This window comes from Schistocerca piceifrons, chromosome 8 (genome assembly GCF_021461385.2).
Source record: "Schistocerca piceifrons isolate TAMUIC-IGC-003096 chromosome 8, iqSchPice1.1, whole genome shotgun sequence".
NCBI classification, from domain to species: Eukaryota; Metazoa; Arthropoda; class Insecta; order Orthoptera; family Acrididae; genus Schistocerca; species Schistocerca piceifrons.
In genome coordinates this window covers 391584891-391656979 of record NC_060145.1, presented here as the reverse complement: position 1 = coordinate 391656979, position 72089 = coordinate 391584891, and the positions used below count along the sequence as shown (strand labels likewise).

At 41.1% G+C, this 72089-nt stretch overlaps 1 long non-coding RNA gene and 1 other non-coding gene across 2 annotated transcripts; both read left to right on the top strand.

Moving 5' to 3' along the window:
• The first annotated feature begins 19401 nt into the window (after positions 1-19401).
• On the top strand, positions 19402-63845 carry LOC124711954. The gene is made up of 4 exons (XR_007005547.1): positions 19402-19549; positions 20055-20140; positions 44974-45030; positions 63624-63845. It is a non-coding gene; the product is annotated as an uncharacterized LOC124711954 (long non-coding RNA).
• On the top strand, positions 21965-22037 carry Trnaa-cgc. Its single transcript has one exon. It is a non-coding gene; the product is annotated as a tRNA-Ala (tRNA).
• Positions 63846-72089: the final 8244 nt, after the last annotated feature.

The window sequence follows — 72089 nt, the reverse complement described above, 5'->3', positions numbered from 1 at the left end:
TTCGTTTATCAAAGCGATACTATACTTGAGCGACACATGCAAATTCAGGTGTATTTTTATGAACTGATTTTAGTTTAATGTTGCTTATAGTTACGTTTACCTCTCCACTGTCTTGTGAAATACTGGAATATTGCAACCCCTAAGTTCTACCAGTCTCTAAATAACGATTCCAGTGCTAACATTAAACTGCTATAGCGAAGCAATGATGGTATTACAGTAACGCATACATGTTTTTAACTTGACGTAACACCAGTGGACAAATCAAAATTTGTTTTCCTCTTATTTGTTGTTACAAACTTACCCGTAATTAGAAACTGTCACAACACAGAACAAAAGCAATAAACGGCAGCACTTACATTAAATTCAACTGCAAGTAAGAACTGAACTGATAAACAAAACAAGAACTGAACTCAAGTAACGCCAACAGTATGCAGTAATTAGTCTTGGCTAAACTATGCATGAGCGATACACAGCAATAATTTAAATCTATCGATGGCCTTGTTGGCTATTGACAGTGGGTATCCCTTTCTCCTCCTATGATTGAAAATCAAAATACCTTTCAATTTCACCACCAGGTATCTACATCGAGCGTATTTTCATTTAGGTGATGGTTGGGGGGGGGGGGGGGGGAGGGTGTTTCTGGACCCCCTGGACCCTCCTTTGGCTACGTTTGTAGTGGTTAAATTATAAAATTACAAACATCTGTTACTGAATTCTGAGTAAAGATAGCGATATGTTACCAGTTATAATGATAACGTTGAATATTTATTGTTAGAAAGTAAATTTTAGAAAATGTTGAATTTTAATTGAGCTCATACTTTTTCCTAAGTTCATACAGGGTGCGTCAAAAAAATGTATACACACTTTGAACTGTCATAGACTATTTATTTCCCGTTCTACAAGGTTAAATATCTGTGAGAAAGTAATATGATGTTTCTTCAACAGATGGCAGCAGTGACAAGGAAGTAACTGAAACATGGCGGACGTGCGTTTCAGCTTTGAAGCGCGGAAGCAGATAATTAAGTGGTACTGGGAGTTTGAGAATGTAGCTGCGGTTCGAAGACAGTGGAGAAGTGAGTATGGTACAAAACCACCTTCAAGATTAACAATTACATGTCTACGAGACAAATTCGAAATTCATGGAACAGTGTGTGCTGTGCATAAAGGTCTATCAGGGCGACCTCGTACCGCTACAAGTGATGATTCCGCAACTACAGTCTTGGAACTGTTTCAGCGTTCGCCTCAAAAATCTTCAAGGCAAGCGGCACGTGAGAGTAATGTAAGTGCTAGTAGTGTGCTATGCATTCTGAAGAAAGGCAAGTTTCTTGTGAACATTCCAAGGCTGGTGCAACAGCTAAGTGACGACGATCCAGATCGAAGGTTAGAATTTTGTGAATGGGTTCAGGAGACGGTGAGATGTGAACCAGGATTTATGGGTAGCATAATTTGGTCGGATGAAGCCCAGTTCAAACTCAATGGAACTGTCAATAGGCACAATTGTGTGTACTGGGCTGAAGATAAACCTCACATTACAGTTGAAAAGGCTGTGAATTTGCCTGGTGTAAATGTGTGGTGTGGTTTGTCTGCAAGGGGACTCATTGGGCCTTTCCGCTTTGAAGGTACTGTTACTGGAGAAACGTACCTAACAATGCTTGCTGACTCCATATTCCCTTCCATTCGTGCATTATACGGTAATGATGAGTTTTATTTCCAACAATATGGCGCCCTGTCGCGCTATCATAGGGACGTACGAGCATACCTGGATCACAATGTGCCAGGCCAGTGGATAGGACGCAGGGGACCAATCGAGTTTCCTGTACGCTCTCCAGACCTCACGCTGCTGGATTTCTTCTTATGGGGCACAGTAAAAGATGTGGTGTACAAACGTAAACCACGTATGCTGGACACACTTTGGAATGAGATTCAGGCGGTGTGCGCAGAAATCTCATTGGACACTTTGGTACAATGTACAGAATCAGTGGTGACTCGTACTCAGAAATGTACTGATGCTGATGGCCACCAGTTTGAACATTAATCACATTTGCAGAGTACATTTATTTTTCCAATTGGACTTTAAGCTTTCCATTTTCAGAAATTTAACATTATAAAACGGGAAATAAATTTTCTATTACGCTTCAAAGTGTGTATACATTTTTTTGACACACCCTTTATTTCAGAGGGTCAAGAAAGAAATAAAAAAATAAACATTGTGAAATTATTTGAAACACAGTGAATCAGAAACAAGCAGTCTCAGCTAAATCAAGAAAAACATTTCCATAATACAAGGGGCGTTCAATACGTACTTTTTTTCTGAAAGCAGGTTGGTGTTATTCACGCTTCCTACGTCATGTTATTCCCCAGTCTTTTGGCTACACAACCTTATTTTTCAACATAACTTCCTTTCAATGCGATAGGCTTATACCATCTTTCTGGATGGGGCTGCGTGCCTGCATGGCACCACTCTACTAGTCAACACTGAAGTCAACATCTTACTGTGTAAATAACGCCTCCATCATCCATGAACTGCTTTCCATGGAGTGCCTTCTTCATTAGGTAAAGCAGGTGGAAATCGGAAGATGTGAGATCCAGGCTGTAGGGTGGATGAGAAAGAACAGTCCAATGAAGTTTTGTGAGCTCCTCTCAGGTGCACCGACTTGTGAGAGGCCTTGCATTGTAGAGTATAGGCATAGAGGCCCTCCCAGTAAGGTGGTGTAAGGCTGTCGCACTGAAGGAAGATTATGTTGAAAAACGGGGTTTTCTAGCCAAATGAGTGGGGAATAATATGATGTACTGGAATCCTCAATAAAACCAATCCTCTTTCAGAAACAAAGTGTTGCATTTCTTATTGAATACCCCTCGTAATTCTAAATTGCACTTACCTCTTATATATACAAAGCAGAGTATATGAGTGTATGTCCAAGATCACCTCCCAAACCACTGGATTCATTTCAGTCAAATTCGCCACAGAAACAGCAGCGTTCAAGAGTACCAGCGCTTTGGAGTTTATAACCCCCTAGCTCCAATAGGAGCACAGATGTGGGCAGAAACATGACTATTCTACGCCATTGTGTATAGGGTGCCCTGTATGACAGGTATGTTGTGTGGGAACATTTATTTATTTCGTGCTACCATTTACAAATAACCTGCCACCTACTTACTGAGATAAGTCGTATTTTCATAGTATAAAATGGTACGCATACAGAATATGAACTTATTTGATATTTCATCTTTGTAATAAGGATTAATAATATTGAGCTTGTAATACATATATACTCAATAGTAATTGACAAATGAAAATCTTAAAATTATCGATTTATGAGTAAAAAATAGAAATTTAGGAAGATGGCATGAGGTTATGGCATATTATTACTTTATGATATATTATAAATTTTCTAAAATAACAGGAATCTTGCATTTAAGAAGGAGAGATAAAAGGTAATAGAAAAGTACATAGATTTACAATAGAGAATCCATCACCTAGCTTTCTTGGGTGTAAGGGCTCAGCAAATCATCAGGACTGTCACATTCCAAGTAGCATATAAAATATCTTTCATACTCATTTGATAAATTTGTGTGTAGGACACTTGTTGTATTTCTTTTATATTACATTTGTTACAGATCATATGCACATTACACACAGGCATAACCAGCATGTTATTTATGCATCTTTGACTTCCTTATTTCTATGTGTTATGTGGATGGTGTTTGTGTTGTCTTAAGGTGAAACCTTATCTACGTTTAATAACAAGTTGCATCATTCTCATTACATATATTATTTTACCTAAGCTTAATAACAATTATACCATTTAAATTACATTATTACTCAAGATGTTTCTGTGTATATTAAAGTGACAGCTGAACCATTAGTGTGTTCCTTAATTTACTCTTCTCTCACACCTAGGTCTATATATCAATGTCACTGATTCTATCTGTTTCAGCATCTAAGCCTATTTCATTGTTTGTGTTTATGTCTGTGTCATTCCAATTACCCTCTTCCTGCATTTGTGTGTTTGCTCTCATTTATGTATATGTTTGTTGTTGTTTGTATAATTCATGTAACATGCGTGACATATTATCGCTTATGTCATTCAGTATGCTCCGATCATCCAGCTGTCATAAAATTTTTCCTATGTTCTCACACTTAGACTGGGGTTGTATGTGCATGAATCTGTCATAGTGTAAAGTGACATGTTCAGGAGTTTCTAGCTCTTCACAAGGGCCCATGGGTGTTCGGCTGAGACAAAACTGATAGAGGTGTTCTGGGTATGGACCATGCTCCATGAGAAAATGGACACTGCCACAACCAGTATTTATGTGTTTTAGCCTCATTCATTCCTTAATGTTTGGGAAAAAGGTTGGATGTGATGCCCTTTTTCTGTCAAATTATTCTCCCTGCCAGGCATCATTTAACCAGTGGTTTAGTTGGTGTGTTTCTGTGGTGTCCTCTCCTACAATTTTAAACGTCTGCCTTTCTTCAACGAGTATGCTGCTGCAGTTTGACAGATGGTGATGTCAATGGAGCACACCCCATCATCACGCACAGTGCTTGCGCAAAGTGATGCCAAAGGTCTCCCGTGAGCAGAACGTTTCTTTGGTCACATCTCACAATGATTCTATGTGTTGCAAACCTCAGGCAATGTTCGCAGACGCCCACTGCAAAGTATACTATGGATTTGAATAATGTTATATGAAATGTAAGTATTGTCTTATGGGTTGTCTACGTTTTGTTGTATTTAGTCTTGCTAATTTATGCGTTATTTTCATTTCTTTGTCTTTTGTAAGTCTGTTATATTCAGTGAACTTCAAATTGTCATTGCAAGGTTGTGTTATTCAGCTTGACGCTGGGGTTTCTTTCAAGATCGCCTTTCAATAGTAAGTACACCGTTTTAATAGCTGCAATTATTAGTTTATTGTTGTTAGACCATTCATTGATGTCTACAAGGAGTTGTGAAGTCTATTAATCTATGTGTATTCTTGAGTTTCCTGATACCATTATGAACAAATCATCAGCATATGCTATTATCTCCTTTGCTCTATCATCTCTGTCTAGATTGTGTATCAGCAGCTCAATAGCAAGTCCCAGAATATGGGTCCTGATATGGACCCCTGTGGGCACCTTTTGGTGATTTTCTTGACAACTGTTCGGTGGCCCACTCGCCATTCTACATCTATGTCTTCACAGTAGTCGAGGAAGCAGTTATATAAAGCTGTTGGGATTTGCATTTGTCTTAATATTGCGAATAGCGTAGGCGACCAAAAGTTGTCAAAACTTCCAGATATATTAATTAATATTGTCACCACATGTTTGTCCTGCATACTCTGAGTTATGTGCAAAGCTCTATTCACTGCATCGTCGATAGACTTGTGTGGCTTAAACTCATAGTCTGGAATGAGGCCCAGAAGCTGTCTGTGGGACACCAGTCTGTCATACAGTTGCCTCTCCTGGACCTTGCCTAGTGTGTTCAGTAGACAGACTGGTCTATATTATTTTGGGTCTGTTGACTCCTTGTCCTCTGATTTTTGATAATCACTGCATTGGCCGTCTTCCAACAAGGGTGGCACACTCCCTTGCAGTAAAGAGTCATTAAATTAGTTCGTCAAATAGGGGACAATCAGTGGTGCAACGGTGTTAATGGTTTCCCAGTGAACTCCATCTGAGCCTGGAGCTTTCCTGTCTTTTAAGTTTTTTTATTGCCTACGCGACCTCTTCGCGAGAGAAAGGGGTAGCGATTCTACCACTTATGTAGTTAATGTCCATTTGTCTGTGTAAGTCTAGTGGTGGTGTTGGTCGTGTGTAGCGTCATCGTCTGGTAGTAGGTTGTTCAGCAGGTACTTTGCCGAGCATCTCCAGCCCTGCATTATTGCACCATTTTGTCGCTTTAATGTTGATATTACCGTTGGAGTTTTTGTTCTCTCATTTTGTATTTTGAAGAGCTCTTCCCATATGTTATTCTGTAAGTTGGTCGTAACAAAACTGACCCAAGGATCCTGCCTTGTTTTTGTAATTCGTATTTACATAGTCGTTTGACTTCAAGGTATTGTTGCAGCCTGACTTCTTTTTCTTGTGTTGTCTCTGCACGTTGGTAGTATCGTCTTTTGCCTTGTGAATCCTTACTTAGTGTTGTTAATCACGTCGACCACGGTATATTTCGTTTATGTATGTCACTGGTTTGTGGGATTGCAACGATTTGAGCTCTCCATATTAGGTCAGTTAATATGTTCGCTCTGTAATCAATACTTCCTCGGGTGGTGTTCGAGGGGAATTCTTCTGTAGTTTTTTTTTTTTGTATAATTATTGCGTTGTGATTGCTGTGTGTTGCTCTGTCATGTTTTTTCCAGTCAGTGATATGTTTTGCAGATGTTCCGTTTTCCAGTTAAATGTCTATGTTACTGATACCTTCGGCATTTCCAAGGTATGTCGGGGCTTGCCCAGCCTTATTGAGCACAGAAAGGCTACACTCATTTATGATGTCCTTTATTATTTGTCCTTTGGCATCTGTCCTATCAGCATGCCAGAACACTGAGCGTGCATTAATGTCCGCGAGGACAAGTAATCTTTTGCCCCTGGAGAAACTTGCCATTTCCTACCTGAGTTTGCAAAAGGATCAATGTCTTATGAGTGCTGTGGTTACAATGATATGACTATCCATGACTCCCTTCCCAGTGTAATTTCTGCTGTTACGAAGTGTTCACTACATAGTTGTGTTATTTTTGTGGCTGCAATTCGTGTGTTTAGTACCACGATTGCTGTTTTGACCTCCTTTAATCCTGTTATTGTCATATATTGTGTTGGGAGACCAGGTGTCTTACCGTCACGCGTGTATAGTTCCTGTAAACAAGCGACATTCGCCTGTACTTCGTCGATCGCCTTGCTTAGTTCTGTACTAACCATTCTACTCCTCATACAATTCAGTTTTACGATCTTTACGATGCGGGATATCTTGTGTATGCATAGCTCTTGGATCCTGTTTTCTTTAAATTCGAAATAAACTCGCCAGCATGCTCTCACTAAGTCCTCGTTGAAGTGATTTAGGTCCAAACCCTCTCCCCTTCGTGTGCACTCCATCCCTAGTAGTCTACAGAGATGTCGATTGTCAATTGCAAGGTTTTCTATTCGTAGGACCATACGATCAGTCTTTTCTGAAGTTGGGTAACATATTTTATTTGCTTATGGGTGATGAAGTCGCATTATTAACTGTAGGTCAGTTCGAAATACATCTCTGATTCTCTTCAAGGTCCCTGTAGTCAGCTGTTGTTCCTTTGTCGCATACTTGTAATGTGTTGGTTTGCTCATTTGTGTTTCCTGTTAGTGCTTCTGTGGTAGTCGTGTTTGCCTTTGTTATTTGTTCTCTGTTACTTGTGTCTTGCAATTGGTCGTGTTTGTTGCCTGTGTTTGCTGTTGGTGTATCTGTAGCAGCTTTGCTTGTTAATGGTATGCTGTGAATGAGTTCTTGGTTTATCTGATACGTTTATGATTTCGATATGTTTTTGTTTCTTATTGTTTCTGTCTTTCTGACGTCACATTCTTGTTTGTCTGTATCTGTTGTATTCGGGTTTGGTTGATGATAATATTGCGTTGTTTTGTTTTCTTGTCTTAGTTGTTATGTTTGTTTATTTGAATCTCCTTCTGCTACTTGTTGTTCTGGTGACTGGTGTGTTTCATAGTCATGCTGCAAATATGATGAATGCGTGTCCGATGTCTGAATGTATTTGCATGTTTGTCTAATTTAAATGAATTCGTTAATTTTTCATTTTCCCTGACTGCTTCATCTTCCGGCTCATCCATTCTTAGGATATTCGCCGTCTGCAAGTACGCCCACTGAAACATGTCTATGCCTCCTAGCTATATGGTAGTAAATGGCAAATTGTATACATGCATCATCAATATAGTTTGTGATATGAAGGTATTAGTTTTGCACTATTTCACGTATTGACATTGATGGCACTGTCTCGACGACTGGTCAGTCGTTCGCAAGCCCATTTTCTGCCTCCTGGCTACCGCATGCCGCCGAGCTCTTGTTCTGGCGCATTGTGATTTGTGTTAGGCCTACTGTTGTGATAGGAGGGTGATGAGTCTTCCATGTAATCTTATCCCATATAAGTGAACTTTGGTGGCACTGTATTCTGTGCTCTGAATTTGTCGTTCATATAGCTGTTTATATTTTGGGCATTCTGATCTCCCTGTTGTAATGCAGACTCTGTTTAGATATTTACGTGGGATGCAGCCAATGGTTACCTCCTCCTGACAGTCTGCGTTTTTGTGTCCTGTCTTTGCACATTTGGAACACACCTGCTGCTTGTCACAACGTTCAGGTGAATGTCCAAGGCCCCAACAGTTGGGACATTTTTGTACAGCTACATATTCTTTAATGGTCAGTGCTTCAAACTGTATGTGGACCCAGTCTCTTTGGAGTTGGAGTAGGCGAACCCCAGGGGAGATATCAATTCTGTTATTAACTGTACATTTCCCCTTTGGTCCTCTTTTGAATTTTATTGCTACTTCTTGGTATAATTCTTCCTTTGAAATATATTCATTGAAGTTTATCTCGTAAAGGTCTTCGAGGAACTATTTGTCTGTTAGTGCAGTACGTACCTGATAGACGGCCAGAAATGGTCTAAGCTTTCTGGGTTCCTCACATTTGATTTTGTTTGTCAATGTAGTTTTCTATATGATTTTTCTTTTATCCTCCTGTATCGCCCTTCCAGAATCACTGTATCTGCTGTCGACCTGATGGCCTTGATACTGATCTTATCTTTTCCAGGGCTGATAGTCTTCGCTAGGGCTTTTCTTACAACCTTTTCATCTTGATTATCTGCTGGTTTGAAGAAAACAACGCTTATTTGTTTGAGTTTAGCTTCTTCAATGCATTTTTCGATCTTACATCTACCTGACAAATCAACCTGCTTCTTTTTGGGCAACCTACATATCAGAGGCAAGAAATGGCCTTCCAGGGTCAAAATAGAGGCTGCTGCGCATGACAAGCATGTTTTGTTGTAATATTATCAGTTTGCTTTATCGTCCTGCTTTGCATGGTGGCCTGTATATCAGAGGCAAATAAACGCTTTTCCAGCCCTTGATGTGTAACCTGCTGAGCATGACAGGCATGTAGAGGTCTCCTCTCTCTTTGCTCCCACAGTGACTTTCATCCATCTCTCTTTCTCTTTCGCTGCCACTTTTTCTCTCCCACTGTCATTGTCTCCTCTCTCTCTCTCTCTCTCTCTCTCTCTCTCTCTCTCTCTCTCTTTCTCCTTTATCTCTCTCTATCTCTCTCTCTCTCTCTCTCTCTCTCTCTCTCTCTCGCTCACCGAGCGTGGTGGCGCAGTGGTTAGCACACTGGACTCGCATTCGGGAGGACGACGGTTCAATCCCGTCTCCGCCCATCCTGATTTAGGTTTTCCGTGATTTCCCTAAATCGCTTCAGGCAAATGCCGGGATGGTTCCTTTGAAAGGGCACGGCCGATTTCCTTCCCCATCCTTCCCTCACCCGAGCTTGCGCTCCGTCTCTAATGACCTCGTTGTCGACGGGACGTTAAACACTAAGCTCCTCCTCCTCCTCCTCCTCTCTCTCTCTCTCTCTCTCTCTCTCTCTCTCTCTCTTCCACTGACACTGTCTCCTCTGTCTTCCATTGTCACTGTCTTTCTGCTACTCTTATCACGAAAAAACGCGAATATGTTTGCATCCCCAAGTGTTTGGTGAGGAAAGCGGGATGAGGATTGAAGCAGCCAGCTGGTTCCCCACTTTTCTGTCAGAGTCTTTCAAAGAGGAACATATTCGTCTTTTTGTGTTCTAAATGGAGCATTTTTCCACTGGTTCCCTCCTTTTCCCTGCTGTAGCAGGATTTGCTGGTTATATAAAAGTAATTCTATAGGTCAGCAAAGTTCTGACAGTTTTTTGTATATCTCATAACATTTATGTACTTTGACTCATGTAAGGAACAAATAAGTACATAGGATATAAGGTTAACACAAAATTGTTTGCTTTACATTTTTGCTGGATACTTTGCTTATTGGTCACAATTCATCGAAAACGTATGACATGATTTGTATCTTAAAAGAGCAAAAAACTGGCAGTCTTTCTAGTCTTACATCATTTTTGGCAGTTATTTTAAGTTATTTTCAGATATGTGAAGACCCCTTTTTGCTCATTTTTTGTCACTGCAATATCACTCTGGGCATATTTGTGTAGGTGTGAATTGCCAGTTATACAGGGATAGCCCGTCATAAACTTTTATTGGAGAAAACGTTTGACTAAAAACATATTTTGGTGATGTCGGAATCCTTGCCATGATCCTAGAACCCTTGTCATGTATTCACTTCATCAGTTAAAACTACATTTACGCCACAGACCTGATATTACGTGCATATTTTACATGCATAACAGTAATTTTGAACTTCTGGATGTCAGTAACAGAAAAAAGGTATCGAAAAAGTTTCAAGATTGTCTGAGGACATCATCTTAAGGACACATGATAAAAATTTCGACTATTGCCATGAACAGAAATTATATAAGTGACCACCCCCACAATTAATACTTTTGATCGCCATGAACAGCCTAAGGTCCACCCTCGAGCTCAATGCAAAAGAACCAACCGATTTGCTCAATTTGTCTGGCCTGGAGGAAGTGTATAATGTTTAGATTTTGACCTTGTACTCTAAGACTGTTACAGTATACCCATTGTTCCTATGTGTATAAAAATGGTGGCTAAGCCAAGGGCTACCCAAAACATTTGACCCCTTATCTCTGTAATCAATAGAACCCGAGAAATTTCCCCCTGAAAAATTGCGGATCGATTAAATATCTTCACGAAATACACACTGAAGACCAAAGAAACGGGTACACCTGCTTAATATCGTGTAGGGCCCCCGCGAGCGCGTAGAAGTCTCGCAACACGACGTGGCAAGGACTCGACTAATAGCTGAAGCAGTGCTGGAGAGAAGTGACACCGTGAATCCGCAAGGGCTGTCCATAAATCCGTAAGAGTACGAGGGGGTGGAGATCTCTTCTTAACAGCACATTGCAAGGGATCCGAGATATGCTCAATAATGTTCATACCTGGGGAGCTTGGTGACCAGCGAAAGTGTTTAAACACAGAAGAGTGTTCCTGGAGCCATTCTGTGGCAATTCTGAACGTGTGGGTTGTCGCATTGTCGTGATGAAATTGCCCAAGTCCATTGAAATGCGCACTGGACACAAATGGATGCAAATGACCAGACAGTATGCTTATGTATGTGTCACCTGTTGGTCTGCGTAGATTTGGTGGAAGAGACCAAACAGCGAGGTCATCGGTCTCATTGTATTGGGGAAGGCTGGGGAAGGAAGTCGGCTGTGCCCTTTCAAAGGAATCATATCATCATTTATCTGAAGAAATTTAGGGAAATCACGGAAAATCTAAATCAGGATGGCCGGACGCGGGATTGAACGGTCGTCCTCCCGAATGCGAGTCCAGTGTGCTAACCACTGCGCCGCCTCGCTCGGTGAGTCACCTGTCAGAGTGGTATCTAGACGTATGAGGGGTCCCATATCACTCCAACTGCACACGCCCCACACCATTACAGAACCTCCACCAGCTTGAACAGTCCCCTGCTGACATGCAGAGCCCATGGATTCATGAGGTTGTCTCCATATCTGTACACGTCCGTCCGCTCAATGCAATTTGAAACGAGATTCGTCCAACCAGGCAACATGTTTTCAGTCACCAACAGTCCAGTGTCGGTGTTGATAGGCCCAGGCGAGGCATTAAGCTTTGTGTCGTGCACTTATCAAGAATACACTTGTGGGCCTTCAGCCCTTCACTCGTTGTTGGTCCCATTCTTACAGGATCTTTTTCCGTCCGCAGCGATGTCGGATATTTGATGTTTTACCTGATTCCTGACATCCACGGTACACTCGTGAAATGGTCGTACGGGAAAAATTCCCATTTCATCGCTACCTAGGAGCTGGTGTGTCCCATCCTCGTGCGCCGACTATAACATCACATTCAGACTCACTTCAATCTTGATAACTTGCCATTGTAGCAGCCGTAACCGATCTAACAACTGCGCTAGACATTTGTCTTATATAGGCGTTGCCGACCGCAGCGCCGTATTCTGCCTGTTCACATATCTTTGTATTTGAATACGCATGCCCATACCAGTTGCTTTGGCGTTTCAGTGTATAAAGTTACATATCTGCAGTTCTGGCACACAGTGAAACCCTGTGGCAAAGTACTGCAGCACGTCTCTAGAGAAGCTGAACCAAAATGGCGCAGCCCATTAATGAAGTGGAATATCATGTGGTAAGTCGTTTTCTACGTGTCAAAGGGATCAGCGCTACAATAGTCGATCGTGAGTTGCTGGAACGCGGCAACGCACCATCATATGACACAGTGGTTATGTAGTGCAGATGTTTCCAGTGCGGCCAAACAAGTCTTAATGATGAAGAACAAAGTGATAGACCATCTGTCTGTGAAATGCTTGAGAAATTGAGGCCCTGGTGCTCGAATCAGCTTATCACTATCGAGGCAACAGTGAAAAAAGTTAAAACAAGTCACGGAACATTTTTCAACATCCTATAAGGCATTTTGAATATAACAAAGGACGCCATCCGCTGAGTTCGTTGTCTACCCACACATATTTAATAACCCTGCCGAACTGAGGCAGCTGTGTAAGTGTTGCAGCTCTGTCAGGACAATCGAGATGCCTTCTTTGGCCATCTGATTACCATGGACGAGTGTTGAACGTATCACTGTGATTTCGAGACTAAGGAAGAAAGCAAGTTGCAGAAACACGTGGGTTCACCAGTGAAGAAAAAGGTGAAGACCCAATCACTACTGGGCAGAATGATACTGAGTATTTTTGGATTCCCCTAATATTATGTTAATAGATTGTGAGCGTAGGTGAGAAATAGTCTCAGAAGCATATTACTGAAATCTCAGAAAGAGATTATGGACAGCTGAATAGACGAAACGTCGTGGCAAGCAGTACCAGGGGGTGCTTTTGCTCCACGATAACACACCTGCTCATTCTGCACAGGACACAGTCATACATGCGCTATATCTGTGGCCTCAGAAGCTGAGGTGGATCATCTGCAACACGCACTGCCAAATACCTCACCTACAGCCAATAAGAGCGTCCACAAGCAATCACAAGGGCCTGACCTCTAACATCATTCAGGAAATAAGACTGGCCACATTGCCAATATGAACTCACTTCATACAGTCTTGTGCTCTAATATCTACCTTGCTCACACTGTCCATACCTAATCAGGCTGGTTATTTGTTCTTACTTAGATAACTTTTTCAAATGAGAATTTTAGCAGTTAGGTGATGTCTACTACAGAGGGGCAGAGAAGTTGCTCTTCTAGGAGTCACAGTGAGGTTCAGCTCTCCAACTTGGACACCGTGAGTTTGATGGGTTGGTGAGAATGTAGGAGACTGGCAAAGAACTCTGTACCAACACAAATGGCGTGCATGTAAACTCTTTACTGTTCCAGCTAGCTGGAGCAGTTACAGGTGAGTGTTCTCGTCCGGTGGTGCAGCCTGGTGTCGGCACACGAAGTCTTCATACTGGTGCAGTAGAGGTGGCGCCCTTGATGGTTATACAGACGACTAGTTTTTAGCATGCTGACAACGCACTTAGCGCCAGAGACCAATAGCTGAAGCTAGTGTAGCATTCCTGCAGGTTGTAGCGACTGTGTTTGGTCCAACTAGCCAGTGTGAGGGGCTTGCTCGGCTCTGCTGTAGGCGAGCCTGGCTAACATGGTGGCCTAGCTTGAGGTAGCGGATGCAAGTGCATATGAAGCCCTTACCTGCATCTCACTGTGACAGATACCGAATCGATGACTCGCTGATTTCATGCATGGACACCCAGTATTTATTTGTGCCAAAAGGTGTTCTGGAGTTGCAGCTGAAGAAGTGACATAGGCCATGTGACAAGGTTTCTCCTGGCTTCAGTAATCGTCTCAGCATGTGAACGACTATGCTTGGTGAATGTCGGGCGCAATGCTGGCCCAGCGTATTGCCACAGTGGCTTACTTAACAGCGTCAAGCTCATCGGCTAGACTCATGTCTTTACAGACTAGACAGAGGCTGACAGACTTGAGCAACCATGGATTACTTGGATTCTTGCCTTCATATGTGTCAGTAATATTATGGTGCAGAATTGTTTTGTGAACTATCATGATAATTGTTCATTCACCCGTAGTGTGTAATAAAGAGTATATGTTGCACTTGGCAAATGTAATAACATGCTATTTCTTTCGGCTATCAAATTTTGCCTAACTCCCTTACATTCTCCTGACAAGGCACGCAGTGATTTCTTCTTCTTTTCTCAGATAAAGAAATAGTTGCGGTCCATGCTTTTCGAGAATGATGACGAGGCGACTGTTGACGTGAAATGTTTCCTGAAAAACCAAAATGCAGTCTTCTACGACTGAAGTTCCTTCAAGTCATCTATTTTTGGGAAAAACGTGCCGCACTGATGGGTGAATACGTCGATGCACCGAAGGATACCACCAGAAATCATACCCTCACCTTAATTTTTTCGAGGTGATAACTGTAACTTAAAACTACCTCTCCTATAATCTGTGTGGCGAAAGAAGCACCCTGACAGAGAGTGAGGGCTTGTTGCAGCAGCTTCGTGAGTCAATCATGACCAGTCATGTAACGCAACTCTACGGCAATGCCTCAGTGTTTTCGCAGCTTTGTAGATGACTATTGTCAGTCATGTAACTCCTGTATCGGCAGCAGAAATTTTGCACTTGGTAATTGAAAGCTGGCAACAGTGCTGCAGTTAGCACTCTTCTTTCGGTTTATGCTGTACAGATTAGCAAGTGCTGCTGTGATACACTACCAGTTTGTATCATAACAACACAAAACAGGGTACTTATTTTCACGGGGTGTGTGTCACCGTGAATGAAGTACAGAGTGCCCAAATTGTATAAAAATAGAAATCTTTAAATGAGGAAACGTTGTCGCCACAGTACTAAAATGGCGCAGCCTGTAGGCCTCTTACATATATGCAAACTGGTTTCAGCCTCTTTTTTTTTTTCTTTGTTGATCATCTTCACTTCATATGGTGGTGTTGCCCTTCAGCCAAAACATATTAGCTTTTTGCAATGAAGAGGATAAATTAATAGTGTAAAATATATTTAAAATTATGTTTTTCTGATAATGTATTATTAAATACAGACATCTAATGTGTGGATGGTGTTTAAATGATAAGGACAAATCTGCTTCTGGCAAATTGAGGTAAACACTCGGTAGTGCATCGGTAGAAAGATAGTGTAGGAAAAAGGAGGGGGTGGGAGGCTGGGAGTATCAGATGACCTTTCTCTGGGGAGTGTGATGTATAAGTGAATGGTGCAAAAGGAAGGAACATGGTGGGGCCAGAGGCTGGGAGAGGTATTGGATCCTCGATCTACAGAAAGCATATAAATTGGTTCTGGGTGAATAGGTAAACGTCACGATGGATTTCTGGTTGAGGAGGAGGAAGCCTATTGAGCTTTCCTTCAGACAGGATTGTGTTGTTCCTCTGTCCTCATGGCTTTATAAGGATCTGCCCAACAAAGAGTCCATCCAGAGCAATTGTTTACTCTGGTGGCCTCTGCTGGTGCCAAATCTACAAGAGGAGCCTCTCGCCCTACTATCACAACCTGGAGCGTCCACTCACACTCTACTGTCTGGCAGGTGTTCGAATAAGACCTTTCCGATTTACTGCTTTGCTGGGATACAAAATTCTACTGATGGTAAATGGCCTAAAACTTTGTCATCAGATCTGACACAAATCGCCACCTATCCTGCTTTACAGAATAGGTAAGCCTCCATGTTCTGTGATGAGGTATGGAGGTCCAGTACCCTGGGGCCTACTCGTGGTTTCATCATTCTTCAACCAGTCTTTATACATGCTCACATCAGTAGCCTGTCAACAGACGACCGCCTTTGCCATTTCTGAACTGCTCATTCCCAGGTGCCAGGCTATAAGAATCTGTCATTTGTTAGAGTCGTTTATGTCAGTGGAATATCCTCATTTGCAACCTGTATCGTCGGTAGAATGATTTCCCATTCGTCTCTGCTCCACTTATATAATTTCCTTGCAACGCCACCAGGTGGCATTCAACCTCAGAGTGTGCAATGGTTATAATGTTTTGGCTCTTCAGCATACCATTTCCTTTTGGATCCTCCACTAATGCACAGTTTCAGTGGTGTAGTATTTTCAGGTTTAAATTTACGTCTATGGACTACACCCAAAACTTTCCTTTAGTAATACATTGTTAAAACGAAATGAGTTGACTTCACCAACTGTGGCACCAGATGTTTCCTAAACAGCAGTGATGTAAAATAGCACTTGCAGGTATAAGAACATACTGTAAATACTATTTCCAGTTGTAATAGGACTTGCGGAGGGACACTTTATGAACTGTTTGATACTGCCCAAGGTAGCTTTTCAGAATATCACCTCATCCACTTTACACATAACAACACAGTATATAATGAAACTTTTGCTTTATAATTTATGATTAGATGCTAATGCATACATTATGTAGTATAAGTAATTAGCTTACCAGCCTGCAAGGTAAAAGTAATCAGCCCGAATCTGTAATTAACAGTAATGCATTATTTCAGAATCACAAATTTGATAATGGTTATGGGAAAACTAATTATGTAACTTTTGGAAACAATGCATGAAAATGTCTTGATAATGTTAGCATCAAAGTCCAGCTGGTAACTAATTAAAAAGTTATGACTAAACTTCGATTATTTTGTGCAATGCAAAATTAACAATTCGAAATATTTCAGACATCAGATGTAATTAAACTCAAACAGGATCTTAGGGAATCATAACTCAGATTGCCTGTAATTAATTTTGTAATTACACCTTCTAGAAATTTCTGATATAAATAAAAGTTTTTGTGTAAAATGTGGAGCTTATAATCTTATTCAGCAGTCTGTAAAGTTCTCTAATTTATGTTAGCACAAATGTTTATCCAGTGATTAATAATAAATCTGTAATTTTGTGTCAAGTATTCTTAAATGCATTTCATCACTCAAAACTTAAAAACCAGTACTTCATTCTAAGTGAACATTTGTGTATTTCAAAATTTTGTTGACAGAATATTTTGTAATGAAACTCTAACTGATATTCAATAAATCTATTTGTAAACAATGAGATCAAAACAGAAAGTACTGTCAACAAATTTTATAAGCAATGTTACATATTAAACAAAAAGAAAAACTTCACGCTGTTTTGTTGTTTGTTGATGGAAGGATTGTGTAACTACATCATTTGAGAAAATGAAGATTTTCTGGAGTTGGTTTTATTTAAAACACCAGATTCTCACACTTAGTTCTCAGGACTATCTTGAAATAGATTCAGCACCACAATGAACAGTTTCTGCAACATGGGAGATTTACACCACAAAAACAGTGTCCACCTTCTAAAATTTATTTAGATTGACAGCAACTTGTTTTTAATTTAATCATGACCTTTAAGTGTTGTGAAGTTTAATTAATTAATCAGAAGGTGACTATGTTAGACAACCTGAAACATTTGCTGCCAACTAATTTAAATCAGATCAAAAACCATAACTTCCCCATATCTTACATTCCACACTCATATGGGTAAGGCGAGCAGATGTACATATCAGATTGTTCTACACCTAAGATCTTTTCAATCAACTGTCAGCAATAGTGAGTTGTATAACTGTGAGTTACCAATTGGGAATACTTGGAAAACTTCCTGTAAACCATGATCAAGGCTGGTGACTGCAGCTATTGACCTTTCATTTCAGGGAAAGTCACTTGCTGTAAAAATGAAGTCCTGGTCCACGAAAATGTGTCTTGGGTGTTTGTAACAGAGAAAAGCAGTTGCCTTGTGCAATATAATGCACTCATCCAAAAAGATAATTAATCAATGGAAAACTGAGGGATCTGATATACTAAATGGTGAAATATGCATCCTGTCCACAAGATCTGGCTTTCATCTATTCTTACATCCAAGAAACAGGTATCCAAAAAACATTTTCAATTCAACCAGACAGTGTACGCTACAGAGTTCTATTTTGGGTCCTTTGTTTCGTAAGACAGAAATACTGTCCTCTTTTGCAAATGATACATTCACAGGGCAAAAAAGAATATTTCAGTACTTATTATATAAAGCCAGATGTTGTATATATATTCACAGGATCAAAAAACTATTTCAATAGTTATCATATAACTCCAGACATTGTGTACATAGTTCATTCAAGTACTGAAATTTAAGTAGAAGATAGCATTCAGTTTCGGCGATTACAGGTGGATCACAATCTTAAGTGCAAACGCCACACACTAAAATTGATGAACCACTTTAACTCTTAACATTTAAAGTAGAAAAGGTTACAACCTCACATGGTTTAAAACGTAGAAAACAGTTTTTGATTCAATTTACCTCTCACAAGCACAAGTATGCTATGAAATCTTTTTCTTTTCGGAATACGCAATTTACAAGAATAATTTTTTGAATGAAGAATTAAAAATTATATCTGGTATTAGTTGTACAAAATTAGTCACAGACTTCTCAAAAACTTAGGTACATTGGCAACTGTTTCGCTATACATGTATTGATTAATGTGTTGTTCGATAACGATATTTCTTTCTTCACAAAATATAATGACAAATGTGAATATGACTTTAATTGTTTAAACTTTGATACATGAAAGAGTCAGATCATAGGTACCATTACACTTATGTTCAGCAACTTGCTAGAAATTGCCAGAGTGTATTAAATTAGGTGTGGCAATGTGGTGGAGTTGAAGACTGAGTTAAAGTTCGTTTTATTGGTCAACTCCTACTCCATCGAAGAGTATGTTCAAACGGACTCTTAACTCAATACATTAGATTATAATATAGTTAATAACGTCGTAATATAACAGTATTTCTAATTCGCTAAGGGTTTTTTTTTTCACTGGAATATGCATCATTGACTTCTGATACTTCGTTTCACGTTCCAGAGGCTTCTCTGCACGGGATCGTTGAAGTACGAGTAATGTTATGATATGTAATTATCATCACTCCAAAAAAATCAGAAGTTACATCGCCGACCTATTATATTATACATATGACTGACTGACTTTTCTTTTTCAGCCCAAATTAAATCAGTTAGTTGTCGGCGTGCCGAGTAAAAATAATAATTTCGACAGCGGTACAATACTGTATATATCATCCAATAACAGGTCAGTGTAGAATATGCAGTACGAATGTGTAATACTGAAACTAAATTTAAAGAATCATGTACTGCATTATATATAATTTGTAAATTAACTTACATCGCCATTTCTAAGGTAGTGCGAAACTCATACAAAAATGAATTTTCATTTGCCGCGCCATTCAGCGACAGGAGGTTGTTTCAGTTCAGAGATTGCGATTAACGAAAAGCAGAGACGTCACAGGATATGCGGTTCAACATTGATTTTGTTTGTTAGGAAATGCGTATTGGTCCCAAATTAATATACATGGTTAGTTACTTAGTAACGTTTCTGGGACTTGTGTTTATGATAGTGATGGTTGTGATTATAGTTTTGAGCCGCTTAGAAAGGTAACCAAAAAACTTAACATGTAATTGACAGATAAATTTGAAACTTGCGCGCTGCGCTTTTTCTTTTTACACGGGAAATATCAGCTGTAGCTGTGATTGAGTGACAGTTTGACAGTTCACCAACAGCCGCGTGGGCGTGAACGTATGCTGCATTTGGTCTCAATGTGTACTTTCAACAACTGAAACCTACCTATTATTCCTTAACGCCACTTCAAAACTTATTTTTTTGTCCCCTGTATGAATATAGTGGATTCTCGGGTATATTCGGTTATACTAGAGGCAACGAACACCCAGAAAATTGATACTGTACTGAGATATAACGGCCCAGTACGTCTTGCAGGGGGAGGGTGGGGGGTTCCGAATTTTGCCAAGTTTGACTATATCGTATGTGAAACAGCCAGTGTAATTCATCATTCAGTGATTGGGATAATTGTGTTGTTTATACGCTTGCTATTCGCCTACCCTACCCATCATCGAAATCGTACCTAACTTTTGTTTGTTTCAGAAAGGAAGACTTTGAAGCCAATGTTGCGTAAACATAGGCGTATTTGTGGTTGCTTTCAGTGCCGCAACGCCTCGTAATGTTATTAGGTAAGTTTTAAACACTGCTCGAGAACTACTTATTCAGAAGAACTTTATATGAACTACACAATTGGCCGTAGCAACCCTGTGACTTAAGCAAAAAATTGTCGATTTTAAAATTCATAAGACGTTTGCAGATCTCGCCCATCTCCATATTCCATGGACGCATTTAGGTTAAACATAAGTGGGCTTTTCAGCGGTGCAGTATCTTGAGTGTGTAATGCAAAAACTTTTTATTGTTTGAAAGATAGAACTAACTTTTTAACTGATTAAATCATTAGAGGTGGAGCACAAGCTCGAATAGGACATGGAAGGGGAACTAAATATATTGAGTTCTTTTCAAAGGAACAATGGAGAAGTTATATTCGGATTGCCAATGAAAGTTTGAACCCATTTCTTTCTGAAACCGAGTTAATTGTTTGTTTCAAAACTGCACATTAATAACTCATTTTCATTCACTGTTTTTGCTGAATAATCTGTTTTGGTACTCATAATTTCCATGGTCCACTAAGTTCTCTTCTGTCACCAGGTGCTTTAGCAGGGAACCAGCTCAGCAACATGAATTCGCTTGTCGCATCAATAGATTGTCCTCACTCTTGACATTATTACGACATGCTCATAATTTTTTTTTTTTTTTTGCTTTGCATGTCTCTTTATTCTTTGTCATCTGGAGAAAATCCCTTAAACCGCTCAAAGAAAACTTATTTCAGGGGCTGGACTGTCAAAGCTTTTTTTTTTTTTTTACCCATGGTATCCATGTTTTGTTTCCATACTCCTATAGCCAATTTGTGGCAGCCAGTTGTTTTGTAGCATACTTTTTGGTCCATTTTTATTCTCCTCTAGAATGTTAATTAATTTGTTCATTAATTCTTTCACTTTCTATGTCACAATATTCAAAGTGTTGTATCCCTTTTTCACTTAATAGTGGTCTAGCAGTGTATTTAGGTGGCACTGTATGTTAGCTGTAACTGTAATTGGCACCACAAAAAATAGTTTTATGTTGTGAAAATTGGCCTCCCCAGACAGCATAAGTTTTCTCAGAGGATCAATGATTTTAGTATTTTATTCTTTTGCTGTGAGGTTTAAACCTGTGACTTTGTGATGTAGCACACTTGGAGAAGCCTCTTGGATATGCAATCCAGTCCCATAGAAAGGAAGAGTATTTCATTATGTAATAATCATTGTTTAATACACCATACTTAATTTTGACCCCGATGGTAGTAATTACAGGTCTATTGCACAGTTAACTGAAAAGTCAGTGAACTAAACCAGACAATTTTGTACATTACTATCAATTCCTTCAGCCATCTGGACCCATCAATGTGTTGCAGAGGTACAGGACAATCACATGGAGAAGGGGGGGGCATTCATTTTTAATATTCACCAATTAACTGAATGAAGGCAGCTGCAAGATAAGGTAAACCCAAGTAAGGTTTGTAATGGTTGCATTCAAATTTGGTCCACAGACATGCTATTGCAGATGTAGACACTTTCTCTGGGGGAGGGGGGTTGATTATCATTCTACTGGTGCAGTGACAGGCTACCCAACCTAAATAATAGGAGGTCTGATTTTCCTGCCATCCAAGAGCCACAGGAACCTCCTTCACTGCTCCCTGGTAAATTTGGCTGTAGGATCTACATTCTCTCGGAGTAGGCATACTAGTGTACTGTCTCAGAGTCAATTAGCTAGTGAAGAGATGCTCATCAGCCCCAGTTTCACAGCAAACCATAGATTACCACATTGTTACAGATTTTACAATGTGGTGCAGAAGCTACCACCTCCTTTGACATGAACTCACTTCCATCAGCTTGGAGGTACTTTTCTATAAACCGAGCGAGGTGGTGCAGTGGTTAGCACACTGGACTCGCATTCGGGAGGACGACGGTTCAATCCCGTCTCCGGCCATCCTGATTTAGGTTTTCCGTGATTTCCCTAAATCGTTTCAGGCGAATGCCGAGATGGTTCCTTTGAAAGGGCACGGCCGATTTCCTTCCCAATCCTTCCCTAACCCGAGCTTGCGCTCCGTCTCTAATGACCTCGTTGTCGACGGGACGTTAAACACTAACCACCACCACTTTTCTATAAATTCATATCAGTAGCAGCTAAGTTACATCATGCCGGTATGGTCTTGCCTATTTTTACCACTGCTATTGACGGAGTATGTAGCTTGTGCTCTGAGGTGCCGATACCAAGATGCAAGAATTGATGCATTGCTCTCTTTTTGTGTCTGTATCCTGTACTTTTCATATCCAACCATGATCACTCATTGTTTACTTCCAATAGCTGATCATCTTTTACTGAATAACGCTATTATTCTTTAAAATTTTGTTTTTGTGAGGATCCACAGCCTCCAAATGCTTAATTAAAGAAAACATGGTCTGTAATAAACTGTAATGTAGATCAGCTTTATTTAAATCATGTGATTAGCTAATTTTGATGACATGTCATTTTCAAGTACATGTGTAGTATTATATATTACATGTTGTAATTGTCAAATTATTTTTCATTACGCATAAAAAGATGATGATATATTCCATCCCCATGTTGTGAATGGATACCTGTTAATGTGACAACTTTAATAAGGTTATTGGGAACGTTGCTGTAACAGGATGCAACCAACTACAGATTGTGGCACAAGTTGGAACAAATGATGCCTGGTCATCTGGGCTCTGAGGTCATACTTGGGTCATTCCTACGACTAGCAGAGAAGATTGGGAAGACCTTCCTTGTGGACGGAGTTTCAATGAAGCTCACAATTTGTAGCATTGTCCCCAGAACTGAACATGGCCCTGAGTTGTGTGGAAGGACTGAACAAGAGACTTAGAAGGTTCTGTACCAAGGTAGGCTGCGACTTCTTGGACTTGTCACAGGACTGAGAACTGTAGAAATGCCTGCAAAACACGAAGGCATATTGCCGCATTCTCATGTCAATATAGATGCAAACTCCACTATGTGTTGGAGAAAAAACAGCTATGTTCTCAGGTCACACTTAAGAGATAACAACATATTTGGATTGACAACTAAGTATTTGTGACAATTATAAAGTTTACTGATTTCTGTTTTACTTGCAGCAATCTACACTGCGCTATTAGGTCCCACCCTCCCACAGGTGAGAGTATTAAAATCCTAATGGTTAACTGCCGAAGCATTCCCAGCAAAGTGCTAGAGCTTGAAGCACTCCTGAACAGCAGTGAATCACACAATACTAGCTACAGAAAGCTGACTGGAACCTGAAATTTATAGCAGTGAGGTTTTTGGGGGGGAATTTGAGTCTCTGTAGAAAGGATAGGCAAGTGGGAAATGGTGGTGACGTATTTGTTGCAATAGTCAGGAAACTCAGATCCACCGAGGTAGAAATTGAAGTTGCATGTGAGGTTGTTTGGGCAAGACTCAGTATCAGAGGTAGGCATAAAATGATAATTTGATCCTTCTATGACCCACCAGACCCATCTCCTGGTGTAACCGAAAGCTTAGAGGAAACCTCAGTTCACTTGTACAAAAGTTCCCCAACCATACTGTAACAGATGTTGGAAACATTAATCACTCCCAATTAGTTGGGAATATTACAGTTTTGTTAGTAGTGCATGCGATGAGACATCCTGTGGAACGCTACTGTCTTTTCTGAAATGTTTTTCGAACAGATAGTTAGGAACCCCATTCTTGATGAAAATATATTGGATCTAATGGCAACAAATAGACCTGACCTCAAAGATGTCCACATCAAAACTGATATCTGTCCATGACATAGCTGTGGCAACAAAGATTATCAAAGTATAAAGAACAACTAGAACAAACAGAAAGATATAATATTCCAGTAAACTAGGTTTAAAAAATCAGTAGTATCGTACCTCAATGAAGTACTTGAAACTTTAAGTACAGGGCAGGAGCATGTAGAATTAGGACTCAAGTTTAAAAGAATAGTTGACAATGCATTGGATAGATTTGTACCCAGTAGAACAGTTAATAATGGGAGGGATTCACCACGGTAAATAGTCACCATACAGTAAAGAAACAGATATTATGGCATAATAGGTGTAAAACAAAATGTAGGTGCTGAGTGAAATGTGTTTAGCTGCCAAGAGAGCAATGTGATGTCTTTAATGACTACCTAGCAGAATATTGTCAAATGATTTTTTACAAAAACCACAGAAATTCTGATCGTATGTAAAGTCTATTAGTATCACCAAAGGTAGTCCAGTCCCAAGTATATTAGACAGGAACTGAAACTGAGGGTAGCAAAGCGAAAACTGAAATGCTTAACTCCATTTTCAAATGTTCCTTTATGAAGGAAAACCTTGGAGAATTGGCCCAATTTAATCCTTGTACCACTGAAAAGATTTGAAGTAAGTATTAGTGTCAGTGGTGTTGAGAAACAGCTGAAATCGTTGAAACTGAACAAAGCTTTTGGGCCAGTGGAATGCCTATCAGAGTCTATACTGAATTGTGGGCTGAGTTAGCCTCTCTTCTAACAAGGGAACCTCCCCATCGCACCCCCCTCAGATTTAGTTATAAGTTGGCACAGTGGATAGGCCTTGAAAAAACTGAACACAGATCAATTGAGAAAACAGGAAGAAGTTGTATGGAACTATTAAAAAAAATAAGCAAAATATACAAACTGAGTAGTCCATAAGAAGATAGGCAACATCAAGAATAATGTGAGCTCAGGAGCGCCGTCGTCATGTGGTTAGCGTGAGCAGCTGCGGAACGAAAGGTCCTTGGTTCAAGTCTTCCCTCGAGCGAAAAGTTTTAATTTTTTGTTTTCAGAAAATTATTATCTGTCCGTCCGATGCGATCACTTTTTTGGGAGTGATTATCACATCGACAAGAAAACCTAAATCGGGAAAGGTAGAAGAATGTTTTTACCCATTTGCCAAGTGTACAAGTTAGGTGGGTCGACAACATATTCCTGTCATGTGACACACATGCCGTCACCAGTGTCGTATAGAATATATCAGACGTGTTTCCCTGTGGAGGAATCGGTTGACCTATGACCTTGCGATCAAATGTTTTGGTTCCCATTGGAGAGGCACGTCCTTTCGTCTACTAATCGCACGGTTTTGCGGTGCGGTCGCAAAACACAGACACTAAACGTGTTACAGTGAACAGAGACGTCAATGAACGAACGGATAGATAGTAACTTTGCGAAAATAAAGAAAGTAAAATTTTCACTCGAGGGAAGACTTGAACCAAGGACCTCTTGTTCCACAGCTGTTCACGCTAACCACGGCACTCCTGATCTGGCATTGCCCTTGTATCGCTTATGTGCTGTTGCACATGGACTACTCAGTTTGTATATTTTGCTTTTTTTTCACAGTTCCACACAACTTCTTCCAGTTTTCTCGATTGATCTGTGTTCAATTTTTTAAGGCCTATCCACTGTGCCAACTTATAACTAAATCTGAGGGGGGTGCGATGGGGATGTTCCCTTGTAAGTATAATTTATCATAAAACCGTCCAAAAAATAATTGTGCCCAGTTCTCGGTAAAAATTGCAGGTCATGCCCATCTACATGAAGGGCGGTAGAAGTGATCCACAAAATTACTGTCTAATATATTCTGAGCTCAAACATAATGAGCTACCTTGAACAGAATGACCTCCTAAATGCAACCAGCATGAATTCTAAAAACATCAATAATGTGAAACCCAACTGGCACTTTTCTCACATGGCATACTGAAAGCGTTGGAGCTAGGCAGCCAGGTAGATCCAGTGTTTCTTGATTTCCAAAAAGCATTTCACTCAGTACCACACCTACACTTATTGTCAAAAGTACAGTCATATTAGGTATCAAATGAAATTTGTGACTGGATTGAGGACTTTTTGGTAAGGATGGGATAACATGTTATCTTGGATGGAGAGTTGTCAGATGTAGAAGTAACTTCAGGTGTGCCCCAGGTAAGTGTGTAGGGACCTCTGCTGTTCATCTTGTATATAAATGACCTTCCAGACAATGTTAATAGTAAAATCAGGCTTTTTGCAGATGATAGTTTTGTATAATGAAGTACTCTGAGAGAAGCTGCATAAATATTCAGTCAGATCTTGATAACATTTCAACATGGTGCAGAGACTGGCATCTTGTTATAAATGTTCGTAAATGTAAAATTTTGCAAATCACAAAATGAAAAAATGTAGTATCCCATGACTGTAATATCAAGGAGTCACTGTTGGAATTGGCCACCTCATACAAATACCTGGGTGTAACACTTTGTAGGGATATGAAATGAAATGATCACATAGGTTCAGTCGTGGGTAAAGCAGGTGGTAGACTTCGGTTTATTGGTAGAATGCTGGGGAAGTGCAATCAGTCTATAAAGGAGGTTACTTACAAATCTCTCATGCAACTGGCTCTAGAATATTGCTCAGATGTGTGGGACACATACCAGATAGGGCTAACACAGGATACTGAATGTGTACAGAAAAGAGCAACATGAATGGTCACCAGTTTGTTTGATCTGTGGGAGAATATGACAGATACTGAAGGAAATGATCCAGAAGACTCTAAGGTAGACATAAACTATCCCGAGAATATCTGTTGCCAAGTTTCAAGAATCGGCTTTAAATTATGACTCCAGGAATATACTATATCCCTGTAAGCCCGCCCAGCTAGCTGCGTGGTCTAAAGCGCTGTTTCTCAAGTGGGAAGACGTGTCGTTCCCCTGCACGAATCCGTCCATGTCAAGGTCCGCGTGCCGGCCAGCCTGTGGATGGTTTTTAAGGCGGTTTTCCATCTGCCTTGGCGAATGCAGGCTGGTTCCCCTTATTCCACCTCAGTTACACTATGTAGGTGATTTCTACACAAACACTGTCTCCACATATGCATACAACATAATTACCGTACCATGCAAACATTTGGGGTTACACTGGTCTGGTATGAGATGTTCCTGGGGCATCAACTTGGGGCCGAACTGCACATCAACCCTGGGTTCGGTGTGGGGTGGCGGTGGGGCAGGTGGACTGCTGTGGCCTGTTGTGGGCTTGTGAACCACTGAGGACTAAGGCGGGACCAAGCCTCTCTGTCGTTTGTAGGTCCCTGGTTCAATACACAATACACACAATAACCCGTACATATCGCTCACACAGGGATCGTGAATATAAGATTAGAATAATTACTACACACACACACACACACACACACACACACACACACAGTTATTCAATCAATCATTCTTTCCACACTCCATATATTAATGGAACGGGAAGAAACCTAATAACTGTTACAATGGGACATCCCCTCTGCCATGCACCTGATGGTAGTTTGCAAAGTCTAGATGTAGGTGTATAAGTACTACAACTTGACAACTTTATTTTTGTAAATAGTCTTCACGGGTTTGCCGTTGTATCACATTGTGCAAATTCCACAATATTTCCTCGGAGCAGCTATCGGACATCTTCAGGTGGTTGAACCTTGCTCGTCACTAGGTACGACTGACTGTATCCGCACACCGACGCCCCACTTTTAGATCAATTTTTCGCGCGCTTGTTCTAAAAATGGGGTGTTGGTGTACAGATACCGTCAGTCATACCTAGCCACAAGCAAGGTTCAACCACCTGAAGATGTCATACAATTGTTCCAAGAAAATATTGTGGAATTTGCACAACGTGATCTGGCTGCAAACACATCCGCCGGGAAAGCTTGAAGAGTCACAACTCTATTATTGATTGTTTTATAGCATTTCTTGTGTTAACTTTTCCTACAGAACAGTCTTAACAATGAATACTTCAGAATTTTACATTGATATCATTCCATAGTAAAGGTTACCTTGCATTTAATCTGTTTTTCATAATCAACTAATATTTTCTTTAGCTACCTGTCTGTTACTTTTTGTAGCTTCCCCCATGCCCCTTTTTTAACATCATGTAATCTGGAAAACAAACTACCTGTAGTATGAAAAGGGGTCTGATATCTCCAGTCAGCGGACAGATTATTTGCCAGATAGGGATTGTTTTACATGGTAACAAAGCAATTGGTTTTACATGCTAACAAAGAAATTGTAACACTCAGGACAGCTGATTCATTTACTTAATTTACATCTCTTTAAAATAAAAGTGCTTCAGAGGCTCCAGTTGTAAGGGTCCAGCCACTCTTTTTTTGTTTTTCTCATATATTGCTCCTCTACGGAGTTACTTGCCCAGGTAATACACAGTTCCTGCCTTAATAGACAAGGGAATAGGATCTGCTGGCAGAGCTGTTAAAAATCAGTTCTGTTTTATTATGTTACTTCACTAGAGTGCGGACTGTCCTCGCTGTAGAACTCATCGTTCCTTGTATTACTAACCAATGGAAGTTTTAAACATGTTACGTGACAAAATTACAAGTAGGCTTATTTGACAAAACCTTTTCTTATTTCTCAGTTTTATGATTTGATTCTCCTTGTTTTTTATTTTTCCCTCCAAACTCGGAGCACAGTTTATATGAATCAGTTATTTCTTAGGATGTGTGCTACAATCAACATTCTCATTGTGTTGGAAAAGTGTGTGTCACATGAGATGGGGTGCCTCCTTTGCTCCTAAAGTGTTTAAGTTCTGCCAGAACTTTTCCTTAATACAATCATATGTTGTAGCTGAAGATGTAGGTTAAGTTGAAATGTGAGATTGATTCCAATTTGCTGAAGCCTAGGATTGTCATGCCATAAGAATAACTATTCTTGATATGATGCATATTTTACTCATATTGGATTTCGACAAGCAGCTAATGTCCACAGATGGTATTTGCTGGTTCAGTATTCTTATAGATTTGACTCCGTTAGTGTAGTTGAATCAGGATTAACACTCATTAACATACCTACAAAATGTTTGATAATTTCACTTGCCCCATTAATATATTATAGTATCTCAGATAGCCTTAAACAAAACAAAAAAACTTAATTTTATACAGTTCCTCACTCTGAGGCATGCACTAATCCATGTCATGCCAGGCAATATCCTAATGGTTCCACCTCTGCGTGGCAACACGCTCATTTGTCTGGTGCCTGTCCACAACTTCCAGAAAAAAAATATTTTACTAACCTTCAAAATAAACAAGACATTCTATCAAAGTACCGGAATTCTCAGTGTGTTCCACCAGAATAAAAGTTTGAGTTCCCCTGATCTGCAGAGACTGCGTATATTATACCAGAAACATGGTGGGGCATCTGTGTTTAGGATACTATGATACAAAATACAAAATCAGTAATTGGCCTGTGGTTCTTTCTCCTTTAATTGTATTTGGTATTATGCAGTGTCTGATGTGAAGAAGTAAGGTCAAAAAGTTGTTGAATGAAGTCCAGTTTTTATTTTTTTCTGAAGCTGACATATATTGTGCCATTTATGGAACATAAACCACAAGAAAAACTATGTACCATATTTATCCAAGTATAAGACAATCTCTCCCCCCCCCCCCCCCCCCTCCAAACTCCTTTCCTTTCAAAAAGTCTCCTTGACAAAATATTATATTTAACATATTCTGACTAATCCGAATTACAATCAATTTCACTGACATAAAGTATTTGCCAAAAAAGTTTAATATTATACTTATTCTACACTTATACTATTTTTTGATTGTCAACAGTTTCATAATAGAAAGTGAAATAAAATAAACAAAAAGAAATATTCTATGTTAATTTTTGTGTTCACCTTTTTTTCTATCTGAGCAAGTTATTGTGTTATCACTATTTTTAATCATCATCTCTGGTATCATTATATGAGAATACAATATAATTAGATATATAAAAAATATTCTCGCCAAGCGGTGGCTGGAGGAAACACACACAAAATTTCAAGGCAATGTGGAAGCTTTGGATCCAATTGCTCCTCCTAATGGCAGAAGGTTTGAAGGGGAAAGCAGAGAGGAGGGGGAGGAAAAGGATTGGTGAGGTTTAAGAAATAAGGAGAGTAATGCAAAAGTCACCCAGAACTGGTATTTAAAAAAAAAAGATTATTTTTGATGATCTTTTAGCTCTTGTGGTTATTACCTGGGATGTTAGTTTCATCAGACCAATGAGAGGCAAGAAAAGAGGCATCATATTTCTATACATCAAGCCCAGTGCAATTTGTAATCTTGGTTGTCACAAGTATGTGGCTGTTCCTTTAGAATGTTCTGTGTTGTGTGGAGGTTAGGGTGGGACCTAATAGCGCAGTGTAGATTGCTGCAAGTAAAACAGAAATCAGTAAAATTTATAATTGTCACAAATACTTAATTGTCAATCCAAATATGTTATCTCTGAAGTGTGCCCTGAGAACACAGCTGTTTTTTCTCCAACACATAGCGGACTTTACATCCATATTGACATGAGAATGTGGTAATATGCCTTAGTGTTTTGCTGTCGAACATATCTGCCCATTGTTCTTTCATTGGCTGTGTGAAACTAACAGCTGACACACTCTTTTTTTTCCTGTTATAACCCATGATGAGCATTGACAATATTGCTGGAAGAAACATGTTAAGTATGCAAGTGAGCCTTATTTACATTTCCACCATTTCTTGCTGAAATATATGCTGCTGTTGAATATTTACCAAATTTCAAAGCGACTACAAATCTGAGTGGAAATGGATTCAGACAAACAAGGTATGCTGTATACATTCCTGTGATGGACAGAACAATGAAATTTGCTTTCCACTTCCTGCCCCCCCCCCTCCCCCCCCCCCCCCCCCCCCCCCCCCCCCTGCGCCCCACCTCGACCTCCCCGCATTTGTAATAGTTCTCAGCCCCTCCACACCTTTTGCATATTGCAAAATAAACATGCAAGTGATTTCATCACCAAACCTTCATCTGAAAATGTAAGACAACCCCAATATTTACTGGTTGTATAACATAAAAACTTTGACACCAGCAACAATAGTTTAATTTGTGAATGTAAGATGACCCTGTATTTTTCGAATGGCAAGATTGGGAAAAATCCTCATCTTACAATTGGGTGAATACAACTATTAAGGTTTGAAAAAGTGGAATCTGGGCAGAAACAGTTGTTATGCAGACTTGTGGGTAGAAAACTTGTCTATGCGCCTTGAAAATCCAACATGCAGAATCACTCTAATTTCTTGAGTTATGACTGCCAAGGTTTGCAACATTGTAGTAAGCCACTTTCCTTAAACTGGTGCAAGTGGGAGCTAAATGTAAAATTTGGCAAACTGTCCTGTTTGATTTGCTCAAAGAGGAAGCATGTTAAGCTGTAAAAAGGGCAGGGCTAGCCTAGGTCTGAAACTCCTCTGGTTTTTTTGTGTTCTCTGGCAGAGTCACTTCCCCAAATGGTTGAAAGTCTCATAGTTCCTGTTACTTGGAAGTCCTATAACCACCTTTTTAATGTAGAGGCACAATGGGATGACATTCCATCAGCAAACTTACAATGAATTTGAAATATTCATGGAGGTCTGTGGTACCAAACATCTTTAAAATAAAGGTAATGATAATAATGAGCGTATGGCATTAGTGGCCAGGAGACCCCTCGCGGGGCGGTTCGGCTGCCGCTCCACAAGTTCTTTAATGCCACTACAGCGACTTTAGAATGAATGAGGATGAAATGATGAAAAACACACAACACCCAGTCATCTCGAGGCAGAGAAAATCCCTGACCCCACTGGAAATCGAAGCCGGGACCCCGTGCGCGGGAAGTGAGAACGCTACCGCAAGACCATGAGCCACGCACAAAATAAAGGTGTTGTAAACAATTGTAAACAAAGACACATCGTTCAGTTATCTGTGACTCATTGGCTATTGAAATGACCACTAAGATTTAGCATATGCCATCCATTCAGAAAACAATTGGCCTCACCGCTTTATGTTGTAGTTGTTGAGATCTTCAGTCCAAAGACTGGTTTGAGGCAGCTCTCTGTGCTACTGTATCCTGTGCAAGCCTCTTCATCTCCAAGTAACTACTGCAACCTACATCCTCATGAATCTGCTTAGTTTATTGTTATTTGGTCTCCCTCTACGATTTTTACCCAGCACACTTCCCTCCAAAAAATTGGTGATACCTTGATGCCTCAGAATGTGTCTCACCAACCAATCCCTTCTTCTAGTCGAGTTGTGCCACAAATTCCACTTCTCTCAAATTCTGTTCAGTACCACCTTGTTAGTTATGTGATCTACCCATCTAATCTTCAGCATTCTCCTGTAGCACCACATTTCAAAAGATCTATTCTCTTCTGTCTAAATTGTTTATCGTCCACATTTTACTCCCATACATGCCTACAATCCAAACAGATGCTTTCAGAAAGGGCTTCCTGACACGTAAATTTATACTCGATGTTTACAAATTTCTCGTCTTCAGAAACACTTTTCTAGTCATTGCCAGTCTACATTACATATCCTCCATACTTTGACCATCATCAGTCATTTTGCTTCCCAAATATCAAAACTCATCTATTACTTTAATGTTTCATATCCTGCTGATTTAGTTCCCCCAGCATCACCTGATTTGATTGGACTACATTCCATTTCTTTGTTTTGCTTTTGTTGATGTTCATATTACATCCTCCTTTCAAGATACTGTCCATTCCGTTCAATTGCTCTTCCAAATCCTGTGCTGTTTCTGACAGAATTAAGTCATCGACTGATTTCAAAGATTTTGTTTCTTCTCCCTGGATTTTAATTCCTACTTCAAATTTTTGTTTTGTTTCCTTTACTGCTTGCTCAATACACAGATTTAATAACATTGGGGATATGCTATAACCCTGTCTCACTCCCTTCTCAACCACTGCTTTGCTTTCATGCCCATCAACTCTTAAAACTGCCATCTAGTTTCTGTGAAAATTGTAAATAGGCTTTTGGTCCCTATATTTTACCCCTGTCACCTTTAGAATTGAAGGAGAATATTCCAGTCAACATTGTCAAAAGCCTTCTCAAAGTCTACAAAAGCCATAAACGTAGATTTGCCTTTCCTTAACCTATCTTCTATGAGAAGTCATAGGGTCAGTATTGCCTCGCGTGTTCCTACATTTCTCCAGAATCGAAACTAATTATCCTCCCCCCCACCCCCTCCCCCTCCCCCCGCTCCCTACCCCCACCCCCCGAGGTCAGCTTCTACCAGTTTTTCCATTCTTCTGTGAAGGATATGTGTTAGCGTTTTGCGGCCATGACGTACTAAACTTATAGTTCAGTAATTTTCACAACTGTCAGCACCCGCTTTCTTTGGAATTGGATTTATTATATTCATCTTGAAGTCTGAGGGTATTTCATCTATCTCATACATCTTGCTCACCAGATGGAAGAGTTTTGTCATGACTGGCTCTCCCAAGGTTATCAATAGCTCTAACAGATGTTCACTCCCGGGCCCTTGTTCCAGCTTAAGTCTTTCAGTGCTTTGTCAAATTCTTCACGTAGTAGCATATCTCCCTTCTCATCTTCCTCTACATCCTCTTCCTCTACATCCTCTTCTTCCTCTACATCCTCTTCTTCCTCTACATCCTCTTCTTCCTCTACATCCTCTTCTTCCTCTACATCCTCTTCTTCCTCTACATCCTCTTCTTCCTCTACATCCTCTTCTTCCTCTACATCCTCTTCTTCCTCTACATCCTCTTCTTCCTCTACATCCTCTTCCTCTACATCCTCTTCCTCTACATCCTCTTCCTCTACATCCTCTTCCTCTCCCATTTCCATAATGTTGCCCTCAAGTACATCTCCTTTGTATAGACCCTCTATTCTATATACTCCTCCCCTCTTTCTTTTTTCCCTTCCTTGCTTGTGACTGGTTCTCCATATGACTCTTCATATTCACAAAGCTGCTTCTCTTTTCCCCAAAGGCCTCTTTATTTTCCTGTATGCAGCATCTATCTTACCCCTAATGATACATACTTCTACCTCCCTACATTTGTCCTCTAGCCATTCCTGCTCAGCCGTTTTGCATTTCATGCCGATCTCATTTTTTAGATTTTGCATTCCCTTTTGCCTGCTTCGTTTATTGCATTTTTATGTTTTCTCCTTTCTTTGATTAAATTCAGTATCTCTTGTTATCCAACGATTACTACTACCCCTCGTATTTTTACACAGTTGATCCTCTGCTGCCTTCACTATTTCATCTCTCAAAGCTACCCATTTTTCTTATATTGTATTCCTTTCCCTTGTTCTTGTCAGTCATTCCCTAATGCTCTCTGAAATCTTCTACAACCTGTGGTTCTTTCAGTTTATCCAGGTCCCATCTGCTTAATTACCTACCTTTTTGCAGTTTCGTCAGTTTTTATGTGCCATTCATAACCAATAAGGCATGGTCAATCCACATATATCTCTGGAAAAGTCTTACAATTTAAAATCTTGTAGCAATTCCACCTGCTTTATTTATTTCTTCATTTGTTGTCCTTGGTGTCAGCGTACTGTGTTGCTACACTAGCAAAAAATGGGGGTTTGTAGTTTGGACACTGACTACTGTAAATAATGTAGCCAGCAGGTACACATTTGTTTTTCACCGTACTTTACTTTCACTTTGCATAACCCCATATAATGCACAGTTATGCATGTATGGCCAGTGCACTATTGTTTAAACTTTCCATAAGCCTCATTAATAGTTTGCTGTCTCTCTCCCACCCCACCATCACAAACCCAATACACTGTCTAGGCTGTGATGCTTCATTGCAGTTGACAGTGCCAGTGAATTTTAATTGAATATCATTTGTGTTATTGGTAACAGTACAATTTTTTTGTTAGCAGCTAGTTTCATAATGGAAGAAGGTAAAAGGTATTCACGTGATGTGGGCTATAAATTGAAAGTAATAGCATATGCTGAACAACATGGAAACAGAGCAGTCAAGCAGCATTTCAGCCCTCCACCTACAGAAAAAACCATTTGCAGTTGGCAGGCTGGTGTCAACATCTACAGAAAATCAGTGTGGAACTAAGCCAAAATGCGAATAGGGACGAAAATCCTCTGACATTTGATGTGCTGAGTAATAGAACTGTAGCCATGAACAGTGCTGAAACCATAACTATAAAAACAAGTGGACATGAAAAAATACACTATACTTTTGTTCTTTCGTGCTGAGCTGACAGCCAATGATTGTTTTCATGCCCAAAACACTGCCAAAACCTTCTGAAATACTGCCAGAAATTGTTGTTCATGTACATGACAAAGGTGGAATGGATGAGGCTTGTATGAAATTATGGATTGACAAGGTGTGGGAGAGAACGAAAGGTGCTTTACTGAAGACGAGTTCTCTTCTTGTGCTAGATCAGTTTAGCTGTCATTTGAAAAATTTTGTGAAAGAGTAATTGAGACAGGAAACTACAGAGCTTGCTGTTATTCTGGGAGGACTGACTTCACAATTGCAACCTCTTGAGGTCTCGATAAATAAACTACTTAAAGTGTACAGGAGAGAGGAATGGAGCAAATGGATTATAGATAAAAGCCAAAAGGTTTAAAATGACCTACAATCAAACAAGTGTGACAGTGGATAAAACAGTCATGGTCAAGAGTGAGAGAAGACATTACTGTCAAATCTTTCATGAAATGCGGCATCAATAGTGCTCTCAGTGGAAGTGAAGACCATCTTATACAGGAGGAGGAGGAGGAGGAGGAGGAGGAGGAGGAGGAAAGTGCAGATGACAATTTTCAGGGATTTTAAAGTTGTTCAGTTCAGTTTCATAAACTAAGAATTTTTTTGTCTGGTTTTGCAACCTAATAATAAAACTGGTAAAAATGCTATGTTTTGAAAAACTGCTTAAAAATGAAGGTGCCTCTTGTAGTCCACAGCATCTAACAGTCCATAAAACATGGTAACTATGGCTTCTTTTAGTAGGTGGTCTGAAAAAGTACAGTGGCCTTCTCTACATCTCCAGGTTCAATGGTGTTCCTACAAGTGGGCAGTTATTGCCCTGCCACAATGGCCTATGTAGAATTTGCCACAACTACAAGCAGATTCTGTATATTCTGCTCTTTTCCAAACCTGATGTGCTGTTTTTACAATTAGGCAAAAAGCGTTCAACAGTGTTGTGTGCATAAAGTGATGTATGAATGAGTGCCCTCGTGGCTATATCCATTAATTTTAACAGACACTAAATTACATCCAACGTGGCTTCTATTGTTAAACAGACCAGCAGCTTCTGGGATAGCATAATAAACAAAGCAGTAGAGATAAAAATATTGGACAACACCCTCAATGATGCTGCATTGCAGCTGAGTATGGCCTGGGATCCCATGATTGGGGAATTGAAGTGGGCGCAGCAGTTATGCCACCAAACCATTACCATATATGGTGCAGGACAGAGCACCAGTGATTTCACTGGCGACAGTGCTACTATATAAGCACGACAGTGGCATTCACACAACAGTCTACCACTTGACAATGGCAGAGGAGATCTCTGCTGAGAGCTCATGTGCAGTTAACCACTTGATGTGGCTTGAAACCCAAAAGTATTTTACTAACATAAATCAATGTTTCAAAGTTCCTGAGTTTGAGCTTTCTGTCTACAATCAGAGACTTTTCTTATTAAATATGGAATCATGCAACATTTACTAAGATCTTGAGGTGGTGGTTTGAGTACAGTGTAAAGAAGAATGATCTGTCGTTTTTTTTTTTTTTTTATGGATTGTGAAGTCCACTGAGGTAGGAATTCAATCAATGCTTGATGTTATTTGTTTGATTGCATTTGATTCCATTCGGAAATAGTCTTCGTTAATGGAGGTGAATAATAGGCGATATATACATCAATGAAAGGCAACATGTTTGAGTCACTGGGTGGTGAAAACTGGCAGGTAGTAAAAGCTCACTAGCCCCTTTTTTGAGCTAGTACATGTCTCCCCCCGACCCACCCACACAGTACAGTTACAATGTGCAAGCTGATTACACTCATCGGTTGGCACAATGTAGCCACATAGGTTTTGTGTGTGTGTGTGTGTGTGTGTGTGTGTGTGTGTGTGTGTGTGTGTTTACTTGGTGAGTTGTTACCTTAGCTCCAATAATTATTTTTACATTCTGCCAGGACTTCCCATTGCCATTTTTATTAACAATAAGTTTGTTTTATTAATCACACCCAACAAACACTAAGTGATCCTTGTTGTACTACTTGACCATGATCAATCAAGTAATTTACTATGAAACTTTCTGGATGATCAAGACTTAGTGGTATACTGGTCCTTGAACCTGTAACCTTGTCCTTCACAGATAGTGCTCTTATCCAGACACTTCACAACCCATCCTCATAGCTTCTGTTCACCAGTACACAAGACTGGATGCAGTTTTCTCTAATATCCTGTCTTCCAAGAATGCTAGTCACACAATATATACATGAGTGTCTGCAAAATCTGGAAAGTAGGGAGAGGCAATGACAGAATTTAACCTGAGTGGATGACCTGAGAGTTAAATTTGCACACCTTATTCAGTAACAGCATTGGCTGCAAAAGTAAAGGTTGCAAATTTGAGTCGAGGTCTGGGATACAGTTTTAACCTACAGGAAGTTTAAAAGCAACATGCTGTCTAGCGTGAGGTGAAGGATCCAATCAAGTAATTTACTATGTTTGTAATGCCCTTTCAGAAACCGAATGTAAATTGTCAATGGCAGTTTAAAATTTCTGGGACAAATGAGCCAAAGTTGGGTAATTCTCTAATAAAAATTAACATTTTGGAGCCATCATAATTTTTACTCCAGATGTTCCTACAAAATCTTAACTGCTTCTTCTATCAACTGATAAAGCATTAGACATTTCCTACTGAGACGAGCACACAGTTAGAATTACTAGCTTCTGTACTCCCATATTTACTAAAGTGATGCATCAATCCTGATTGACACAGTCATTCCTGCTTGGAAAGCAATAAATGAAAGTAAATTAGTCTTCCACTGTAGCAAACACTGTTCTTAACTTTCAGAGCAGGTGAAACCAACCTTTTTTTGGGGAGAGGGGGGTGGGGGGCGGGGGGAGGCCTGATAAACAGCTTTCACTGCATACTTTGAAGTTTCAGTTCTGATATTACACTATACCCAAAACACAAAATTGGTTGGATTCTTTTCAAAACAGTTCACTCACTGCTAAGTAATTCATTTTCTTTTGGTAAGCATTCAGGAAATGCTACAGTTCTTTTCTGCGAAGAATTGTCATGGTTAAATCTTTCTGTAAATTTCATGGTAAACTCTCTTCTAATATGATTATGGAATCAGCTATTTCACCCACTTGTACTCAATGATGTCACAGTTCTATACTGTCCACTTTCTTGATGTTTTATCTGTAGTTGCATATTTTGGATGTTTATTGTGCAGGTACTCTTCAAAGCAGATGGCTAAATTTAAATTTAATCACCCATTTTTTAAGTGCTGAAAGTGAAGAAGTACATTCTTCACAAATATTAAACCACTTTGAATGAAATTCCATTGCCCATAAACCAACCCCAAAAACATAATTTTGTGATAGAATGATGCCACTTAAGTTCATCCAGCTGACTGCAACATGCAGTTCCTTAAATAAATAAACAAATATATTGTAGATCAAGTCAATAACCAAGTTAGTTTTCCTGCAAATATGTATCATTAGCAAAGTAACAAAAATTCTTTGATATCAATGATACATCTGTACCATGTGAATAATCTTTCATTTGACCTAACTGAGAATATTCCAACTTTACTACCACAGTAAGAAACAAACTGTCCACTCTATATGGAAAAAAAGAAAGAAGGTTAGAGATTAATTTCCCCATTGGCATTGATGGCATTAGGGATGGAACACAAGCTTGGATTAAGGAAGGAAATCAGCAGTCCCTTTTCAAAGGAACCATCACAGCATCTGCCTTACATGATTTAGAGGTATCACAAAAACCTAAATCAGGATGGCAAGATGGGGATTTTAACTGTTATCCTCCTGAATGTGAGGCCAGTGTGTCAGTGCCAACCACTGGAGTACCTTGTTTCACACACTATAGAGATGCAGAATAAAAAAATACCAGGTGGCTATACTTAGAATAATATTCCATGATAAGAATTATCATCACCGTGTTAATATAACAAATTAGTGGCCGTGCTTTGTTCATTTACTTGGAGCACTATATGGCTGTACCGAAATCCTCTATCCTCCTTAAAGCTACTTGCAAATCATGCAGTGCTCATGGTGTTGACATCGTCTGTATAACCCATGTACACCATAGGTACAAAGGACCAAGCTCTTGTACTTTGGTATTGGCAAAACCGAGGGAGTTGTTGGAATACCCACAGTGTTTCATCAAATCTGTCATTCACTGATCTCCCTTTTTTTTACCTACACAATTTTATTCACAGGAAGCGAACTTTCTCCTGCCCATAAATTCTACAGCATAGGCAGAACCTTAAACTGAACATAGCTGGAGCCGTGGCAATGTTGTGATTTCCAGATCAGCGTGGAATGTCACTAACCAGGAAAGTCTGTCAAGTGACAAATTACTTTGATAATGATAGGGAAACATTTTCTAGAGTAAGTGCATTTCACCACAATGAAAAAAGAGAAATTGAAAAGTAAGCCTCATCTTAGAATTAACGCAGTTTTGTTAGAGAGCAAGAGAGGCTTAAAAATTGCAAGTTACCAGGTGTCACACGGGGTATTAGGATTTTGTTATGGGTATAAAGCAATCCCCCCCATGAAACACGGACCTTGCCATTGGTAGGGAGGCTTGCATGCCTCAGCTGTGATGATGATTGGTTTGCAGGGCGCTCAACTGCGCGGTCATCAGCACTCGTACAAAATCCCAATTTTTTCACACTCCAATTTTTTTACTGAATCCAGTCTAACCACTATCACGATTCATGATGATGATCATGTCGCCGGGTGCATGCCTCAGCGATACAGGTAGCCATACCATAGGTGCAACCACAACAGAGGGGCATCTGTTTAGAAGCCAGACAGGTAAGCGGTTCCCGAAGATGGGCAGCAGTCCTTTCAGTAGTTGCAGGGGCAACAGTCATAATGATTGACTGATATGGCCTTGTAAAAGCCACCAAAAGAAATGCTAGTTCTGCGAACAGCTGAAAGCAAGGGGACGCTACAGCCATAATTTTTTCTTGAGGGCATGTTGCTCTACTGTATGGATAAATGATGGCATCGTCTTGAGCAGAATATTCCGGAGGTAAAATAGTCCTCCATTCGGATCTCTGGGCGGGGGACCACTCAGGAGGATGTCGTTACCAAGAGGAAGGAAACTGGTGTTCTACGGATCAGTTTGTGGAATGTCAGATCATTTAATCATTCAGGTAAGTTAGAAAATTTAAAAATGGAAATGGGTAGGTTAAAGTTAGATACAGTGGGAATTAGTGAAGTTTGGTGGCAGGAGGAAAAGGACTTCTGGTCCAGTGAATAAAGGGTTATAAATACAAAATCAAATAGGGTTAATGCAGGAGTAGGTTTAATAACGAATAACAAAAATATGAATGCGGATAAGCTACTATGAGCAGCATAGTAAACACATCATTGTCACCAAGGTAGGTAAGAAGCCCACACCCACAACAGTAGTACAAGTTTATATGCCAACTAGCTCCACAGATGAGGAGGAGATTGAGGAAATGTATGATGAGATGAAAGAAATTATTCAGATAGTTTACGGAGATGAAAATTTACTAGTCATCGGGGGAGAGGAATGAAAGAGAGAACCACCTGGTAGAATTTTGCACAGTGCATAATTTAATCACAGCTAATGGATGGTTTAAGAAACATGAAAGAAGGTTGTGTATCTGGACGAGACCTGGAGACATCTGAAGGTTTCAGATTATTCATATAATGGCTAGATAGAGATTGGAAACCAGACTGTGACGAAGCAGCAAAATGGGATAATTTTAATTCCCCTCTTGTTCTGCCATCTACCTCCTTAAATTAGTTTTGTTACTTTTAAATATTTACCATTAGCATATGTTAATAAAATCTGCATTTTAATAAAAGACGAAGGTTGGCCCTCAGTTTTAAAGAATATAACACCAGATCTAGTTTTGTGCTTAATTTTATGTATGTAATTGATTTTTGTAATTTATTTCGACTATTCCTAGTTAGTATCTTTTATTATAGGGTGAAATCAGTAACTGTTTTGTAACTTAAATTCTATAGTTGATGTATAAACAAATATAAATTCTGTAACAGTTATAAACATTTGGAGGAAAAACTAATAGTACCTGTTCGTCTCTCTTCGAAAACCTGTTAGCAAAGCCAGCCCTGAATTAATTCCAAAGTAATTAACAGTTTTGTCAAAAGTACTGTTTGCATAACTATATATGTTAATTTCATGATTTAAACAAATAATTCAGCCTAACTCTTGTAGTAGAAGAAACTGTTAAAAATACGGAAATTTTCGATGTATTCAACTAATTTAATGAGTTAAGTTTTAATTATAATTTCTGCAAATTAAACATCAAACAATGTGAAGTTTCAGTACCTATTATTGTGGTGATATATAAGGATCCATTTTTTGGTCATGAGACAGTCCACGGCCGAGTTTCACACGATGGAACCTGTGTTGCTTAGAATAACAACACTGCATCAACTTAACAATGAAATAAGTGTTACACCAATAGGACAAATAGGCCATGTGTTAAAGCAATGACAGTGACTGTTCAATTTATTTGAAGGGACTGTGAACTATGTGGCTATGTTTTTACTGCGTCGTAGATTTTCAACAGTAAATTGTTGTTGCAGTATTGGCAGGTTTTACTATTGAGATACACAAACTACATTAAGAAGAAATGGGTATTTTATTTCTTCTACAACAATACTAACTCTAATGTGAAATCTTTATCATTCCACCTAAAAAGAGCTCTGTCCCAATAAAGACTGAAGAGTCTGTTAAATTGAAAATTGTTTTCTACGTTATGAAATATTGATTGAATCATTACATAGAATTCTATTAAGTTACTTTCTTTTGAGGACTGAGCATTACTCCTTGTGTGATTATACAATGATATGTAATTTGAAAGTAAAGAAATGACACATACAGATATGTTTACATATTGAAATTGTCATATATAAAGTTGTTTAGTTAATCAGTTGTATTGTGTAGCTCAATAATTGACTCTTGGTATGTCATATTACCTCACATACAAACATACATAAAATTACCCTAGCTTTCAGAACTGAGTGTTTCTCAAGGAGAAGGTTGGAAAGAACGGGGTCACTCTGACCTCAGCTTGAGAAAGAAAATCCTGTTATTCATTCACACATGTTCCATATATAGTAAAAAACCTTCAGAAATGTGAAATGAGTCAAGTAGTCAAGTTATACAGTAACAGGAAGAAGTAGCATACTTCTCTAAAACTATGCTAGCTACAAATAATGACTGTTGTTAACCTACTCATAATGATAAGTAGGGAATTACTTCGTAAATTACTTTCCAAATGTTTACATATATTAGAAAAAAAATAATTTCTTTCAAAATCTCACTGTACTCTATTTCTGCAACACAGGTGCTGTTTTTATCCAATTCTTTTAAACAGATAATGTATGTTGACTTTGTGCAGACCAATATCAGCTGTCTGTATACTGACGTCATGATCGAGTTTGTGTTAAATTTATGTGAAATTTAGATACTTTAGTCCAAAATATCATAATAAATTGTACAAGGTGGAATGATTGAAATATTCTTTTGTTTCTGAATATCTGGTGAATTTAAATCTCGAGCCTGATATCTGATTGTAACCTGTTGTCTTCATGCAGCGAATGTAAAAACTTGATCTGAAGCCTAGACAGAAATGCATTGTCTATATTCTTCTTATTTTACTACACCAAAAAATTACAGTTTAGGTAAATTTAATGTAGCAAACTTAACAAGCATGTTTAACAATTGTGTTTGCAGCACATTTTCTCAAAACTTGATAACAAATAAGCGAAAAAGGTTAGATTTTTCTGTTAGTTTAAATTTTAAATTGATATTGTGAATAAACTTATTGTTTCTTGGTTGTCCATCAGCACTAATTGTAATTGTTGGCACAGTTTTTGTAGTAGGTATATTCTGCTTGCAAAATGATTTCAGTGTTCTGTTTTGTTGTATACACATTTTTAAAGTACAAAGCAGGTGTAACTGACCTTTTTGCTTAACTTATCCACATATTCATGCCACCTCAGTTTATTATCTATCTGGATGCTTAGGAGCCTCACACACAGACTTGTCCAGTGTGTTCCCTTTGATCTCTATTCCTGGTACATGCAAGTAATTTTGTTTGAAATTGCATAATATGAATCTCTGTATGATTAAGGGTTAAATTGTATGTTGTGAAACAGTTATAATCCTGTTCCATTATTCTCCTGGCTTTGTCTATTATGGACATGTTTCGGTTCTTAATCAAACCTTCTAGAACATTATATTTAGTGTTTCTCCATTCCAAATTTGGGATTTCTCAACCGGAAGGTACTAAATACTGGCCAGCTGTTCTGTCATTTTGTAATTTTGTTTTCTCAATACTTTTGCTTATTTGTACTTTCTACACATTCCTCATGATTCTCCTTTCTGATAAGATCTGCAGCACAAGTTGATGCCAAATCTGAATGATAAGCAGACCAAGCCCTTAAAAATAGTTCTAAATAGTGTCACTTATTGTTGTATTTTAGAAAATAAGTAAAGATTGTACACATTAATATTACCATACGCTTCTCAGGTTAAGTTGCATCCACCTGTACAGTTCTTTCCCCTCTTGGTAATTTTCTTCCTTTCATAAGTGATATTTTATAAAGGTGTATTATTTGAAGTGAAAGGCATTTTTGCTGTAACTTTCGTATCATGAAGTTCTAAGTCCTTTAGTGACTGGGTATGAAAATCACTAGTATTACACTGACTTTGAAGGAAGAAAATCACACATGTTAATGACATGAATACCAACAGTTTGCAAAGTATGTAATTTTCTCAGTTTAGTTTTATAAAACTAATGATTTTGCATTGAGTATACACTTCATATCCATCACCACCCTGTTGGCAAATCAGTCAACATTTGACTATGCTCCTCAATAGTGCATTTATATTCACACAACTTTCATATTAAAGCTATATGAATTTGGAATATAAGTACAGTTAAAAAAAAATAATGTTCAGTATAGTGTCTCTAATGCACTTGCAGGAGTTCATTGTGCTTCTGTGAAACTTTTTGATCATCCTACCCATTGTTTAACACACTTGCAAAAACAAATGAGACTAAAATGAACATTTTTAGCATGCTTCAGAATAAATGACATTCATTCTGCAGGTCCTCCAAAGTTTTGTGGTAAAACTCAGTGGTAACTGTGTGTCATTTTAGTACAATTCCCAGAGCTGAGTATCTCGATATGTGAAATCTGCAGGGAATTATTTCATGCGGAGACTGTCTTGTGTGATATAGAAGAGGGTTATCCTTGGGTGATACATGGAAACAAAGTTTCAGATGTTAGAGTAATCTACTAGGCTTTCCTTGCTGCTTCCTCAGCATTATCAAGGGACAGTAACTTTTTTCAGCTGTTATAACTGAAGTACCATGTATAAATTGGTGTCTTCATGTAGATACCAACTAAGTGTTCGTGTTTTGAAATGTCATGTTGAGTTGTATGGTTGATTGTCTCTCATGCAGACTTTATATCGATTTAGCACCTTTTCATGGACATGATTACTATCTTATTTGCAGGGTAGAAGCATTAAAGGCATGAAAAACGAAGCTCCTCAAACATGAACATTTCAGTCTAAAAAAAAAATTTCAGGATCATGTTATAACAAACATTGTGTAGTTAACTTTTTAAACTTGTAACTTCATTTCAACTCACTATTTATTATTAGTGAATTCTAACTAAAGTGCTTGAGAAGAACACCAACCTGCATTGAATGTAACCATTTTTATTAATCTTCATCATTTGCTGTTTTCTGTACATTTAGTAAAGATACCTCTAAAGATTATTGCTGTTCTCGTACTGCATTAGACGATTGAAAGAAAGAGAAATAAATATGATCTCTTAACGACTGACTGTATTTATTATTACTTATTGCAGAATCTACCAAAAGAGTGCAACTTTGAGCTGTGACTCATCGATGGCTGCCATAAGATGGTAAATACATTTTAATGATATTTGAGATGGTAATTTTCTTGTCAAGAAATGTGCCCACATTCTAAGTGGTAAATACAGTATGTGACTATAGTATTCATTGGAAATAAATGTTGAACCTTTAGGAGAGCCATGTGCATGTACTTGGTTTATTTGAAAAGTAAGTTTCTGTAGGAAAATAAACAGAAAGGAGACATGGTTATCAAGATAAATTTAGTAGATCAAATACGGTAGTTGTCTGTGGTAATTATGAACATACTGCTCAACAGGACTGGTAGTCGCTTAATTCTTTGGGGTCAACATCCAGTTTCTACTGAAATCTAGCAAAGTAGAATAACTCCTTGTTCTGATATAACACCTAACATAAATACGTGTTTTCCCTTTTTCTCACTTAATCTGTCTTTGTCTGATAAAACACACATTTTCCAAATTTAGTAATGCAGACCTTTCAAACATTCAGTGTTACCGTTTAGCCGCCTTAATTTTTCTCCATTTAAAATATGTAACACTACTGAGAAAACTGGTTAGTTGTCGATATGAGATTTGGTTTCTATAATATTCTTGGAGGGCAGTAGTAAGAAATGTGGAAGAGAAAATGCAGAGCTCAAATTGTGCTAATGAATATAGAATCCAGTATTAAAACCATTTAAAGAATAGGCCTATGTGGCTGTTTGCTAATCAAAATAACATAATAGTTAAGTGTAAATGTATTGCTTCCAATTCCATTGTTACATTTTATAATTAAATTTGTAACTGTGTTATATTTAAACATTTTGTGGAGAAATTGCCCTCTATGAGCTGTGAAATACATACCATGGACGATGCTGTTGCCTGCCACTGCCAAGCTACAGCGAAGTTCATTGTATACCGGTCAGTAGAAGTTGGACAGCCAATGTGTAATGATTCTCTAGTTAGCCAGCACCAAGAACACTCTCACGGTCAGTTAGATGCCATTAATTGTGTGATGTAAATTGGAAGGATTGTTTAAATTGTATCTCATTTAAGTTGAATTCAGTGGATACTATTTAGTGCACTGATCTTAAATTCTGGAAACTAATGAACACTATAAGGAAAGATAGAAAGATAGGAGATGCAATGCCATTGGTTTTGTATTACAGTTGCATATCCAGATTCCAGCTATAGATACCCAGCTTCAATGAGTTATAATCATAACTCACTCAGATGTTGGCTAACATTGTAAACTGCGACAGGATCAATATATATGTCGGAGTGAAAATAAATGTTCGGTGGCTTCAGTTTAAACATCAACAGTTGGCAATTTTAATTTATTAGCAGCATTTATCTATTCAGCAGTTGAATAAATGTAAAGACATAGTACGAGCCACTTTTTAAGGTCAGCAACCTTAAACTATGCTGAAACAGGAATTGGAACCAATGGGTGACAGTTGTCAACGTCTTTTCATCACTAAAAGTGTCGGCAGGGAATGAATTTCTTTATTAGGAAGGAAAGATGTAATTTTTTTGTGAATGCTATAAGATGAATGATGAGACATTTTCCTGCATAATGTCCGCAAAAAATGTTGTATACGTAGAGTATTCTGGTGAATCACCATGATACATACCATCGGTATCCTGCACTAATTTATGTGACCATGCCATTGCAATATCCAGAATTATGATATCTGTGTGAAATGGCACCAAAATTCAATAATCATAAAACAAATCTTTTCTCCACATTGTGCTGATCCACCCACTTTACAAGGCTGATGAGAGGTCGATGCCTACTGCTTTTTGGTTTGACGTAGAGACAACTCTGGAAAATTTTCTCACATCTACAATACAGCATCTGCTTGCTCGTGGTGTCCAGACCTTACTGTAAATATACCTTATAATGAACTTTGACAAGCACTGGGTTTTGAGGATTTGAAAACTTATTTAACCTCATAGTTGGTGGGAGAAAGTATCAATGCAGCCAGTTTCATCTGCTACAACCAGTGACTTGGCAGGCAGTCAGAAAGTGCCAGCTGTGACATAAAATAACTACATTCCAAGTCTCTCGTATGCACTTAACTTTGGTGATATATAATCAGTAGCAACAGGAAAATTTTACAGTGAAGGTGACATGACAAGTAACACACAATTACGTGTTCACTGAAATTACTCAAAATCAGTGTATAGATCTGTGAACTGCATTTTACTAATATTCATAAATGGTAGTTACTGCAAATTAAAACTGTGTTTTGACAACTCAAGGCTCTTTCTTGCATATAATTTTAAAATGACAGTTTATTTTCTATGTAATGAAATTTGATATAGAAGCAATTCACAAAACTACCATCCAGTATCCATGACATCGACTTGTTGTAGAATCTTAGAACATATTCTGGGCTCAAACATTGAGGTATCATGAACAGAATGACCTCAATGCCAACCAGCATGGATTTCGAAAACATCGATCATGTGAAATCCAACTCGCACTTCACTCACATGACATACTGAAAGCTTTGGATCAAGTCAGCCAGATAGATGCAGTATTTCTAGATTTCCAAAAAGCATTTGACACAGTATCGCACCTAGGCTTATTGTCAAAAGTACAGTCATATTAGGTATCAACTAAGATTTGTGACTGGATTGAGGACTATTTGGTAGGGAGGATGCAGCACGTTACATCGGATTGGAGAGTCATCATCAGATGTAGAAGTAACGTCAGATATGCCCCATTGAAGTGTGTTGGGACCCTTGCGATTCATGTTGTATATTGATGACCTTGCAGGCAATATTAATAGTAAAATCAGGATTGTTGCAGATAGTGCAGTTACGTATAATAAAGGACTACGTGAAAGAAGCTGCTTTGATATTCAGTCAGATCTTGATAAGATTTCAACGAGGTGCAGAAAACTTGCTCTAAATGTTCAGAAATGTAAAATTTTGCACTTAAAGAAATCATAAAATGTAGTATCCTCTGGCTATAATATCAATGAGTTGTGCTGGAATCAGCCAACTCATACAAATACCTGGGAAATTTGTACGAGTGCTGATGACCACGGATTTGAACTCCACACAAACCAAACACCCCCCCTGCACGTCCGGGAATTAGAATAGGCCCGAGGTATTCCTGCCTGTCATAAGAGGGGACTAAAAGGAGTCTCATATGTTTCGGCGTTTATGTGATGGTTCCCTGTAGGCTTTGACCTCCATTTTTCAAAATTTTTCGAAGAGTGAGCCAATTGGGGAAGGGCGCCTTACGTGGTTCATCGTGTCCATCATGCATTGAGATCTAGAGCCCACTTCTCCATCGTCGTATTTCAGTCCGACCCATCTCTTGGGCGAGGACACCTGCCTGGGTGTGTTTTCCACCATGCAGTGTCAATTTCTGCGTCGATGATAATTGACGTCTTTGCACCTGATATCCAGCCGGTAGCCAGTCCGTTGTGGTGGGGCTGCCATGTACCCTGTTGGTTGTAGCCCCCTGACCACACAGTTGTCAATCTGCTGATGCATGAGCCATTAACTCCTCACGTATGCCAAGGGGTAAATGCCCATCCCCCTTGGGCATCAGGACTCGGGCAATGGCCATCCTACCCGGTAGACTTTGCTGTGGCTGGGTGGCGCCCGTTTGGAGGGCCCCTGGTCGGAGTGGGTGGCATCAGGCCGGATGACACGCAATGAAGTGTAGTCCATCATCTCATGCTGGTTGTGAAACACCAGCAGTCTCTAAGCATTCAAGAGTTCCATTTAACGCACAGAAGGACAACCCCAAATCATTCCCCTCCGCGGCCACGTCATGGGTGGGAATGTCAGACTAAGCATGTCAGTAGATCTTATTCGCCCCGGTACCTTGTATGTTCGAGAGCTGATGGGGAATCTTTCATGACGATGAAGCCTCAGTTTTTTTGTTGAGCATTTAGAGGACAAGTTTGGGGAGGAGGGGGGGGGGGGGGTTAGGGCTTGTCCAAAATGAGATCTAGGTCAGTCTTGAACAAAACAGCACCCACTACCCAGTCACCGAGGTTACTCGCGTGTGACAAGCTGGGGGAGGTTTCTGTAACCATCACTCCCCATAAGAGATGAAATATGGTCTAGGGAATCATATTTCACAGGGACCTTCTTTTGCAATCTGACGATGAGCTGCGCACCAATTTAAAGCGGCAAGGTGTACATTTCGTCCGGCGTGTCCATCGGGGTCCAAGGGATAATCAGGTTGCCACCGGTGCCTTCATCTTCGCCTTCAAGGGTAATACATTGCCCAAGAAGGTCAAGGTGATGGTCTACCACTGTGATGTAAAGCCCTATATCCCTCCCCTGATGTGGTGCTTTAAGTGTTTGAAGTTTGGCCATATATACTTCCAGCGTCACACGTCGAGATTGCGGGTGCCCATCACATCCCACTACTCCATGTGCCTCCCCACCCATCTGTGTCAACTGTGGAAAGCACCATTCGCCGTGCTCGTCAGACTGCAGGATTCTCCAGAAAGAAAGGAAAATCATAGAGTACAAGACCCTGGACCGACTGACCTACACTGAGACTAAGAGAAAATTTGAACGCCTGCATCCTGTACATATAACATCGTCTTACGCCGCTGGTGCAACAGCTCTGGCACCACCAGCTCCGCCAACCCTAGACACCTCTGAGAGCCGGAATGCTACACCTACCCACTCGATGGTGGGTGCCATTTCCCTCCCTGTTGCTCCTGCACCACCTACATTAGGAGCAACACCCCACCCCCCCCCCCCCCCACACACACACACACACACGCCAAACCATCGGAGACATCTGTCCCCACTTCTAAGCCAGAGAAGTGTAAGTCTTCTTCAGCTTCTCTCACTGGGAAGGGGTCCCTTGGGTCACTCCCTTCCCAGGTTTCTGCTAGTGGGAAAGATGACACCCACCAATGGCTGAAGAGCTCAGAAGCAGCTGGTCGTAGGGCTGTACACTCATTCCCAGTCCCGCAGACTGAGCCAGTGAAGTCCTCCCAGCCAGGGAAAGCCAAGGACCAGTGAGAGAAATCCAAAAAGAAGACCACCTAAGACCAAGGAAATTGCGGTGGCACCCACACCACCGTTACCTGCAAGTTCTGCGTCTGAGGATGGGGTGGAGATTTTGGCGTCTGCTGAGGACCTAGATCTTGCCAGACCCTCAGACACAATGGATATAGACTCGCAGGCAATACATTGGTGGCAGCAGGTGACTCTGAGGCGTAAACTGCCTCTGTGAATGTTCCACACCTTTCCAGTCTCACGATGAAATCATTCTCCAGTGGAATTGCAGTGGTTTCTTCAACCACCTGGCTGAGGTACACGGCAACTGCTATCTGCATTGCACTCCAGGAAACCTGGTTTCCAGCAATGCGCACCCCTGCCCTCCACAGCTATAAGGGATATTACGGGAACTGTAGCGACTATAATAAAGTGTCAGGTGGAGGTTGTGTTATGTCTTAAACTCAGTCTGTAGTGACACATTGCCCCTTCAAACCTCTCTTGAAGCTGTGACTCTCAGAATAAGGATGATACAGGAAATAACTGTCTGCAATGTATATCTTCCTCCAGATAGTGCAATACCCCTGAATGTATTAGCTGCACTGATTCATGAACTCCCTAAACCTTTCCTACTTTAGAGACATTTTAACACCCATAACCCTTTGTGGGGTGGCACCTTGCTTACTGGCAAAGGCAGAGATGTCAGAACTGCACTGTCTCAGTTCAACCTCTGCCTCTTAAACACTGAGTCCGCTACATATTTCAGTGTCATATGGGCTTTAAACAAGGTGGACTGGGAAACTTTCGCCTCTGCTGTCATCGTTGAATCTCCCCCAGACGGTAACATTGATGTAATGGTTGAGCAGGTGACTACAACAACTGTTTCTGCAGCTGAAAATGTGATCCCTTGTTCTTTAGGGTGTCCCCAGTGTAAGGCAGTCCCTTGGTGGTTGCCAGAAGTCACTGAAGCAATTAAGAAGCATTGGTGAGCTCTACAGCGGTGTAAGCAGCACCCTTCAATGGAGCACCTCATAGCCTTTAAACGGCTCCATGCCCACGTTCGCCAACTCAGCAGACGACGGAAGCAGGAGTGTTGGGAGAGAGAGGTCTCGACCATTGGCTGTAATACGTCACTTTCCCAACTCTGGGCAAAGAGAAAACATCTCTTCGGGTACCAGACCCCAACAGGTGTTTCCGGTGTTACCAGAAATGCTGTGTTATCTACCGATGCAAATGCGATTGCCGAGCGCTTTGCTCGAGCCTCTGTGTCGGAGAACTACCCCCCAACCTTTTGCACTCTCATTCGGCGGCCGGAAGGGAAAGTCCTCTCATTCACTACACACCACAGTAAATCCTGTAACGCCTCAATTACTGAGTGGAAGCTCCTCATTGCCCTCGCACATTGCCCCAACACAGCTCCTAGGCCTGATCGGATCCACAGTCAGGTGATTAAACATCTCTCATCTGACTAAAAGTGACATATCCTCGTCATCTTCAACCGAATCTGGTGTAATGGCGTCTTTCCTTCGCAATGGTGGGAGAGCGCCATCATTCCGGTGCTCAAACCTGGTAAAAATCCGCTTGATGTGGATAGCTGTCGGCCCACCAGCCTCACCAACTTTCTTTGTAAGCTGCTGGGACGTATGGTATGTCGGCAGTTAGGTTGGGTCCTGGAGTCACGTGGCCTACTCGCTCCATGTCAGCGCAGATTCTGCCAGGGTCGCTCTACCACTGATAATCTTTTGTCCATCGAGTCTGCCATCCGAACAGCGATTTTCCAGATGCCAACACCTGGTTGCCATTTGTTTTGACTTTTGTAAAACATACGACACAACCTGGCGAAATCATATCCTTGCCACATTGTATGAGTAGGCTCTCTGGGGCCCACTCTGGATTTTTATCCAAAACTTTCTGTTGCTCTGTACTTTCCATCCAAGTTGGTGCTTCCCATAGCTCCATCCATATCCAGGAGAATGGAGTCCTGCAGGGCTCTGTATTGAGTGTGTCTCTACTTTTAGTGCTCATTAATGGTCTAGCAGCAGCTGTCGGGCCCTCCGTCTCATCTTCTGTTTATGCAAACGACTTCTGCATTTCATACTGCTGCTCCAGTACTGGTATTGCTGAGTGGGGGTCCACCCACAAGGGGCAGTCATGGGCTCTAGCCCATGGCTTTGTTTTGCACCATGAAGATGAAGATGTGTGTCACACATTTACGTCGGTGTCGTATCGTTCATCCGGAACCAGTATTTTACCTTAATGATGATCCACTCACTGTAATGCAGACATATCAGTTCTTAAGTCTGGTTTTCGATGCCTGTTTGACTTGGCTTCATCTTAGTCAGTTTAAATGGAAGTGTTGGCATCAACTCAGTGCCCTCCAGTGCCTGAGCAACACCAACAGGGGTGCAGTTCGCTCTATGCTGCTGCAGCTCTACAGAGCCCTTGTTCAATCCCCCCTTGAATATGGGAGTGTGATTTATGGTTCATCGGTGCCATCAGCATTGCGTTTGATCAACACATTGCACCATTGCGGAGTTAGACTAGTGACAGGATACTTTTGGGATGAGTCCAGTGTCAAGCATATTGATGGAGGCTGGAGCCCCTCCATTGAAGATCAGACACGCACAACTGCTCTCCAGTTATGTTGCACACATTCATAGCTCTCCTGAACATCCTAATTACCATCTTCTTTTCCCAGCCACAGCGGTTCACCTACCACATAGGCGGCCCAGGTCAGGGCTAACAATTGTGGTTTGTGTGCGATCACTTCTGTCTGAACTGGAGTCCTTTGCTTCACCACCTCTCATTGAGGTCCACTCACGTACACCTCCGTGGTGTAGCTGTAGGCCAAAGCTTTGCCAGGGACTTTCGCGTGGCCCTAAGGACTCCGTTAACCCTGCAGCTCTCCGCGGTCACTTCGTCTCGATTCTTGAAGTGTTCCGGGGCTCTGAAGTGGTTTACACTGATGACTCCATGGTTGATGGTAATGTTGGCTTCGCCTTTGCCCACAGAGGCCATATTGAACAGCATTACTTGCCTGGTGGCTGCAGCATATTCACTGCAGAGCTGGTAGCTATATCTCGTGCACTTCAGTATATTCCCAAGGAATCATTTCTTCTTTGTACTGACTCCTTGAGCAGCCTGCAAGCTATCAACCAGTGCTACCCTTGCCATCCTTTGGTGTCCATCCAGGAGTCTATCTATGCCCTGGACCAGTCCCATCTTTCAGTGTTGTTTGTGTGGATGCCAGGACACGTCAGAATCCCAGGCAACGAACTTGCCGACAGGCTGGCCAAACAAGCTACGCGGAAACCACTTCTGAAGATCAGCATCTCTGAACCTGACCTGCATTCTGCCACAGGGTTTTTCGGCTTTGGGAGATGGAATGGCATAACAGTATGCACAACAAACTACATCTCGTTAAGGAGACCTTGAGTGTGTGAAAGTCTTCCATGTGGGCCTCTCGCAGGGAATCAGTTATCCTCTGCTGGCCCTGCATTGGCCACGCTTGAGTGGCCCACTGTTACCTTTTGCACCGTGAAGACCCGCCTCAGTGTCGGTGTGGTGCCCGGTTGACAGTGGCCCATATTTTGGTGCACTGTCCCACTTTGACTGCCCAGCCACGAAATGTTGGTTACCGGACTGGTTGCCACGCATTTTATCTGGCCTTATTGGCCAATTTAGTTTTAAGTTTTATTCATTATGTTGGGTTTTATCATTTGATCTAAGTTTTAGTGCATGTCCTTTGTCCCTCTTTGTCCTCCACCCTAGTGTTTTAGGATGGAGGTTTTAATGTGTTGCAGTGTGGCTGGCTTTTCCTTTTTATTCTCATAGTCGGCCAGCCACTGTAATCTGCTTTCTTCTTTTACTCTCTTCTGTTTCTAGTGTCTGTGTTGTTTCCGTGTCCTATTTTGTTCCTTTAGTGTTTGTTGCCTTCCCTTTGTTCTTGTGGTTTTTCTTTTCATTCTATTTTGTGTTATGTGTCTTCTGTCTCATTCTCACACTGGGGGCATTGTTTTACTAGCAAAAAGGGACTGATGACCCTGTAGTTTGGTCCCTTCCCCCCCTCCCCCCCCCCCCTCTCTCTCTCTTTTAAACAAACCAACAAACCAAACAGATAGGTTCAGTTGTAGTTAAAACAGGTGGTAGACTTTGGTTTATTCATAGAATGCTTGGAGTGCAATCTGTCTACCAACGAGATTGCTTACAAATCACTTGTGCGACCAGTTCTAGAATATTTCTCAAGTATGTGGGACACCTCCTACGAAAGAGGACTAACAGAGGGTACTGAATGTATACAGAGAAGGGCAGCACGAACAATTACAGGTTTGTTTAATTCATGGGAGTGTGTCACAGAGATACTGATGGAATTGAATTGGAAGATCCATGAAGACAGATGTAAACTACCCCAAGAAAGTTTATTAACAAAGTTTTAATAACCAGCTTGAAATGATTACCCTAGGAATGTACTACAACCCCCTATATATTGCTCACACAGGGACCATGAGGATAAGATAAGAATAATTACTGCATGCACAGAGGCATTTAGACAATCCGTCTTCACACACTCCATATGTGATTGGAACAGGAAGAAACCCTAATAACTTGTACAATGGGACATATCCTCTGCCATGCACCTCAGGGCGGTTTGCAGAGCATAGATGTAGATGTGACAACAAAAATAGCACTGACATTGACAAAAATTATGAACAAAATAAAACACCTAATTTGGCAATAATTGCCCAATTTGTTAAAAATAACACCAAATTTAGCAAAATAAATAATACCAATCTTAGGAGGAGGAGGAGGAGGAGGAGGAGGAGGAGATTAGTGTTTAACGTCCCATCGACAATGAGGTCATTAGAGACGGACCACAAGCTCGGTTTAGGGAAGGAGAGGGAAGGAAATCGGCCATGCCCTTTCAAAGGAACCATCCCAGCATTTGCCTGAAAGGATTTAGGGAAATCACGGAAAACCTAAATCAGGATGGCCAGAGACGGGATTGAACCGTCATCCTCCTGAATGCGAGTCCAGTGTGCTAAGCACTAATACCAATTTTGGGAAAAACAAATGTGACAGAAGAGGATGTCAGAGTTGGTGGAAGAGGACACCGAATTTGGTGGGAAAGGAAGTGAATTCAACAAAAAATACTGAATTTGGCAAAAAAAATTGCGTATTTGGTAAAAAAAAAACATCGAATTTGGCCGTAAGATAAAGCAATTCTTTTGTCCTCAATGGTCAGCCATTTTTTGACAGTAAATTCTGGATACCCCTTATACATAAAGTATTTCATGTCAGTAAATTCCGTGTTTTCTCATTTATTTGTACCAATTTTCAGAAAACAAATTTCATTTTTGGTTCCCATAAAGAGAACAGAATTTTCTAAATGTAAATTAATGTGAAGTTGTAGATTAATAGACAAGTAACCATCATAAATTATACCTGAAATATTTATTGGCACTAGCTGTACACAGTCACATTTTGCTGTGGCTCAGTCTGCTTAAATGGAAAAGAAAGAAAAGACAAAGCACATATTTCACATATCTTCCCCCCTCGTCTCTTCCCCCCTCGTCTCTTCCCCCCTCGCCTCTTCCCCCCTCGCCTCTTCCCCCCTCGCCTCTTCCCCCCTCGCCTCTTCCCCCTCCCTCGTCTCTTCCCCCCGCCCTCGCCTCTTCCCCCCGCCCTCGCCTCTTCCCCCCCGCCCTCGCCTCTTCCCCCCCGCCCTCGCCTCTTCCCCCCCGCCCTCGCCTCTTCCCCCCCGCCCTCGCCTCTTCCCCCCCGCCCTCGCCTCTTCCCCCCCGCCCTCGCCTCTTCCCCCCCGCCCTCGCCTCTTCCCCCCCGCCCTCGCCTCTTCCCCCCCGCCCTCGCCTCTTCCCCCCCGCCCTCGCCTCTTCCCCCCCGCCCTCGCCTCTTCCCCCCCGCCCTCGCCTCTTCCCCCCCGCCCTCGCCTCTTCCCCCCCGCCCTCGCCTCTTCCCCCCCGCCCTCGCCTCTTCCCCCCCGCCCTCGCCTCTTCCCCCCCGCCCTCGCCTCTTCCCCCCCGCCCTCGCCTCTTCCCCCCCGCCCTCGCCTCTTCCCCCCCGCCCTCGCCTCTTCCCCCCCGCCCTCGCCTCTTCCCCCCCGCCCTCGCCTCTTCCCCCCCGCCCTCGCCTCTTCCCCCCCGCCCTCGCCTCTTCCCCCCCGCCCTCGCCTCTTCCCCCCCGCCCTCGCCTCTTCCCCCCCGCCCTCGCCTCTTCCCCCCCGCCCTCGCCTCTTCCCCCCCCGCCCTCGCCTCTTCCCCCCCCGCCCTCGCCTCTTCCCCCCCCGCCCTCGCCTCTTCCCCCCCCGCCCTCGCCTCTTCCCCCCCCGCCCTCGCCTCTTCCCCCCCCGCCCTCGCCTCTTCCCCCCCCGCCCTCGCCTCTTCCCCCCCCGCCCTCGCCTCTTCCCCCCCCGCCCTCGCCTCTTCCCCCCCCGCCCACGCCTCTTCCCCCCCCCCGCCCTCGCCTCTTCCCCCCCCGCCCTCGCCTCTTCCCCCCCCGCCCTCGCCTCTTCCCCCCCCGCCCTCGCCTCTTCCCCCCCCGCCCTCGCCTCTTCCCCCCCCCGCCCTCGCCTCTTCCCCCCCCCGCCCTCGCCTCTTCCCCCCCCGCCCTCGCCTCTTCCCCCCCCGCCCTCGCCTCTTCCCCCCCCGCCCTCGCCTCTTCCCCCCCCGCCCTCGCCTCTTCCCCCCCCGCCCTCGCCTCTTCCCCCCCCGCCCTCGCCTCTTCCCCCCCGCCCTCGCCTCTTCCCCCCCGCCCTCGCCTCTTCCCCCCCCGCCCTCGCCTCTTCCCCCCCCGCCCTCGCCTCTTCCCCCCCCCCGCCCTCGCCTCTTCCCCCCCCCCGCCCTCGCCTCTTCCCCCCCCCCGCCCTCGCCTCTTCCCCCCCCCGCCCTCGCCTCTTCCCCCCCCCGCCCTCGCCTCTTCCCCCCCCCGCCCTCGCCTCTTCCCCCCCCCGCCCTCGCCTCTTCCCCCCCCGCCCTCGCCTCTTCCCCCCCCGCCCTCGCCTCTTCCCCCCCCGCCCTCGCCTCTTCCCCCCCGCCCTCGCCTCTTCCCCCCCGCCCTCGCCTCTTCCCCCCCCGCCCTCGCCTCTTCCCCCCCCCGCCCTCGCCTCTTCCCCCCCCCGCCCTCGCCTCTTCCCCCCCCGCCCTCGCCTCTTCCCCCCCCCGCCCTCGCCTCTTCCCCCCCCCCGCCCTCGCCTCTTCCCCCCCCCCGCCCTCGCCTCTTCCCCCCCCCCCGCCCTCGCCTCTTCCCCCCCCCCGCCCTCGCCTCTTCCCCCCCCCGCCCTCGCCTCTTCCCCCCCCCCCCCGCCCTCGCCTCTTCCCCCCCCCGCCCTCGCCTTTTTCCCCCCCCCCCCCGCCCTCGCCTCTTCCCCCCCCCCCCGCCCTCGCCTCTTCCCCCCCCCCCCGCCCTCGCCTCTTCCCCCCCCGCCCTCGCCTCTTCCCCCCCCCGCCCTCGCCTCTTCCCCCCCCGCCCTCGCCTCTTCCCCCCTTACCTTGAGGTAAGGCAAGTCTTTCCGCTCCTGGGATTGGAATGACTCCTTACCCTCTCCCTTAAAACCCACATCCTTTCATCTTTCCCTCTCCTTCCCTCTTTCCTGATGAGGCAACAGTTGTTGCGAAAGCTTGAATTTCATGTGTTTGTTTGTGTGACTATCGATCTGCCAGCACTTTCGTTCAGTAAGTCACATCATCTGTGTTTATATATGAGAGAGAGAGAGAGAGAGAGAGAGAGAGAGAGAGAGAGAGAGAGAGAGAGAGAGAGAGGGGTGGGGGGGGGGGGGGGGGAACATTCCACGTGGGAAAAATATATCTAAAAACAAAGATGATGTAACTTACCAAATGAAAGTGTTGGTATGTTGATAGACACACACACACACACACACACACACACACACACACACAGATATCCATCCACACTTATACAGACACAAGCAGACATTTGTAAAGGCAAAGAGACTTCACCAGAAGATGATGAGAATGACACTCATTGAAACGTCATGGATTTTCAGTGTAGCTATCTGGATGGAAGCCGAGAAGATTTTATCAGCATTATACACCAGGAAAGCCCATATTCACATTTCTATGTTTATTTAACAGTCGGCAGGTGATGGTTGAAGATATCACTGTAGTAAGGCCTGAAGATGGCATAGTAGAATGCTTAAACTGGTTGCCAATTACAAAAACATTGAAAATTGACATCTGAAAGGTATTTAACTTGACATCCCCAAATACAAGATATGTCAGTGATCTGCTTCCACATTGACAGACCATTCAAATTGACGATGTGTCGACCCATTTTTTCTGGTGAAGTGTTCAGTGGGTATCGCAATGTCCTTTACTTCTTTCCATTCAAGAACTTTGCAGCATACCACAACAGAAAGTTGATGGGATATCGCAACCTGTCTGTCAGTTTAGTTTTAATTCTACCCACTCATGTTTCTGCCTCAATCAGTTGTAACACTTACCAGTTCTAGCAGTGGTAATTGCATTGATAGTAATGTTTGTTCTAAGTGGCGAAATAAATCTTCCCCTGTAGTCATTCTTTTCAAACTGCAAAACTCACGCATGGCATCTTGGCGGTCGCAGCTCTACATCATAAATCATTGAAGTCACTGTCTCCTGTAGACTGATGATCAATTTTCGCATCCTGTAATGCCTCCTACTTTGGTGTAAGTAGCCAAGAAGAGAGTCAGCATTCTTAAAAGGTAAACACAATTTCCAACCTTCATTATCAGCCTTCCTGCTCCTAAATAACATGCCTTTACACATGCAGGAGACACCTCACACTCACTTGTGCTGCACTTCCTAACAATAGCTAAAACTCTTACTATTGTTTTTTCTGACCACACCACAACCAGTCTGTGGTCAGTGGTAATATGCATGTCAATTTACTCATTTATGACATGTTCATTCTGTCACCTAGTATTGCATGCAAACTGAACAAAACAATTATTCATTGCAAACATATAATACAAAAACAATAAACTATATGTTTGCTGGCCAGCGCCCCATTGGCTGCTTCATCTTATGTAGTCTGTCAAGTGAGAGAGACACCTAACCACAGATTTTTTTATGATGCACTGATTGCATGGTAATGGACCTTGACTTAAGCCCACTTACCTTGGCACTGTGTATCACCTCACTGATTATAATTCTGGGATTGTGCAGATTTCAAAAAGCATGGTCATACAATGCACTCTGTCCATAACACTACAAAGGAGAGAAAAAACACCTTCATTACAGAAAGGTTTTGATCAATGAGCCAGTATGAGCAAATTTATCTTTCAATGTGAACCCATTACTCTGAAGTGCAGTAACTTCTTAAAATCATACTAAGCAGAAGCATGGTGGCTTCTCCAGAATACTGAGCAGTTACAATTGTGCCTGTCATGAAAGCAGATGCAGCAAAATCGTAGTCCTGTCACACCATGTGTGTCTTACAGATAATTTAATGAGTCACAAAATGCCCACAATCATAGAACAATGACCATCATGTACCAAGAACCATCAGCCCTCAGAGAGTTTAATTACTGCCAGGAACACATGAGGCAAGCTGTGGAACTGAGTCACCATTGCCAACATCAAGGGATTTTGTTACAATGGCTACTTGGATGAACCGTCTATACTGAAGCTACCCTTGGTGTAATACAGTATGAAGGAGAGTCTGGTAGCTTGTCTGTTGAAACTCACAATACCTATTTCAGCTATGTTGCTGGCTTTACCAAGCTTTTCAGATCTAAAAAAGCTTTGCACCATTTTCCGTGTCTTCCCTGCCTAGATAAAGGGACAGTCTCATTCTTGCAGGAGAAGTGTGTCCTTACAGAGAATCTAAGCCTTACCTGGAAAACCTGGTAGTAGTATTACTCCACCAACATGTGTAGGCACTTCCTAACTGCAATCATCCCTTTCCAGCAAGAACACGCCATAAAATCTGCCTTGTTGACACTCAGTGCCCTTAGGCCCTCTCTCCTCTGATGAATAATTTGAGCCCATGATAGCTCATGAAATCAGGTACATGCAAACAAAATAAAGGTTTCCTTTTTCGAATGTGAATAAATCAAGTTAACATTAGCTCATGAAATCTGTTATTTAGTAATAAAGGTGGGACAAAGTGTGGACCTCATCTTAGTGGTATGCTACATCGTTGTCCCACACTCTACTCCGTTTCTGTATCTTTGCCTTCCATTTCCTCAGTTCTGTATCCCCTATTAGTCAGTTACTCGTGGTCATTGCGTGTCACACATCATCTCCCCCTGCCCGTACCAGAGTGATTTCACCAGTGCCACATTCCTATTATGTGCATCTGCTGCCTCTCCCTCCCATCTGTCAGTCAAATTTCTTTCCAAACCTCCCTCCCCTCTGTGACTCCTTCATCTCCATGGCCATTTTGATAAAACTCCTCACTCTAATTGAGTTACTGTTCCAGGACAAAGTAGCTGTGCATGTGTGCATGGGCCTGCATGCGTGTTCACATGGGCGTGGTTGTGCGTGTATGCACATGCACGCGTGTTGTGTTTCTGTACCAGCTAGCTCTGAAAGAAGGGCATAGTCAGAGAGCTTACCAACATTTGTTTGAAGTCTTGATATCTTGATATATGGTTACAGATCACTGAATGGTGTAGCTATACGTTGAAGCATACATTATCATCATTATCATCCAGCTTATGATCTCTTCAGTTTTCACTCAATAAAATAACACCACCACATTCCATGTACCAGACACTGCATTAATGCTTTCTTTCACAGCCTTAAAATTTGTGGTAGTATTCCTGAAATTTTCTTCTTAGTCCATATTTTTGTAAGTGCCATAGTTAAACATTAGTTTCAGCTTCTTTCTTGATCCTCTTGCTGGAGGATGTTCCTTTATATTATTAGAAATGTGGGAATAACTTTTACCTGACATTTAAACTAGAATTGTTAATTGGTCTTTCTTCTTTTTTTTTTCCTCCTAAATTTTGCATTTTACATTTTTTCACAACGTATTTTCTTCACAAGATAGGTCTGACAAAGTAACATACATACATCAAAAAAAGTTTTGCGTCACCCCACTTCCCAGAACTCCTGAAGGTAGATATTGACTGTGGATATTGTATCACAGACACAGTCCCTTTCTCTGTTCAGAGATGTCATTAAACCCCTCCCAAAGATGTAAACAACCATGCATGAGCAGTGCCTATTAAACGGAGGGTGTCCGGCAGCCGATCAGTTCCAGTCATTCGAGCAGGAAGGAGGTACACAGCTTGTGTTTTCTGTAGTTTAACCATGCCTAGACAGTCAATACCACAGTTCCATCATGTTTGCATTGTTACTTTGTGCCAAGCAGGGCTCTCAACAAGGGAAGTGTCCAGGCGTTTCGGAGTGAACCAAAGCGATGTTGTTCGGACATGGAGGAGATATAGAGAGACAGACAGGAACTGTCGATGACATGCCTCGCTCAGGCTGCCCAAGGGCTACTACTGCAGTGAGCGACCGCTACCTGCGGATTATGGCTTGGAGGAACCCTGACAGCAACACCACCTTGTTGAATAATGCTTTTCGTGCAGCCACAGGTCGTCCTGTTCTGGCTCACTGTGCGCAGTAGGCTGCATGATGTGCAATTTCACTCTTGACATTCATGGCGAGATCCATCTTTGCTAACATGACACCATGCAGTGTGGTACAGATGGGCCCAACATGCTGAATGGGCCGCTCAGATTGGCATCACGTTCTCTTCACCAATGTGTGTCGCATATGCCTTCAATCAGACAGTCGTCGGAGATGTGTTTGGAGGAAACCCGGTCAGACTGAACACGTTAGACACATTGTCCAGTGAGTGCAGCAAAGTGGAGGTTCCCTGCTGTTTTGGGATGGCATTATGTGGGGTCTACTTACGCCACTGGTGTCATGGAAGGCGCCATAACAGCTGTACAATACATTAATACCATCCTCCGATCAATAGTGCAACCATATCGGCAGCGTATTGGTGAAGCATTCGTCTTCATGGATGAAAATTTGCGCCCCGAGCGTGCACATCTTGTGAATGACTTCCTTCAGGGTAACGACGTCGCTCACCTAGAGTGGCCAGCATATTCTCCAGACATGAACCCTATCGAACATGCCTGGGATAGATTGAAAAGAGCTGTTGATGAATGACATGACCCACCAACCACTCTGATGGATCTATTCCGAATAACCATTGAGGAATGGGACAATCTGGACCAACGGTGCCTTGATGAACTTGTGGATAGTATGCCATGACGAATAGTCATGCGTCAATGCAAAAGGACGTTCTACTGGGTATTAAAGGTAGTGTGTACAGCAATCTGGACCAACACATCTGAAGGTCTTGCTGTATGGATGTACAACATGCAATGTGTGGTTTACATGAGTAATAAAAAGGCAGAAATGATGTTTATGTTGATCTCTCTTCCAATTTTCTGTACAGGTTCCAGAACTCTTGGAACGAATGTGATGCAAAACTTTCTTTGATGTTAGTATTAGGAGTAGTAGTATTGTGGTTTCGATTGCATGGCCAAAAGATGAAATATGAAATTATGTTCCGTTGTATACCAGCCAACAGGATGGAAAGTATTGAAATAGAATACATAGTTCATTTACCTCTTGGAGGGTACTAGATGTATATGTCATGAAGTTGGGTTAATTTCATGTTCGTCCTTCCTTCCTTCTGCTACTATGGCTATTAACCATGTAGCGAACTTCAAGGTGTGTCAGTGACTGTATTCACGCGTGCTTGTTCACACAATAAAAAGCTAGTCCCTCCTAATTCAGAGATATTTTGTGGAGTGAAACATGCATGTGTCATAGGTTCATAGCTTGCTCCCACACCAAGGTTAAATTGGTGTTTTTTTACTTATTCATTCAAATCCTTCAGATGTACGCCTCATGGACACATTATCACCTGTGACACTTAAACTTTTGTCCTCCTTTTAAAAATATAATTGCTTTAAATATGAATTGCTGAATTAATAGGTGAGAGAGAAATGAATTGGTAGAGAAAGGGTGGTAGAGAGTGAACTCTTTAACCCGTATTCTTGTTTCATCTGTTGCATTGGGTAGATTTGTTGACCTTTTCTTTTTATTTTTCCTGCAACATATATTTCTATATTAATTAATTCCTAAGTGTGTACATACCAACTGTTCTTGCAATTTTGTTGTATAATTTAAGTGACTCTTGAGTTATGCAATGTTAGGGTTGTCATGTCTTACATTACTCCTGTACTTCCAGATACTGAGTGTAAATAGTAAATATTACGTACAGTGTATTTAACTGGATGTGTGCACCCCCACCCCCAAAATAAATCTGTTGCACTAATGACAAGAACAGCACAAATCAGTTAACCAAAGCTCAAACTTTTGAAACTTATGGTAGTGTTTTCATTTGGTAGCAAGGAAGGAAAGTATGTAGAAGGAAGTAATAGGCTTAACGTTTTGATCAAATAGTGAAGCCAAAATAAAACTGGTTTCTGATGGACTAGTTTTGCAATGATGACAGGTTACTTAAAAAAATTGACTAAGTTAAAATGTGTGTGTGTGTGTGTGTGTGTGTGTGTGTGTGTGTGTGTGTGTGTGTGTGTGTGTGTGTGTGTGGTGGGAAGAGTGGTTATAGGATCATTATTATTTTCATAATTGTTGCTCTGTTTGTTTCAGGATGTGGTGATGGTTTTAACCAGGCAAAGAATGTTGCTGCAACATGAGAAAAGTAGTTTGTTTTGCTAGAACATGTAAAGGAAAAATGTTAAGGTAATATTCTGAAAACAGGATTTTTTACAGAATATAATTATAATTTTCAATATGTCCAGTTAATCTCTTTTTAAAACCATTATCTCTAAGATTATCTAAGTTAGAAAATATTGTGTATTACCTTACTAATTATCATCAATAAAATATATTTTGTATTGTTCAGCATTTGTCACTTAATCTCTCATCCTGCCCTACATTTTTCCTACCTTAAACCTAAAGCCTTTGCAAAGTCTGTGACTTGAATTTAATTTAACAGTCTAAAATACGCAAACCTGGATCTCCTCCACTCTTCAAAGTGGTCTTACGATGTACCTGCTAAATATGATGCATAGTTTAGTTGAGCATCATATAACATTTTGTTTAAAATAAATGTAGAAGACTGTTTTATCAGTGTAATGTAAAAAGACAGTCCATGAGGCAAGGATGAAAACCTCAAAAATTGTAAGAAAAATTTTGAGCTGTGTGCTTCACTATCCATATGTTTATATGGTATGAATCATGGGGAGTAATTTCCCAGGAAATACAATAAATCTGCTGGACACAGCTGAATGAAATACTTCCATGAAATAGTAGATTTAAGTGAGGTGGTGTTGGGATAGTCAAATTTTAAAATGAGTTAATCAACATAAATGATGAGTTTTTCTGTTTGGGCAAGCAAATACAGAGTGGGAAAAATAAAAGTGCTCTGGACAAGTGGACATGCCTGGATGTGAATATATGCATATAACCACACCCCATGACATGCTCACCATGGGTACACTCACCACGTGATTCCCCCCCCCCCCCCCCCTCCCCCCTGGTTCAGTGTGTGGTGCGGGCTGTCAGTAAGAGTGGAGCAGTGCAAAGGGGATGATGGTACTCACAGTGGAGCAGTGGGTGCTCATTGAGGAAAGTTATATGATAGCAAAGTCGTGGAAATTGTGTGGGCAGTTGTTCACTGGGAAGTCTTATGTCAAAATGCCAGCAAGAAGTGCCATGCAATGCTTACTTCGGAAATGGCGTTAAACAGGATCTGTTTTGAAAAAGTCAAAAAGCATTCCAAAACATTCATGCACACCAGAAAATGTGGCTGCAGTTCACCAGAAAATGCTTCAGACTCCTACCAAATCAATCCGATGCCTGTCACAAGAGACTGGAATATCACTTCGATCATGTGGATGAATACTCCACCTGGACCTGCACATGCATCCTTACCTAGTGTGTATTACTCATACATTAAAACCAGTAAATGCCCCTCAGTGCCTACAGTTCTGTGAGCTGCTGTTCACTGAGATAACAATAAATGGCTTGGGCATGGATCTGTTTTTTTGTCTGATGAAGCTTGGTTCACCTGGGTGGTTATGTCAAATAACAAGTTCTGGACAGCAGAGAATCTGCATAACTTCCACGAGACACCATTGTCTGCATGCTGCATTATTGGTCCCACCTTCTTTCATCAGACACTGACTTTGCCATGTTACATTGCCAACATTTTGAAACCATTTGTAGTAGCTTTACTGGAGGAGGAATAGACCTACAGTTACTTCCATGAGGATAGAGCAGCTGCCCATACATCCAGTTGAACCACCTAGGCCACTTGATCTGTCAGTTTGGGATTACTTTGTGTGGGAAGCCCTTAAGTCTAAGGTGTGTCACAACCACCCTCATAGTCTTCAAGAACTGCACCAGAATGTTTCGGATGGGACTGCAGAAATTCCAGCAGTCCAGCTTCGGTTTGACTTCAACAACTTGCTGGCCAGATTCTGAAAGTGCCAAGAGATGAATGGTGGTCACTTCCAACATCTACAATAGTCAGATGCTGCGTTTCCTTGTACACTGTTATTCTTTTTCTGGGCCTCTGTTATTAGCTCCACCCTGTATATGACAACAGCAGGTGTAAAGAGGATGTAGAATGCAGATTTACAATAGCAATAAAGGGCTTTTCGAAAAACAGAAGTAGGGTATCATGAAATGTAAATTTAAGTGGTGACAAATCATTTCTGAAAGTGTTTATCTGGAGGGTAACATTATATGAAATTAAAACAGGGTCAGTAAGCAGTGTAGACAAGGTAATAAAAGTTTGTTAAATGAGTTGTTGCAGAAGAATGCTGAAAATTAATGGGTAGATCAAATAACAATGGAAGAGGCACTGATTAAAATTGAGGAGAAAAGTGCATTACGGCACAACTCAATTACAAGAACAGATAAGTGAGTAGAGCATATCTGGAAGCATCAAAGGATTGTCAATTTGATAGTGGAGGAAAGTAGGGTGGAGGGGATTACAATTATGGTGTGTAACCAAGGCTTGAATATGTCAAGCAGGTTGAAATGGATGCAGGTTGCAATAAATTATGCAGAGCTGAAGCGACTTGCAAGAGATATGGTAGAATGGAGAGCTGCATCAGATTAGTCATAGGGTGATAAATGCAACAGTAGATAAGTGAAAGAGCACTGTTTACATACGTTACATGTAACACTCTTGGTGAAACCAATATCAGCAACTGAATGGTATGGCTGCTTCATAAATAGTAGATTAACATACTAGTCACCAGCAAATATACATTTTGACAGCCATTTAAAGTCATTGGTAGACCATTTATGTAGGTTCTGAACAGGAGTGGACCCAGCATCCATCTTTGTAAGCGTACATATTTTGTGTATTCTCTTTCTGATTTTAGTTTTGCATTTTCTTTCTGTTCTGAAGGCAGGAGGCCAGTGGTGCAAGAGGAATACCATTAACGCCATAATATATTTGGTTTCCAAGTACAATTTAATGGTACACACGGCTGGAGGCTGAGATGATAAAAGAAAAAAATTTTCTTTCCACAATAAATTTTCAATCTCCAGCAGTGCGTGCACTGATTTGGAACTTGCTGCCAGATTAAAACTGTACCAGATCAGAACTCAAACTGGGGAACTTTGCCTTTTGCATGCAAGCATTCTACCAACTGAGGTATCCAAGCACAACTCACAGTCTGTTGCAAAATCAGAATTCACGCAGTTTTAATCTACCAGGATGTTTCAAATCAGCTCACACATTGCTGCAGAGTAAAAAAAATTGCATTGGAAACAATCCACCTGGTTGTGGGTAGCCATGTCTATGCAGTATATGTTCTTCCAGGAATGCTAGTCCCACAAAGTACACAAGAGAACTCAGGAAAAGTTTGGAAGGTAGGAGATGAGATACTGGCAGAAGTAAAGCTGTGAGCATGGGTTGTGAGTTGTACTTTGGTAGCTCAGTTGGTAGAGCACTTGACTATGAAAGGCCAACATTTGAGTTCCAGTCCAGCACACAATTTTAATATTGCCAGGAATTTTTCTCATTCAACTACATTATTTCCTATTTTAGACTGCCTATATAGAGGATCCTTAATGAGAGAGAGACTGAAAGATTACTAAAATGTGTTGCTTGGAGCTATTCAATGTTTTACTGCTGGCTAATTCTTCATTTTTTAAATATTTTAATAAGTGTAACCAGCAATCACAGCATTGTTGTGAGCTGGTGTTATTACTGTCTACTTAACTATATCTGGAATTTTGGCATAGTTGGCCGATCATGGAAAATCAGATCTTGAGAAGTGGAAGAGCTTCTATATACACTAAGGAGTTCAACAAGGGTGCCCACTTCAACCCGCACTTGTTAATATTTATATTTATGAAGCTATAAAACAATGTGTAATGAATTATACTTCACCATTGTTGCTGATAACAGGCAAGGATTAAGCTGAGCTCCAGACACCAGTAAATAAATGAAGAAGATTCCTGCTTAATAGAATATAGTAGCCCAATTCTAACAACTGAAGTGATTTGAATGTTTATATGCAAAACAATTACAAATAGACAAATTATTGAAGAAATAAGAGAATATACAGGGTGGCACACGAAATGTGTTACCAATTGTTTCTTTCACAATTTACAATGCACATTAGATATCCTGCTGGGATCTCTACAGCAGTACCAGTAGAGCATGAAAAAACAAATGAGTTAAGAAATGGCGTGTAATTCATGATACTGCCACTAGGAGACTAGTAAGCAGCAATGGCTGACAATGGAAGACTGACGACTCAGCAACGATAAGCAATTGTCTTACTTTTTCATGAAACGAAAAGCCTTGTTGTGACTCAGAGGCATTTTCGACAACAGTTTAACACTCGATGGGTCCCTTACAAGAAGGCCATCCACAGGTTGTACGATAAATTTGTACAGGAAGGAACAGTATTGTAAGTGAAGCAACCATGGCCTAAGTCTGTTTGTTCACCGGAGAATAATGAAGCGGTACGCGTTGCTGTACAGAGAAGTCCTGGGAAATCGCGTAGAAAGGCAGCAGTGCAACTGGGAATATCCAGACGCTCCATTCAACGCATTCTTAAAAGTGACCTCCATATGTACCCATACAAGATGACCTGTGCGCAGAAGCTCACTGAAGAACACAAGCAGCAGAGACTACTGTTTGCTCAGTGGGCAGAGGATAGGGAAGAAACTCTCAACAATGTTTGGTTTTCAGACGAGGTGCATTTTCGTTTAGATGGTGTGGTTAACAAACAAAACGTACACTTTTGGGCCACTGAAAACCCACAAGTGCTTCATGAACAACAGTAGTATGCTCCGAGGATTACAGCGTGGGCAGCAATTTCTAGTCACGGACTTATTGGACCCTTCTTCTTTGAAGAAACTGTGAACAGCCAGCGTTATTTGAGCATGCTTTGCAACAGCTTCATTCCACAGCTTCTTGCTACTGCCTTGCCCTTCAACACACAGTGGTTCGTGCAAAATGGAGCAAGGCCACATACTACAAACACTGTGTTGGAGTTTTTACATGAGCGTTTTGACTTGCGTATCATTTCACTCAGGTTTCCAGATCGCTTCAATGAGGGACAAAATTGGCCCCCCAGTAGTCCAGACCTCAATCCATGTGCCTTTTTTCTTTGGGGGTACCTAAATGAAAAAAATTTTCCCGAAACGTCCACGTGATTTAATGGAGCTCAGAAGACTTATTCTTCAAGCTTGCAGTAAAATTACAGAAGACATGTGCCGTAGAGTAATCACTAACTTCAGTGTTCGTTTGAAGGAAGTTAGGAAATGAAATGGTGGACATATTGAGCATGTGCTGAGTTAGAACAAATCTCCATGGACGGCTCTTCTTTGTAGTATATGTTCTTTTCAGATTGTATTGACAATAAAGTTTAAACTCAAAAACAAAATAACACATTTTGTTGCCCACCCTGTAAGTCCTTAGCTTAGGTTTTATTTTCCAGAGAGAGAGAATGTGGAAATTAAGCCCCTTAAACTTCTGTTGTACAGAATCGTGAAAGATGAAACATGATGTTTGAAAAGAAAAATTCCATCCTGGATTTTCCATTGTTTTATAAGTTTACTCTCCTGCCATAACCGTTATGTTGATACCAGAGCTGACCTGTAAAGTCTGACCAACTAAGAAGAGCTAATGCATTTGGAATAAGATTTCTCCATCATGTGGCAGGACATTCAGTCCTGAATTATATGAAAAATACAGACATCAGACAAAGAATTTTAAGTTGGTAGAATCTGTTACAGATTTTAAAGAAATATAGAATAAACTGGAGAAATAATATATAATGAAAGATTGCAGATTACACAACCAGTACTGCACTATAATCCTCGCAGAAAATCACAATGGAGGATATCCTTTACAGAGATGGCATGTGTACTTTGGAAGATGATGAACATTTTAAAAATGTGGATTCTATAAATATATAACTGATTCTGTTGCTCCATTAGTCTGAGGCAGTGAAGGCTACCCAATCAGTCACCATACTGCTGTGTCTGAGCTGATAGGGAACGTTCGTTTTAGGTTAGAGTATACTGTGTGACAGATGACTTTATTACATTGAAGGGCCAAGAATAACAGTGTTTACCATTACTTTTGTATGAGTAAACACAAACTGGGTACTCCTCCTCATGGAATCAAAAACCTAAACAAATAGATGTGCAAATGTTATGCCTTTGGTTGACACGTAGTCATTTGCTAGTGCAGTCTGCAGGTGCATTTATAGATGTCTGAATGCCAGGTGCCGTTTGTCCAGTATGGCAATGATACTGGTGGATACTGTAGTACTCTTTGTTCTTTTACTGTGAAGTGAACATAAGGAGCACATATTGTGGATATACATTTTCTAACAATTTGGCATGGCAAGAACAGGGATGAAACTGTTCTGTTTGTAGCCATATTGATGGAGTTTTGTGATGACAAAATAATTTAAATAGATCTGAGCTCAAAGATGAGATGTATATGAAGTGAACCAGTGAGCAGAAGAGTTAAAACTTCTTCGCAGGTGAGCCTTTAGTTTCTGCACAATTTGCAGAGTACAAGAAACAAAATTATAGGTCATTCAACAAGTCACGTGTTTTAATGTGATGATGTGGGTGTACTTCTTTGGTGTGACATTTGTGTTCTGTAAGATATTAATGCTCATCTGTAAGGAAGTGATAAGGCAAGTATTGAAGTAACATCTCCCATCTTTGTGTCAGCCAGTTCTCTCAGCAATGATGAAATATTCGTGAAGACAATCTTCTTCCACATGGGGCATGCCTAGTTAGCAAATGTCAGAGGGACTTAATAGAGTGACCAGAATAGTCCTTACTCGTTAAACAAATTGGGCATTTGTCTTATGTTCAAGGTTTGCAAAGTTATAGTCAAAGCAGATGTGTGCTAATGATGAACTGAATTATAGGTAACTGGAGAGTGTGCAACCATTGTTGGGGTAGTTGTTAACACTTAATGTGACTGGCATGTCAGAGCTTGTGCTGGCTGTCAACACGACGGTTAAAATAGGCAATCTCAGTTTGTTTGATCCTGACCAGGTAGTAGGTACACAACACTTTTATCAAAACATGAGTGACACAGATCAAAGGTACTCAACAAGCAATGACTGCTTACCCCAACTGTCAACCAAGTCATATTTCATTTGCAGACAGTAATGAATTCTTTTATACCAAAGCTCACGTGACACACAGATTTACCAACACACAAAATAAATCTCAGCAGAGTGTTAACAACACAAAAAGGCAACTACAGTGGGAGTGTATGTTGCATTATGGACTAGGCTAAGGTTCATAGCAATGTGAAATAAGATAATTTTCGTCTGAAGTCATGATTTTTGTGATTTTTGATGATTTTGCTAACACCACTGTGCTGAAAGCCTTCCTGGTGTGCTGTTTTCTAACATTGAAATACTGCATGACAATTAATTTACTCATGAGGAAACATAGGTAAGAATTAGTAACATCTGTATTTCAAAAACACAGTGTTGTTATTAAGCACATGTATCTGGAGACAGTGATCATACTCCGTACTGAAGCTTGATTGCTGTCTTTTTGTTTTAACATCTTCAAAACTCTGACTTGTGATATGTTGTTTTGTCCTTCACATCAGGACTTTTTGTACTGGTAACATGCATTCAATTATAAGTAAATCTTATGTACCAGAATTTGTGTCTTTGTACTGTAGTCTCCCATGTACATTTGAACCTTAACCTATGTAGGGCAGTGTATATTTCGGCACCAAGAGTGCAGGAGTCTGGACTGCAAAAATTTAGTTGTTTTAACAAGTATTCTACAATTAATATATTGGTATGTAGCATAGTGTTGCTGTTTTACAGCTTCCTAGCATATTACAGCTGTGTGCTGGACCGAGTTTTGAATCCAAAACATTGTTCTGCTGACAGACCTATCCATACATCAACCATGACATGCCATCAGGAATGCAAAGGGAGATTCTATGGATGTTGGGAGTAGGGGTAGATGCCGGCAAATGAAATTGTGAGGGCGGCTCATGATTTGTAATTGGATAGCTCAGTTGGTGAGGTTATTGTTTCAAATTCATAGTTGTAATCTGTGAGAAAGTTTGACAACTCTTCATTTCATGTTTTACCATCAGCAAACTTGCCCAAATAGTTTTTTGTGGAAGAACTGTAGGTCTTTCAAATAAAATGCAGAGAACTTATTGTTAAAAAAAGTTATTTAAAAAAAGGCATTATTAAGGAATGATTTCCAGGTTTTGTCAATGGTGTTAAATTAGTAATGGACTAGCACATTGTAGATACAATACTCATCAAATTTAGGTAACTGGGGTTTCATGCATGGCAGCTGTTTTCATAATTATTCTGTGGTCAGAAGAACAGCACTAGGTGCTCTCATCATAGGACTGGAGACAACTTGACGTAGCCTCCAAGTAACTATCCTTGGACCGTTTTGTAACAGTTTCTAAGCTGTTTCAGTTATGTGCCAGTCATATCAGTTCCACGACATCCATGAAAATCTTTTGGGTATACAAGAGAAGGATTAAGGTTGTGCAGGCCCATAGCACTAACGAAATGTGGGGCTCCTGTTTAGCATTAGGTATTCATACGCTGAGCA